Genomic DNA, 72089 nt, shown 5'->3' with positions numbered 1-72089 from the left:
CAAGTAGACCACGTAGCTTCACAAATGTAGCCAACTTGAGAGGCTTGGTCTGAATATCTGCAACTTGGTCTTCACTTCTACAGTAAACCAAATTAATAACTCCATCATTTGTGAGATCCCTCAAGAAATGATACTTCACATCTATATGCTTGCTTCGACCATGTAGAACAGGATTCTTTGAGAGCTTTATTGCTGAGCTGTTGTCACAGTAAATAAGAATAGGCCCATCTTCTTTGAACTGCAATTCTTCAAGTATCTTCTTCAGCCAAATAGCTTGACAAGCACAAGCTGTTGCTACAACAAATTCAGCTTCAGTGGTTGACAATGTGACGATTGGTTGCTTCTTTGATGACCATGAAACAACTCCTGTTCCTAACATGAAAACATAGTCCGAAGTGCTCCTTCTATCATCTTGATCTCCAGCATAATCACTGTCAGTAAACCCAAGCAAGTCTGACTTTTCACCCTTCTTGTAGAACAGCCCAAAATCTCTTGTTCCTTGCAAGTAACGAAGGATTCTCTTAGCAGCTAACAAGTGTATTTTTGTTGGATTCTCCATATATCTACTTATTAAACTCACAGAATACATTATGTCTGGCCTTGTTGTAGTTAAATACATCAAACTGCCAACAATTTGCTTGTAAAGTGTACTGTCCACCTTCTTCCCTTCATGATCTTTGTTTAGCTTCAAGCCAACTCAGTTGGAGTGCTTACAGGATTGCAATCCTTCATCTGAAACTTGTCTAAAACATCTTGCACATACTTCTTTTGAGAAATAAAGATCCCATTAGCTGATTGCACTACTTCTATGCCAAGGAAGTAATGCAACATACCAAGATTAGACATTTCAAATTCAACCATCATAGATTTCTTAAAGCTTTCAAACATGGCTGTATTATTTTCAATATAGATTAGATCATCTACATATAAGCAAACAATGAGCATCTTTCCTCCATCCTTAACTTTTATGAAAAGTGTATGTTCATAAGGACATTTTTGAAATCCTTCTTTCAAAAAATAAGTTTCTATACGATTATACCAAGCCCGTGGAGCTTGTTTTAATCCATATAGAGCTTTCTTTAACTTATACACTTTATGCTCATTGCCAAGTTTTACATAACCAGGAGGTTGATCGATAAATACCTCTTCTTTCAAATCTCCTTGGAGGAATGTTGATTTCACGTCCATTTGGAAGATAGGCCATGAGTTTTGAGCTGCCATAGCAATCACCAATCTAATTGTATCATGCCTTGCAACCGGAGCAAAAACTTCTTTATAATCAACACCAAACTCTTGCTTGTAGCCCTTAGCAACCAAGCGTGCCTTGTGCTTGTCAACCTCACCATTCTCCTTCAGCTTTGTCTTGTAAACCCACTTTACACCAATTGTTTTTTGCCCTTTTGGAAGATCAGTTAGCTCCCAAGTATCATTTCTTTCAATGGCCGTAATTTCAGCATCCATAGCCTTTCTCCATTTTGGTTCTGTGACAGCCACTTCAAAATTGGTAGGATCACAATCTAAAAATAGAGCAAAGTGAGTGAGTGGGTCTTCGGATTGATCAATTCCAGCTACATTATAATCATACATCCATGCTGGTCTTTTTCGAACAGGTTGAGGCCTTTGTGATTCAGCTACAAGTGGGCTTTGATCAGCCATTGGAACATTTTGAGTGACTTCCTCTTCTTGCTCATTCTCCATAGGCTGCTGCCCTTTCTCTTCATCATCAAAATCTGTTGGAATACTTTCTTTAACACCATTTTGATTCTATGACCAGGTGCTTTCTTCATCAAACACCACATCACAGCTGATGACAATTTTCATGGTGCTAGGATTGTATAGTTTATAAGCTTTTGACTTATCACTAACACCAAGAAAAATGCATTTTTCTCCCTTGTTATCTAGCTTTTTCCTCTTCTCATCTGGAATATGGGCATAAGCAATACACCCAAAAATCCAGAAATGATTTACAGCAGGTTTCCTTCCGCTCCATGCTTCCTCTGGTGTCATATTTTGAACAGCAAATGTAGAACTTCTATTCAAGATGTGAATACTCCAATTTACTGCTTCAGGCCAAAAAGATTTTGGAATTCTCCCTTTTGTCAACAAGCTTCTCACCATATTGAGGATGGTTCTGTTTTTCCTCTCTGATACACCATTTTGTTGAGGTGTATAAGCAGTTGTCAGCTCTCTTCGAATGCCATGATCATCACAAAAAACTTCAAATTCAGTTGAGCAATATTCTCCGCCACGATCTGTTCGGAAGGTCTTAATGGTGTTTCCTGTTTCATTTTCCACACAAGCCTTGAAGCTTTTAAATGCACAAAAAGCTTCTGATTTTGCCTGTAAAAAATAAACCCAAGTTTTTCAAGTATAATCATCAATGAAGGTAATTAAGTATCTTTTACCTCCATTAGAACATGGTGTAATCGGGCCACATATATCAGAATGAATTAGCTCCAAAGCTACTTTTGCTCACCATGACTTCCCTTAGGAGAATTGAGAACGATGTTGTTTGCCAACAACACATTCCTCACAAACTTGAGAAGGAATACTAATCTGAGGAAGACCTGCCACCATATTTTTCTGATGGAGGGTCTTCAATCCACCAAAACTCAAGTGGCCATAACGAAAATGCCACAACCAAGAAGAATCTTTTACTTCAGCTACCAAACAAGATTGCACACTTGTAATCTTCAATGGAAATAACTTGTTTAAATTCATTTGCACAACAGCAATGGCTCCTCTAGTAGGATCATAAATCTCACAAACACCCTTTTGAATAGTGATTATATAACCCTTTTCTTGCAATTGACCAGCACTTAACAAATTGCTTTTCAAGTCAGGAACATAAAAGACATTAGAAATTGTTTTTACAAAACCATTCTTGGTTCTTATCTCTATATCACCCTTTCCCATCACCTTCACAGTGGAACAATCACCAAAACGTACTGAAGAATGAAAGCATTCATTTAAGTAAGAAAAAGAAGACTTACTTCCACACATGTGGTTACTGTAGCCCGTATCCACATACCAAACATCAGATTCAGGTTCCTGATTAGCTTGAACAGCCATTAACAAAGTTTCCACTTCCTTCTTTTCAGCAAAATTCGATTGAGGTTCTTTTTCTTTGTCTTTAGGCAACCTAGTATAACATTCAGAACGATAATGACCAAATTTATGACATCTAAAGCACTCTACCTTGGATTTGTCAAAATGTTGATCTCGTCCTCTGCCTTTGCTCTGAAATTGTCCATCATCGGCTTTGAAATGCTTATTGCCATCTCTGTTGCCTCGTTCTCCCCTTCCTCTACCTCTACCCCTTCCTCTAGAGTTTGAGAAATGAGTAGAGATAGAAGCCTTTAAAGCTTGCTCCTCTGAAGTTGAACTTCGGTTCATCTTCTGTTCATGGACCCGCAAGGAGCTCTGCAGTTCATCAAGGGAAAATGCATCTATGTCTTTCGATTCTTCAATGGAACACACGACATAATCAAACTTTGGTGTCAAAGAACGCAATATCTTTTCAACAATGGTGACATCTTCCATCTTCTCACCATGAAAACGCATTTTGTTGCTAATCTCCATAGTCCTGGCACAGTAGCTGGTGACAGATTCTCCATCCTTCATTTGTAGAGTTTCAAAATCTCTTCTCAAGGCTTGAAGATGTGCACGCTTCACTCTAGCAGAGCCTTCATATTTTTTCTTCATGGAATCCCAAATATCTTTGGAAGTTTCTTTGCTAAGAATTGTTTCCAAGATGGGACAATCAATTGCTTGGAAAAGGTAATTTTTTGCCTTTAAATCTTTGAGCTTTCTCCCTTCCAACTCTGTTTTCTGAGCATCTGACAAGGCTGTCTTTGGTGCTGGTGCTTGAATACCAGATTCAACAATCGGCCAATACTCTTTGGACCGAAGAAAATTCTCCATTAGCATACTCCAATGGTCATAGTGACCATCAAAACGTGGGATTGCCGCCTGCACAAAGTTTGAATCTGAAGCCATCAATACTATTTGAGGATTCTTTCTCTCGTGCTTTTCTGGCTCTGAAACCACTGATACAGAGTTAAGAAAAAAAAAACAGAAAGCAAAAGGGACGTGACACTGAAACGGAGTTAAGGAAAAACAATATACAAAAGAGATGTGCCAACACAGGACTCTGATACAAAGAAAAACAAATGGCAGAAAGGGACTTGTTGAATGATAAAAGTTGAATATTATTGATAAACAAAAGAGCCTATAAATAGGCTTAACATCACAACACTTTATCTAGCATTAACCACAACTACTATAAAATAGGAAAGCACTATCCACAACTCCTACAAACTAGGATAGCAACGTGAGACACTTCACAGCCATGAAATCTAGCTGAGATCAAATAACCAAATATCCTATAGACTCGGTCAAACTACCAAATATCCAAAGATACTTCCAATTAAATATTATAAAATAAAACATTAAATCTTAACAGGGCAGTTGCGTGAAGTTGCTAGGAAAATAGATAAAAAGAGATGAATATGAAAGAAAATTAAGTCTTGGTGATTATTATTTAGTTTTAGATTGTTGTGTTGCTGGGAATAGTGTTTGGAAGCTAAGAAAATTTTTTAAGAATACAGGAGAAAATAAAGAAATTGAGGACTATTATAAAAAATAATATATATTTTTTTCTTTCAATTAATCTTTTCTTTTTTTTTTCTTTTTTTTTTTTGGACATGGATTTTTTTATTATTTAAATTAAATGCTTAGGTGGAGCCAACAAGACAAACCATTTGCCACATAAGCATTTTCTATTAGTAGGTTAACAGTAGGGACTAAATTGACTGTAACTTAAAACTAACAGGGACCAAGTTAATAACCCCAAAATGTAAAAACTAAAATGATGTTTTCGCCTTTAGTTAATTTGGAGATATTAAAGATAAATCTATTATTTTGAAAGCTTTTGCTGTCTTGAAGCTAAAACTAAGGTTAATAGTGTGTTTTCCTGATCAATGGGGAATGATTTTCAGTTTGACCAAGTATTTCAATCATACCTAAAACCCAAAAATGAAAGAAAACAAATGAGACCTAAGAGTGTAATAGGTCCATGAGATCCATGTATCCGCAAGTTAAGCAAGTTAAGATAGAGAGTAGAAGGAAAAGGGAGAGAACCCCAAACATCATTTCCTTATTTAGCATTCAAAACTATAAACCAGAAAGGTGATCTGATGCTTTAGTAGACAACCAAAATGGCAAAAAGAATTTCTCGCATAAAGCAAATCTTCTCAATACAAAATTTTGGTTCTGCAAGTAAAATTTGAAATTATGGCAACTAATAATCTAGTCAAACAAACTTCAGAGTCAAAAATTGTCACAGTAAGAACTGAGATATTTTGTCTAAAACTCTAGCTCATGAGGCTTCATGCCTGACTTGAGAGAAAATCTTGCAGCCAAATAGCTCTTCAGATCTGGAACACCCTCGATGGACTTGATCAAGGAGTCATCAACAAGCTTCTGATCATCTTTCTTCTGTTGCGGGATTGCCTTCTTTTCCTACAGATTTTCAAGGTAAAACTAATTAACAACGATAAATATTCAAGCAGACATTGTTTTGAGCTTGGTATTCCAAATTCTTAAAACTACCTCATGAAGGAAAAACAGACAAAAAATGGAGCTGATGAATCAGGTCACCATGAGAAGGTTATTTTAATATAGAAAAAGGATGCTGTTTACGCATCTTGTGGCAAAGGAATCCAAAGTTACACCAGTGTCTTATCAATTCTGAGGAAGGCATACTGAAGATGATTAGATGGGAAGTTAGAACTAGGATTGAGGCAGGTGAACACTTCAGCAATTCTGTCCTAAATAGGACTGTTTTCTGCTTGTGGGGCATTTCCTCCTCTGTTCTCAATAGCTTGGCAATCTGCTCTTGTCTGGATTGTGACAGTTTTTTTTTTTTTTTTTTGGGGGGGGGGGGGGGGGGGGGGGGGGGGGGTGATAAGGGATGTTAGTGTAGCTTGTTATTGTGCTGGTTGTTAACTGATGTTAGTGTTTGTGCTGGTGGTGTTGGGTTGTATCTGTTTCTTTGATCTATACTGAGCTTTTCTTCATGGTGATAATTTTACTAATTCATAAAATTTTTTAAAAAAATAATAAAAAAGAAGATATAGAAAAAGAATAATTTTAAATGAGATTAGAACTTACAGATGGCAAAATAGAAGATAAAAAGTATTAGCAAAACAACTATCGTCTATAGATAAACTACACTTATATACATAACTACATATCATCCCTATGTGTGTGCATTTGTGCGCACGAATGCACACCATTTGTGCATGATAATCTCAGGCTTCCAGCAATGCTCATATCATTTCCATGCTGGATGGATTATGTATTTATGTTGAATCATTAACAAGTAGATGACAGCTTTTAATTGAAAAATATCTGTAAAACTTAACTTTGATAAATAAAATATACAACAAAAACAGGCTGATGAACAAACCTCTTTCTCTGCCTCAAAGAACTCCCCCTCTCCTTTCTTTTTCTTCTTCTCTGCTTCCTTTGCGAAGTAACTGTCATCAAACTTTTCTAAATTGACCCCAGAAATTTCAACCCTGGTGGAAGTTGCAATCACATAAGATTGGTTCACACGTCTTAAAGGAACACCATTGATCTTGAATGGCCCTGTTACAGAATAAATTCAGCGATTAAGCAAGATTCATACAAAATCAGATTTATGAAATTTCAGATTTTAATACTTCTTGAGCTCTTTGAGCCTAGGAATAAATATTTGATTGTTCTAACTCCAATTCCATTATCTTTTTCTTTGCTTTAATCTTGTGTTGTTGCTAGAATCTCTTCTTAACCCATTCTTCTACACTATAGCTAAGTTCTCCTCACCTCATCATAGAAGCAATTGGAGGGATTCCTTTTATAGTGTACAATGTACCAAACATCAACATGCCATGACAATATCTATAACGCACCAAATCATGCTTTCTAGCACTATCACCGGATATGATTCAGCAATGAGAACAATCAAGTATAAACATAATCTTTGCCAACAACAAAAACTAACCCAAGATCATAACACCAAACACAACTCCACTTAACAAATGCATGACACATATAAACTACACAATGAAGTAATAAAAATGGATTTACCAGTAACTAGAAGTAACCCAGATGAGAGTTGTTTGAGAAAAACAACTCTTTTCCCCATGAACCTCCCAGCCAACAAAATTAACACCGTCCCTGGAGTAATACTCGCTCTCAGCTTCGTGGGTTTAGGCTTCCTCTTATTTATTAGAGGCTTCTTCACGTCATCAGCTGGGTAGAACTTTGGAGGCTTCTGAAGCTCCGCCATTGGTGAAGCTGGCTTGGCATCGTGGCGGGGGAAAACGCCGCCGTTTTTGGCCTTGATAGCCCAGAGACCACGCTTGTGATACATCTTTGACCTTGAGTACTTGCCCACGCCTCGAACAAGATCTGGGTTCCTGCTCTTTCTCGCGCTTCTCACTGTACTCGGCGCCATTCTATTCTTCTACCACTCTCTCGCTGGAGCCAGAGTCACAGAGAAACAAAAATGAAAGGCGCAGTTACTGTGTCTGTGAGTGCGTGAGTGAGAGCAATCGGAGATAAACCCTACGAGGGGTTTGGGCCGGTTTCATCCAAATATTCTTGGACTTACTTTTCCTAACTACGGCCCAAAATGAAAAAGGAACTTTTAAGTTTTAAACCTTTGGGTGTAAACCGTCATAGGTGTGTGTTTGTCAAGCCCAAAAGAGTCGATCTTCTCAGCTTTTGGAGCTTACTTTGACGGCCTTGTAAAAATATTTTTTCCTTTTATAAGGAATTTGTTGGGATTGAGATCAGCTAGGTATTGCACTATTGTCAATGGCTAAGGCTGAAAGTTGAAATAAAATAAAAGAAATTAAATTTTCTATTTCGGTCTTTGGCAGATTTTCATTTTCTTTCGTATTTGGTGTTTGTTTATGACATGGCATTTTTATTAATTAAAATAATGAGTTGTCAGTTCCTCAAAAAAAAAAAAAAAAATGATTTGTCAATTTTTAATATTATTATATAAGTCAAATAAGCTTTATATGTGCCAATAGTGTACACTGTTTGCCACGTAAGCATTTTGCGTTAGTGAGTTAATGGTAGGTACTAATTTGACCTCAAATTAAAAATAATAGAGACCAAATTGATTGCTATCAAAATATACGGACCAAATTGATTGTGACCCCCAAAATATAGGGACCAAAATGGTATTTTCTCATAAACCAAGCCCATGAATCCCAAAAGGGGAAATTTCGGGAAAAATGGTTTGAAAGGCATAAGGGGTTGTCCAACAGAAACTCCTAACAAAGGAAACAATGGTTGAAACCTAGCTTGGAGTGATAACCATCTCTTTTAAGCTCTGATCTTAGTTGCAATAAGCAAGATCTCTATCCCTAATACATGCCGTACTCCTATATATTGGACGAAATTAGTCTCCAAATCCTAGCATTTAATTCCTTGATTAAGAGTATCTCAGCCTCTAGCTGACACTACCCGAAGAAGCAAAACACTATAAAAGCAAATCTCACCATTTTGGGTCAAATCTTATGACAAATATTTTGAAATTCCCTTGCTGTTCAGACCTGGTCCTCTCTAAATTTTTGCTAATCACTCCCTAAACTTCACTATAAAAGGAACGACCATCAACTCATCAAGGACAAGATATTCTCAAAAAAGTTCCTCATCTATCATGTCATTTTTAGTTCATAAGTAAACTTTTCAATTCATAAAATAACCTTATACACTTACCCATAAACATTTCATTTCATCTCCTCAGAAAATCCCAGCACTTAAAATAGCCATAAACAACCTCTTTTTATACCATACTCGAAAATGGCTAAACATCACTCCATCTCTCTTCCATCCTTCCATATGTTCACTCATACTTTCCATAAAGTCACTCCCACCACTTACTATACATATATGTTCATCATTATGGGCATAATATGACACATAAAGATCTTATTTAAACATTTGCTGCATTAGATGGACACTCTTTCTCTCCCTTCATTCCATTCTAATTTTTCCTCTTTTAGTTGTAATAATGGTGCATTTAATCCTTTTTATTACTATTACATTGAAGGTTATAATGTCTTGGATACTATGAGAGTTTTCTCTCATGTTGATTTAATAATAATAAAGAAAGTATATGATTTTTTATTATGTAAACACACTTATTAATATGTCAAACATCTATCGCTAGAGATCCTACATATTTACAACTAGACCATTTTCCTCTTGTGTACTAGTCATAATAGGCCCACTTTTATATTAACTAACTATTGTGGAAATGCATTTTAAATTTTGTCGTTATTCTTGCTAAGATACAACCTCTATCTCACATTAAGGACGAACCCATGCCATCACATGATACCGAGAAGCCTTTGGGCCATGCCTTGAAGCCCAACATTGAGTCTTAGTTTTGACCTCTCTAAATATTTTATTAACAAGGAATAATAATGAAATAAATACATGATTTTTATGATGTGAATACATTTATCAAATTTTTCAGACATTTATCGCTGGACATTTCTCTTGTTTACTACTGGACTATTATTTAAGCATTTATTGTGGCGGGCCATCTTTTGTGCTAGTTTATCTTTGTAAGAGGTATTTTTGGGGCATTCCTATGATCCTTGTTGGGTGCAATCTAGACCTTGAGCAAAAATGAACCTTTCTTACTTCACCAATAGCCTTTGGGCTATATTTTAAGTCTAAAGTGGAGTCTCAGTCTTGGCTTTCCAAATATCATATTGACAACAAAAAATTGGCAACAAAAAATGCCCATTGACAATATTCTAGATAGAATTTTTCAACCCCACAAAGCAAACATGATTAAAAAAAATCCCACTCTACTGCTAGAATGTTGAGTGTTAAATATTAGTTATGATATATTCCATGTTGAATATGCTTGAATAGATGTGGAAGAGAAAAAGCATAAAATAGGAACATGACAGTTACATGGTTCAACCTTACAGCCTACGTACATGAAAGAAACCCTTAAGGGCTACATCTTTATTACATAAGAGTGTAGTAGAAAACTTGTATTACAATGAACCATAACATGAGTATATTTAGTAGATTAAACCTTAGACTAATAGACTCCTAGTATAAGTAGGAGACTTGACTTGTACACAAAGTAAAAGTCTAAACTAATAGACTTCTAGAATAAGTAGGAGACTTGACTTGCACACAAAGTAAAAGTCTAAACTAATAGACTTCTAGAATAAGTAGGAGACTTGACTTGCACACAAAGTAGAATTAGGCTTAGACCTATGCTAATGTGCTAAAATATCTCTAACATTGAGGATAAGCTAATATGGCCTTTTGTCTCTTCGGGTGTACGTGTACTTAGTTAAGTCAAGGTACAACTTTCTCTCTCATGAATCCTCTATTTTTGATCCAGTTCCAAACAAGAAAGTATGGGGTTTGTCAATTCCAAACAAGGTTAAAAGAATGTTGTGAAGGGCTTGCAAGAATGTTGGTCAAAACTAACCTGGTCAAGAGAAATGTTTTAACTGGCGATGCTTATAACATTGCAAGCTTTCACCCAAATATGGTATCCATGTTCTCACTTTTTATTGATGTTATGCAAAATGTGACTGATGATGAGAAAAGTCTTGACATTTTTGCCATGCTAGTCTGGACCCTTTGGCATCGTAGGAACCAATTGAGAGCGGCCAATAAAGACTATCCAATCTCAAAAGTGATCCCACATTGGCTTTCTGCCTTTGATGTTTTTGTTCGAGCTGTACCAATCAAACCGACAACCACTGTTGTCCATAAATCCTACTCGGGTAAGATGGCAACATCCTCCTTCTTCAAGGTTCAAAGTTAAGTTTGACATGCAATTTCTAAGTACAAAAGAACAGCGGGCTTAGGAGTGGTAATTTAAAATGACAAGGGTTTGGTTATAGGGTCAAAATGGCCAAATACCACTATTGGTCAAAATTATTAATGTTTTACTACTATTTGAGAAATATTTAGCAATTTACCACATTTTTAAAACTCAAGTTTGACATGAAACTCGAGTTCCATAATAAAATGTTGTTGATGTGGATTATTTTAATTAAAATATGCCACGCGAAACTCGAGTTTAAGAAACTCAAATTCCTTATCATCTGGAGTTTTATAAACTCAAGTACCATGTATTATACATTACTTACTATTTCTTCTATTTCCTTTTACACATCTACATTTTGTCGTTATTGCATAGGATTTTTCAATTTCTTCAACAGGCGGCATCAACGCAACCTTATAAGATTAATCATTACACATGACCTTCAGCCACAACTATTGAACACTAAATATTATGAGCCACGTTGCATTAAGTTCATACAAGGAGGATTCTTAAAAAAAAAAAAAGTTCATACAAGGAGGATCTTCTCAAAAAATAAATAATAAATAAATAAAAATATCACACAACATATTATTTGATAATTGTTAAAATATTCTTTACAAAACCTGAAGCATGAACCATATATATGTATGTTAGGTGGATTCTCTCATGCATGGCATATAAAATAGATTCTTACATGGTACTTGAGTTTGTAAACTCGAGTACCATATTGTAAGAAACTCAAATTTCTTAAATTCGAGTTTCCTGTGACATTTTTTTAATTAAAATAATCCACATCAGCGGCATTTTTTATGGAACTTGAGTTTTTGAAACTTGACTTCTATGTCAAACTCGAGTTTCTTAAATTCAAGTTTCAAAAAAGTGGTACATTGCAAAATATTTCTTAAACAGTGATAAAATACTAACAATTTTGGCTAACAATGGTATTTGACCATTTTGGCCCTGGTTATAGTATCAATGTCAGAAAAGTGTGTTTTACCTCACATGGTGGTGGAAGTGATAGTTTTGGCAATGGTTAGACCTCTTATTTTTGCCAATAGATTGGTGTTTCCTCAATCATTCTTGAGGGTGATTCAAAAGTGGTGATACTAAGATCCTTTCAGAGTCTTTTTGTGATATTAGTTTTTCCCATATTAGACAACAAGAGAATTTTGTTACTCATTACCTTGCTAGACATGCGAGACATGTGAGACATGTTAGTGACGAGACATGTTTGTGGTTATTCAGTATGGATTAAGAAAGTTCCCCCACATCTTAATGTTATAATCTTAGTCAGTATAGCTCCTTTATCTTAATCAAGTTTACTACCTTCTTCTAAAAAATATTATTTTCCTATTTCCTTTTTTTAAGGGAAAATCACTTTCCTCCTTTATCTTTGGGGTAGTTCATAATTCCCTCTCCTAAACTTTAAAATCGAGCAAATACTCCCCTTGATTATTAGGAAATAAGAAAATAGATATCTATTAAAAACTGATAGGCCAAGAATGTATTGACCCCTTGTGATAAATTAACCAATTAATTAGTCAAGTGAATTAATTAAGTTAATTAACATGCAATATGCGTGGTAGCACAAACAAATCACCAACTAAGTTGATATGCAGTGGAAAATAAAGTTGACATGGTGATTTGTTTACGAATGGGGAAAACCTCCAAGGCAAAAATTCCACCAGGTGATTTTAAGGTCATTACTTCCAAGAATCCACTATTATCACACAAGCAATTACAAGTAAAGGAATCCCAGTACCTTATACCAACCTATAGTTGAACCCTTACCCCAATACTCAATTAAACTTGTTCTATAGTGACAATCTCTCATTTTCAATGCATGACTCCCAGTATGCGACTAACCAATTGATGCACAGATCTAAGTATATGACTAACCACCAACTTGAGAAGAATGTTGGCTGCAAAGTTCTTCAGTTTATCAACACAATGAAGATCGCGAAGCTCCTTGGTTACAAAACCCTGCGGCATACAAACGCAGTAGTTTCTTGAAGAGAAAGATGAACTAGGGAAAATTGTCTCCGATCACAATATGCTTGTGAAAAACCTTTGCATCAAGTTGCACTCACTTGCATCAACTGTGACGACCCTTAAAATAATCTTTATATATATTTAGTGTTGTGAGAAAAGAAAGCCCAAACATGTATACACGGATTGGATGAAAATCAAAACTGAAAATCTGATTTTCATAAATCTCGATAGATAGGATATCTATTGAGTAGCTGTCGAGCATCAGGCAAAAGTTGCCTTTTAGAACTTGGTAGATGCTATCTGTTGAACTAGCTGTCGAGCTTTAAAATCCAACACTTCTTCACTTGATTCTTGGACAGATTTGCATGACTTTAACAGTTGGACTTGAAACCTTGTTTCTTAAAGTATTAAACACATCCTAGATCTACCCAATTACAAGTAAAGTGCGTTTTGTCAAAAGATTAGTCAATTCTACATTGACATATGTTCCTAACATGATTCACATATGTCCTAATAAAAACTAATGCAATCTTTTGATTCCTAGAATATTCTATTATGTAATGTCTAAAATACCCCCAACTAAATATCAAAATCTCCAAAATATCCCCCCTCCAAAATACCAAACTAAGCCAATTAGCCTATGTAAAACCTTAACTCAGGTAAACCCAACAAAATATTTTCATGATACACCTAAACCCATGGTAATGATGATTATAAGCCAATCAAATATTAATAGTTAGTGTTTTTTATAATAAAAAAATGGCGAAAATATTTTTTCGTCTCTATATTTTGACCCTTTTTCTGTTTTGCATCCTTACCTTTTTATTTTATTTCTTTTAGTCCATAAATGAAAAAAAGCGTTCCATTTTATTCTTTATTGTTGTAGACACCGCATTTTGTAAAACTCGGGACCGTATTCCCCAATAATGCTTGAACTCTAAGGCCCAAGGCCAGTTTAGACTCCAATAAGATATTAAATTGACTTAAGGAGTGTTAAAATGAAAAATATAACCTTTTAAATGAGTAAAAATATATTTTTGGAAATTAAATGACCAAAGAGGCCCTCGGCCTCCGTACGTAAGTCGCGGCTTGCGTACACGAGCTAAAGCATGCATACGTAGGCACATTCTAGCGTATGCAGTTAGGGTTTCAGAAGCATATGAAAGACAAGTTTTCTACAATAATGGCTGAATCCCACATCGTCTGGGAGCCATTCCAAACCCCATTTTTTTTAATTATAAAAAACCTTACATGATATATTTTCAAAATACACAGAAATTCTATGGGAAAAACCTAATATTCACTAGAAAATAGTGAATCAAAAGGGAGTTTTACACAAAAAACTCTCAAGTCTTTTTTATTTGATTGGGACCTTTTCTGGCCCCAATCCTTTGAGTTTAAGATTACTAATCACTATTTTATTGAATTGTGATAGATTTGACTAAGGGGAATGGGCCAAAAATCAAGCCTAGGAGTTTAAGGTATTCTTTTGAACCTTTCTTTTTCTTTTCTACCTTTAATCTGTTTCTTTGTTTAGTTTAAGTTTACACATGTTTGTCTAGGTTAATTTTAGGTTTTCTTCATGTTTTTAAGTATGTTAGGTTGCTAGATTTATGTTTTTCTATTTTGTTTGGTTTCTACTCTGTTTCTATGTTAATTAGGTTTTCTGGGTAAGGATCTACATACGCATGATCTAGCCTGTGCACGCAGGCTGACCTCATGCGTACATAGACCTGTTCTAGCGTGCGTGATGCCGTTGCCCAAAAACCTTAATTTTTTGTTTGTTTTGTTTCTGCATTCACATGTTTGTTTTGTGTAGCTTCTTTTTCATATGTTTTAAACCCCATAACCGTTTGTTTATCTTTTAACATATTTGTTTGTTATCACATGTTTAGATTAGGGTTTCTTAGTTTTAATGCCATTCATTCACTTGTTCATGCATTGATGTCATAGGTGCTATGTTGCTAAGAGGTAAGTAAAGGGTAAGTCATGCATTAGCAATGTCCATGCATTTGTGTTAGGGTTTCACTTTGATGATATGATGGAACATGCTTAGATGTATGATTAGGATTTGTAATATGTTTGCCTTGTTATGATGATATGCTTGCTGCCTTGTCATAGATGTATGATAGGGTGTTCACATGTTAGATGTATGCTAGGGTTTCTACACAATAATGGGAGGCCAACCTTAGGGTTGGGCGATCTTGGGTGCCTAACACCTTCCCAAGAGCGTTCCTAAACTCCGAACCCATACTCTGGTAGTAAGATCAAAGTTCCTTCCTCAAAAAGATGCTATATTCGTGGTTCCTAGACCATATAACTAGGTGGCGACTCTGACACTATCTTTCCCTTGCGCCCACAGTGGTGACTCTACTGGGGACAGTAAGTTTAATTCCTGTGTGTCTTGTTTCTTTACTCTAATAAAAAAAAAAAAAAAATCAATACTTGTTTTTCACACACATCACTAGTTCTTTTGTCCCTTAACCTTGGTTGGTGATGAGTGGGAAGATGGGAGGCTCCATTCGAGCCCAAATTTTCCAAAGTTCATCCTAGTAACTCATAATCGGTGCCATTGCCTATAATGGGCCTTGTGTACGTTAAAGGTTTGCTACCGATCCACTATGAGGTCCACTTTGGCCCTTGGTTAGAATCATAGCCCACCTAGTTGTGAGTGACCTACTTATCTATCCCTTTAGCCTTAGGGAGCCTACCCACACTAGAGAGATCCTAGATCCTATCATGTAGGGTACCCTTTATATATCTCTTGTTTGTTCAACCATATATCATGTGTTCACCTAATTCTAAAGGACAAATAAAAGGTATAAAAATGGAAGGGATGGCCCTAAAGTTATGGTATACCCTAAGATGTTGTGGGACAAAAGAAAAGAAGTTCTCACATATAAGAGGCTTGTCCCTAAATCCAAATGCATATCTTAACTTGAAAGGTTCATAAGACCATAGTTTAATTGCTATCGTAGGCCCAAGTGGAAAAAACCCTTTTGAAAAAGAGGACTTTGGGCCTAAAATAACAAATACGCTATGGACTTAGCATCTAACATCCTTCAAAGCCAAAATAAACTTCCCTTATCTTGGGCCTCCTTGTTGCATGCCTAGGCCCAAAATGATGAGAATTTCATAGACTTTGAGAGGAAGGCTACGATGTATTCTAGCTAGAAGGCTATTCCAAGAAAAAATGATGAAATAATGAATAAAGAATGGGAAGCCCAAAAGTGATGAATACATTTTAAGCCCAAGTTTGAGACAAAGGGTTGAAAATTTCTAAGTGGATTCTAATGAAAGCTCATGAGAGTATGATGAGAGCTCTTATTGTAAATGGGCCAAGGCCCAATGAAACAAGGGCAAGGATCCATGAGAGGAAAGGGAGTGGCATTGTAATTGGGCCTTCATTAAAATAAACTTAAGAATTTTCTAAGAACATCTAAGTTTAAAAGGAAACTTTTAATTGGGACATGAACTTAATGAAAATGGAGCTTCTTTTCAGGTATCATTGCACCACCAAAGTCAAGAAAACATGTCCCCACTCCCATTTAGATTCGAGAGGAAAAGTAATTTGATCAAGATTGAGGACACACACCAAGAAAAAGAAATCTCCTAAGAAACAATGCCTACTTCCATGGAAGACCCAATGGCACAAAATATCCTTAAGGCTTTGGAAGAACATGGAGAAGCCCTTAAGAAAATGGGAGGGCATCTCACTAGGTTGGAAGAATCTAGGCTCAAAAAATCCACACATGTGGAAATTCATGATGATGAGGAGGAAGATGAAGAATGGGATGAAAAATACAAAGTGGAGTATGAAAGAAACAAGAAATTTGAGAAGCTCACCGTGGAAACTGTAGCTATGAGGAAAAATATGGAAAAGATGAAACTTGCCTTCCGTAAAGCACAAGGAATGGATGACTACCTCTATAACATGGGGGGAGCAAGCTCAAAGGCTCCTATTACATTGCCTCATAAGTTCAAGATCTCCGATGTGGAAAAGTTTGATGGGACTGGGGATCCAAAGCAACACATAAGAAGGTACCTAAGCATTGCTGAAATGAAGAGGCTAGATGAGAAGCAAACTTTGCATGCATTTCCCCTCTCACTCACGAGAGGTGCATCAAGGTGGTACTATAGCCTTGACCCAAGCAAAACTAAGGTGTGGAATGAACTAGTAGAGTTGTTTGTGGACCAATTCATCTTCAACACCGTGATTGATGTGATGCTAAGGGATTTAGAGACTACCAAGCAAGGAGTGGGGGAGACTTTTTCCGAGTACATGACTAGATGGAAGACCAAGGTGTCTAGAATGGTTAATAAGCCAAATGAGAAAGACCAAATCAACATGATCATCAAGAATTTTCTTCCAATTTATAATTGTGGGCTTTTGTCATCACCTATTAGCTCATTCGGAGAATTATGTGATTGTGGGACAAGAATTGAAGATGCTCTTAATAATGGACAATTAGAAAAAGGGGAAAGAGCCTCCAACCAAAAAGACATATGGAGGGGGGACCACCACTAAAGCACCCAATCCTGTAAATGTAAGCGCCATCATACCCCAACAAACACTAGCCTACCCAAAGAAAGCTCGTCGAGAATTTTTTGACCTAGGAATGACCCTCACCCAAGAATATGAAAACCTATCCTCCAAAGGATTCATCAAACCTTTAGACCCCACACCTATGCCTAATCCCATACCTCCCACTTGGAACCTTAATGAATATTGCCACTACCACCAAAAATTCGGCCACAAAACCGACAATTGCTTCTACCTCAAAAACGAAATACAAGACCTCATAGATAGTGGAACCCTCCCAAATCCCAACATCATTACCAAACCCAACATTAGAAAGAACCCTTTGCTCAATTACTATAGGGTTCCCCTTCTATATCAACACTGGGTGCAAATAGGTGAAGTTAAATGGGATTGCTCGAAGTTGATAGAAACCACAAATGTCAATATCAATGTCATGGAAGTCCAAGGAATATGGGATGAAGAAGATGAAATCCTAAAGGAAGCAATAGCAATATAGGGAATACTTTCCAAAGGAGTGACGAAATTGAAGAAAAGAGTTTTGGAAGACAATGTAACAAATATCACTAGGAGTGGGAAACACTACAAGCCATCCTTTTTGGAAAAGGATCATCCTGGTAGGGATCTAGGGGAAGGATCCAAGTCCACAGAACCTAGAGGGAAAGAAGATAAAGAAGAGGAAGATAGGGTCTTGATACAATTGAAGAAGACCCAAGCTCATGTGTCCATATGGGGCTTGCTCATGGCCTCTCAAAAACACCGTAAGGCCCTTTTGGACGCTTTAAATGGGAAAGAAGTACCTATAGAAACTACACCATAAGAGGTTTTGTCTCTCATGGGAGTTGAAGGTTCCTTACACCCTCCCCTTACTTTTACTGATGAAGATCTCCCTCCCGAAGGAGTTACTCACACTAGACCCTTGCAAATCACCATTGAATGCATAGGTGCCAAGGTCTTAATGGTTCTTATTGACAATGGATCCACCTTGAATATTTGTCCTTTTAGGACCCCCTTCATTGTTGGCCTAAACATGGAGACCATCATTCCTTCTCCCTTGACTATAAGGGTATACAGCAACACTTCAAGGAAGGTCATGGGCACTTCAAGGCCCTTTGTCAGCCAATGGAAACCATTGTGGAGTTTCATGTCATGGACATCATCCTAAATTACAACCTTCTCTTAGGAAGGGCTTGGCTTCACCCTAATAGGTCAATTCCCTCCTCACTACACTAAAAGATGAAGATCTCATGGAAATGAGGGATTGCCATAGTGCTTGGAGATGGTGAGATCCTAGCACCAGTATTTGGACTCGAGGAAGGAAGGAGTGAGCTTCAAATGAGTGGCTTTGAGTTCATAAATATAACTGATTATGGGTTGAAGGATGAAAGGTATGCTACCGATTTATTCCCATATTGTAGCCATGAGGTGATTGCAATGGTGAAGAACATGGGATACATGCCTAGTATGGGCCTTGTAAAGGAAGGAAAATGGGTAGTTGAGTTCCCCAATATCAAGACTCAAATGACCAAGGAGGGTCTAGGATTCCTTGAAGGCTGCGACGGAATCAAGAAAAACCATGACACTCTCAATGGGAACTTCATGAAAGAAGGAGGAGACTTCCCTTATTGTGGCTTCCCTGAACCTTGGATAGGTAAAGATGGAAGGGTGTATCTAGGTTGGGAAATGTTCTTTAATGAAAAAATCACTTTCAAGGAGAAGACTACCATGGTGATCAAAGAAATGTAAGAAGAGGTCAATTGGGTGAACTAAATGGATGCTGAAGCAATGAAAACCATGATGAAGACATGTGGGGATGTGTTTGCCATCACCAATGAAGAGCCAAGTGATCCTTCCAAATTCATCATGCCTATCATGGGGCCCATTAATAATTGGACTTGGGTTGGGTTTTTTGAAAACATGGGGAAAAAGTTTTGTAATGCAAGTTCCAATGTACTTTTCAATATTTTCAATAAGATGAATTCTGATTTGGCTCACTTTGATGTGTCCTATAATATTGAAATTTTGCACTTAAATGATTCAAATGAATTTAAAAATGAAATTAATAAACAATTAGAAAATAAAATTGAACTTATGGAACCAATTCTTGAAACTATTAATTTGGGCAATGATGAGAATCCACGCTTAATTAAAATTGGCTTAACTCTAAATGAAAAAGAAAAGAAAGATCTTTAAGAACTCCTCATGGAATTTCAAGGGGTGTTTGCATGGTCCTTTGAAGACATGTCTAGAATTGACCTCGAGATAGCTTAACATCACATTGATACTCACGACCACATGGTACCTGTCAAGAAAAAATTGAGAAGAATGAGGACCAAATGGCTCTTAAAAATCAAAGAGGAAATCACTAAGCAATTAAAGGTGGGGTTCATCAAACCTGTACACCAAGCTGAATGGGTAGTCAATGTTGTGCCCATACCTATGAAGGATGGGAAGGTGAAGATGTGTGTGGATTTTAGGGACTTGAACAAAGCATGCCTTATTGATGACTTTCCTCTCCCTCACATTGATGTCTTAGTGGATAACATGACAGGAAGTGCATTGATGTCCTTCATGGATGGTTTTCGGGGTACAACCAAATCAAGATGGCTCCTAAGGACATGACCAAAACCACCTTCACTACCGAATGGGGAATCTATTGTTACACAGTAATGCCATTTGGCCTCAAGAATGCTGGGGCAACTTACCAAAGGATGGCTACAGCCTTGCGACATGATATGATGCATAATGAGATAGAGGTGTATATTGATGATATGATAGTGAAGTCCAAGGATAGAGGAAGCCATGCCATAAACTTGAGGAAGTTCTTCGAGAGGATTAAAGAATATAGATTAAGATTGAACCCACAAAAGTCCACCTTCTTAGTAACCGCTAGAAAGTTGTTGGGCTTTCTAATGAGTAATAGAGGGATAAAAGTTGACCCATCCAAGATTAAAGCCATATTGGAGATGCCGCCACCCAAAAGTGAGAAAGAAATAAGGGGTTGCTTAGGTTGACTACAATACATTAGTCGATTCATTGCCAAGCTCACCTTTATTTGTAAGCCCATCTTTAAACTCCTGAGGAAGAATGAACCACATACATGGAATGATGAGTGCCAAAAAGCCTTTGAACTTATCAAGGAGTATCTCCACCACCCACCTATCCCAGTGCCTCCACAACATGGAAAACCCTTACACTTATACCTTTCCATCATAAGGGATGTAGTTGGAAGTATGCTTGCACAAGAAGATGATGAGACGAATGAGAAGGCTATATATTACTTGAGCAGGAGATTCCATGATTATGAGACCAGGTACACTCCCATAGAAAAGTCATGCTTTGCACTTGTTTGGGCTGTATAGAAATTGAGGCATATCATTATACCTTTCCAAATATGGGTGGTAGCAAGAATGGACCTATTGAAGTACCTCTTTTAGAAGCCCGCTTCGAGTGGAAGATTGTCAAGATGGTTGATTTTGCTAGCGAAATTCAATTTGAAGTATATGGCTAGGAAAACTATCAAAGGAAGCGTCATGTCAAATTTTTGTGCCGAGAATCCTATAGAGGGGGAAGGTGGTAAAGAAGACTTTCTAGACGAGGACATTTTGGATGTTAAGTTAAGGACATGGAGGATGTACTTTGATGGAGCCGTAAACCAATATGGGAATGGGATAGGGATACTCTTGATCACTCTTAAGGGGTCTCACATGACTTTGGCAATTAAATTGAACTTTGAAGCAACTAACAATATGGCTAAATATGAGGCTTGCATTGTTGGAATGGAAGCTCTTCAAGAATTGGGGGTAAAAGAAGCCAAAGTCTTTGGAGACTCAACTTTGGTTATAGCCCAAACGCAAAAGTTGTGGAAGGTGAAGGAGGAACATTTGAAGCCTTATTGACTATATTTAAAGGACTTGACCAAGACCATTAACAAGATTGAGTACACAATCATCCTTAGTGCTCAGATTCAGTTTGCGGATGCCTTAGCTACTTTGGCCTCCATGGTTACCCGAGGGAGTATAGACACGACCCTTGGAGATTAAGCAAAGTTATGAAGAAGTACACAAAAGGAAGACCGAAGATTCAGTGGCCACAGAGGAATAGGAAGTTCCATGGTATTATGACATCATGAAGTTCTTTGAACTATGGACGTATCCGGATAGTGCTGACAAGAAAGAACGTCGTTCCATTAGGATGATGGCAACTCAATACATCCTATGTGGTGGACAACTCTATAAAAGGTCCTATGATGGTATACACCTTCGTTGCTTGAAGAGAGAAGAAGTTGAGAGAGTATTGGAAGAAGTTCATCAAGGGATTTGTGGCCTTTATATGAATTGGAGAATGTTAGCTAAGAAAATCCTAAGGATAGGGTACTACTGAAATAAAATGGAGACCGATTGTGTGGACCATGTGAAAAGTTACCATGATTTTCAGACACACACCAACTTGAACCATGTACCACCTAAGAAGTTATATAGCATGACTTCTCCATGGCCATTCTTGGTTTAGGGCATAGATGTGATTGGAAAGATAGCTCCTAAGGCTTCTAATGGGCATGGATACATTTTAGTGGTAATCGACTATTTCACTAAGTGGGTGGAGGTGGCCTTCTATTCTGTGTTAAAGGCTAAACATGTGGCTCGATTCTTAGAAAACAACATCATATGTCAGTTTGGGGTGCCCCTAGAGATCATTTCCAATAATGGTTCCCACTTTGAAGGTGAAGTCCAAAGGATCCTAGAAGAATATGGCATTGAGCATCACAAGTCTTCACTATATCGACCACAAGCTAATAGGGCCATAGAAGTAGCCAATAAGAATGTGAAGAATATCCTAGCCAATATGGTAGTGACATACAAATATTGGGCCGAGAAGCTCCCATTTGCCTTATAGGGTTATAGGGCTTCTATCCGTGCATCGATTGGGGCAACACCTTACTCCTTGGTCTATGGTAGTGAGGCGGTACTTCCTATTGAGGTGGAGATACAATATTTGAGGGTATTGGTAGAAACCAAGGTCCTAGAAAAGGATTCAGCCAAGGCAAGGTATGAACAATTGGCTTTGATAGATGAGAAGAGGGCTAGGGCGTAATACCATGCATAAGGGTACCAAAAAAGAATTGCTAGAGCATTCAACAAGAAAGCGAAACCAAGAAACCTTAAAGAATAGGACTCGGTCCTAAAGGTGCTTAGAGATGAGACTTTTGATCCAAGAGAAAAAATGAAGCCTAGATGGTCTGGGCCTTTTATCATTAAGAAGATCATGTCTAGAGGTGTTACAAGAATCACAGATTTGGATGGGGAAGAGATGCTTCACCCCATTAACATGGATAGACTCCAGAAATACCACATTTAAATAAAAAAGAAAAAAAGTCTGCTAGGTTGAAAACCCGAAAGGGCAGCCTAGGCAAAAATTAAGGCAAAAGAACCCCACTAGATTGAAAACCTGAAAGAGCGGTCTAGGCAAAACTTAGGAGAGAAGACCATGGGCATGGCGAAAATTCCTTAAAGGACATCATGGGTAAAAATTATAGGGCAAAAGAAAAAGAAAAGAAATGAAAAAAAAATAATAAAAGAGATGACAATAAGCAAAGATAATACAAAGGGAAATTCTCTCATTGCTCAAATTAAAAGATAATAAGTTTTTTTCATAGGGGATTTGGAACATTCCAATCTTTTATTAAATTCAAAAACAAAACATGAGAATCACAAAAATGCAAAAAAGTAACACGTTGGGAATATGAAGGTGGTCACTCAGTCCTCCTTATTTTCTTGCTAGTCTTCATGTAAGCCTTCTCATCTTTCAGAATCCACTTCATGTCATCCTTCAACCATTGCTTGTACCTTGTAGTGGGGTAGATGTATTTGAGAGGAACAATGTCTTTTGTCACCCTACAACGTGGCCAAGCCTCACTGATCCGGTCCAAGATCCTATTGGTGAACATCGTGGTGTGGAAAGCACCCTCATCATTAGGAGCTCCTTAAAGCTCTCCAAATTGCCTTGAGATATGTCGCTATTCCACGACTCACTAAATGTCGGTCTCCTTGAGGTGACCTATAAACTCCATGTATATTTCAAAACCCATGACATTTTGAAGCTGGCGGTCTCTAAAATGCCTAAGGAGGTAGGTGTTGAGGGGCACAGTAGGAGGTTGAAGCAACCAAAGCCTCTCTTGTAGCCATATTTGGAAAAAAGAAAAAAGAAAAAAAAGAGTGGAGAGTATGAGAGAAAGAAAAAGAAAATGAAGAAATAGAAAAAATAATGATGAAAGACGATATAAGGTGCCTTGATGGGTTGAAAACTGAAAGGCAATCCATGCAAAATTAGAGGAATCCTACTAGGTCAAGAACCTAGGCAAAAATTAGGGATTATACCTAGAGAAGAAGAGGAATTCCCACAAAGAAACTTGCTTCCTTCCTCTGAAAGGCATCCAAGCTATTGAGGGTTTCCACCAAGATCAAGCCCAGCAGATTACCTCTCTTTAGCTCATAAGCCACCATGCACATTTAAAGGTCTACACAATATGATTGTTGGACCAAGAAATACCTTGCAAGGGCACATAAGCAAAAGGCACGAAGGTAGTACGATCATGACCTCTCACCCTCAAGAAGGCCTGAATAAGAAAAGTAATCAAAGACAAGCCTAAGGTTGAGTTTGCTGAAGATGCACCACCTATTGACTGTAGTTTCAGGGTTGCCCAACACAACTCACAGCCTGGAAGGAAGATCTCCACCCATGGTAGGAAAGATAAGATCATTAATCTCCGGTTCACCTATGATGGCAGCAAATTCCTCGATAGTAGGGCATAATTCTATTTCATTGAAGCGAAATACATGCCGAGAAGGAATCCAATAGTTGGTAGTAGCACGAAGAAGAGGCTCATCCACCCTAATTTGATGGTAAGGGAAGATGCAAGAAAGGCCATAGGGAGCAATAGGATCCTTGAAATCAGGACCAAGCTTCCTAATCCAAATGGAGACATCAAGAGGAAAGTTTTCTACCATTGGGAGACCACAAAAAAGTTTTCTCTAGGTTGGAAATATGTTAATGAGGGTTTTGGACTAAAATGGCTACTTTTATACCTAAGTAATCCAGCTAGGGTTTTTCTTATTCGCGGCCCACTTACGTAGAATCAACCTTGTGTACGCAAATTCAAAGCTGCGTATGCAGGCTTATTTCCACATACGCACGGTGCTTGGCAGAAGCCCATGTTCCCTTATTTTGTACAGTGTTTTCTACTCCCAAGCATTTCTGAGGTTCTTGTGACCTAAAGAACCATTCAAGACATATTCCAAGCATTAGGTTGCAAGCATCAAAGAAGCAAAGTTGTATAGAAACACACAATTTATCATTATTTTGTAAATTAAGTGCTAAGTTCCAATCAAAAGCATAAATGTAAAAAAATGTTCTTAAATAAAATCCTTTGTGTTAAACCAAACTCAAATGTCTACTAAAGGGAATAAAAAAAACATTAAAAGCAAAAAAAAGAAAAGAAAATGTTGTGTGTTGTTTGTTGTAGTATATATGCTGTGACTATAGGTGATCAACGGTGCCGCCTCTTCCTTGGTTGGTAGCTAAGAGTTGCCTCCAGATCTTCCTCCTCACCACCATCATCATCATCATCGCCACCACCTGGGTAGGCCGCTTCTCCAGGACCATATAGCTCCCTCGAGTAGTTGGTCACCTTCAACTTAAGATTCTCGGCTAGCCATACTAAATCCTCATGCTCTTGGATAATGGGCTACAATTTGAAGAAAGGATTAGTGACTGAAACAAGAAGAGAAATTTTGGCAAAGAGAGAAGACAAAGGGAAGAAAGAACTCACCGCTCAAGTGTTAGGAGGAAAAGGATAGCCCATGACATTAGGGCTACGAGGCACGACATACTACCTAGCAAAGCCATTCGGGTTATAGGCATAGACCGTCCAAGAGATATGTGAAGGATCAATAGGCTCACCAGCAGCAGGTACCCCCTATTACAGTTTCCCACATTAGGGGTCATGACAAACAAAGAAAAAGAGAGAGAAGAAGTACAAGAGTTTGAGCATATGCTTAAACAGTAAGAGAAGACATGAGGCGAGTGATGTTGAACTCCTTATAGTCCAACCCCTTAAGAAGCCGCTCGGCATAGGAAACACCACTCCCCCATGAGTTGTATTCAGCATCATTTATGGAGTGTGGGGTAAACATGAACTCAGGTGGGTCCATCAGAATCTGTGGGTCATCCCTACCCACCAACTGGCACCTCACTCTCTTCGCCAAATATAGAGTCCTTAAGCCCGCTCCTTCAAGAGGTTGGGTAATCTTCAAAGTAATGAAAGCGGTAGGCTCTAAGTCTCAAGTAGCAAGAAGGGGCTGGCTGACCCATGGGGCCCAGTCAACCTATAATGACACAAGGTTAGAAGAAGGATATTTGAAGGGAAATGCATAAAGAAGCATGAAAAACTAGAACTCTTAAAATTACCTCATCTAAAGTCAATCCTGCAAGATGTGCCCTCACTTGGTGAAAATCCCTTAGAACCAAGTCGATGCCTGGAGTTATGAGGCCGCATCTAACAACCCACCACTACAAGAAAGAAGCACAAGCCACAGCTTAGATGCAAGATGATAGTTTGCAAGAGGATAATTTTCAAGACAATATAGTTTGCAAGACTACAAGCTACAAATAATAATACAAAATGATAGGCCAAGAATATATTTACCCCTTGTGATGATTAACCAATTAATTAACCAAGTTAATTAATTAATTAATTCAATTTGCATGCAATAAATGTGGTAGCATAAAAAAATCACCAAATAAGTTAAAATGCAGTAGAAAATAAATTGACACGGTGATTTGTTTACCAATGGCTACATGGCAAAAACCCCACCAGGTGATTTTAAGGTCACCATTCCCAAGAATTCACTATTATCACAAGCGGTTACAAGTAAAGGAATCCTAGTACGTTATACCAACCTACAGTTGAACCCTTACCCCAATACCTAATTGGACTTGTTCTGTAATGACAATCTCCCCTTTCAATGCACGGCTCCTAGTACATGATTAACCAATTCGATGCGTGGATCCAATATTCAGCTTACTCACCAACTTGAGAAGGATGTTGGCTGCAAAGTTCTTCAATTCATCAACACAATGAAGATCATGAAGCTCCTTGGTTACAAAACCCTACGATGTACAAACACAGTAGCTTTTTGAATAGAAAGATGAACTAGGGCATATGTCTCCGGTTCACAATATGCTTGTGAAAAACTTTTGCATTGAGTTGCATCAGCTGTAACAACCCTTAAAATAATCCTTATATATATTTAGGGTTGTGAGAAAAGAAAGCCTAAACATCTATTCACGGATTGGAGTGAAATCAGATCTAAAAAACTGATTTTCATAAACCTTGACAGATACCCTATCTATCGAGCAGCTGTCAAGCATCAGGCTTAAACAGCTTTTTAAACCTCGATAAATACTAGCTGTCAAGCTTTAAAATCCAGCACTTCTTCACTTGATTCTTGGACATACTTGCAAGGCTTTAACACTTGAACTTGAAACCTTGTTCCTTAAAACATTAAACACATCCTAGATCTATCCAATTACAAGTAAAGTGTGTTTTATCAAAGGATTAGCCAATTCTATATTGACATATGTTTCTAATATGATTCACATATGTCCTAACACAAAAGATGAAAAGAGAACTAACCTCAAGGAGCTTCCAAGGCCCCACAAGTTTCTACAAGGTGTCCTGGCTGAGAGTGTTGAGGGTGGAGTAAAGATAAGCAAGACTTGCTTGCCCTTAGTTGGCTCTTTGTGCCTGCCCAAAGTCCTGGAAGAGGGTTAGCCACCTCAAAGACATCGTTTGCCCACCATTGGTAAAGAGGTAGGCCCCCCAACAAGTGGAGAAGGAAAGCCCTAGCCATATGGACGCATTCCTCCATAGTCTTCTGCGGGAGGAACAGTAATCCCACACCAAGTCGAAATAGTACTTCCTCCTCAACATGTCAATGCCCAGGGATGCTCGACACACTATCCAAACTGATGATGGCTCCTTCGAAGCTAAGGCCAGTCATACGGTAAAAGTGTTAAGGAGTCATTGTTATCTCCCGCTCGGCAATATGAAAGGTGTGGGTAGTATTCCACCACCTCTCAATGAGGCACTATGCTAAGGTAGCACTTGCAGTCATTTTAGGATGAAGGCTGATGACTAGCTTAAAGCCCACCTCCTAGATATAACCTCTGGTTTCGAGGACAAGTAGGTTGAACCACTCCACCACTTTATTGGTGCTTCCCCTACCAGTATAAGAAGGGGATGATGATTGCAGAAAGAAAGATGACATTAGATTCATGATTCAATTGAAATTTAGGCATATGGTGTTTTGATGCAAGAATGAAGATAAAAAGACTGATACAGTGATTTTCAGAAGCAAGAATGGCAAAAAAGGGTGTTAGAATTGCATATGAAGGTGAAAAAGTTGAAAAAGAAGTGACAATGGGCAGAGTAAGGCTTTTGCTAGCGTCTCACACACGCAGGTCAAAGCTCACGCACGCAGACAAGACTCCGCATATGCAGGTCCATTCTCACATATGCAGAGACTCAAGAACACACTTGTGTATGCAAGAATAGAGCTGCGTATGCATGAATACAAGCTTGTTGATTCCATATTTTGTCTGCCCTCGATTTGCATGCCAGACCCAGAAAAATCCAAGAATATGATCCTCTCCATAGGGTCGTGAGAACATCTAGAATGATGTGGCGTAACCTGTTCGGATACCGAAGACCCAAAGTGCCTTTTTTAGCTAAAATGACCAAAATGCCCCTAGTCAACCCTGGGTTGACTGAAAGTCAAACAAAGTCAAAATCCCCTCAAAATAGCACCTTTCATAGTTTTACATCGAACTTGAGCTTTTTGGAGATTTTTGGCAACTTTGACAAAGTTTAACCAAGTTTGACCTAGAGTTGACTCACGACGGGGCCCAAAAATTCTAATTTTGATTTGGCCTTCAAAATAGGTTAAAACCAATGCCATTATGAAGATTATCAAATTCTCAGTCCAACGACTATTCATGGGTTGAAATCGGAGTTAGAATGACCATGATATCATGAAAACCGGGTTAACACACCGATCGATGCACTACTAACTTCCGAGAGTCATAACTTTTGATCACATCATTGGATTTTCAAGTTCCATACATTTTTAGAAATTGGAAGTCAAGATCTTTCCAGGGGTTTCAAGATCAAACCCATTCGAGGAACTTCACAGGTGGCGGCCCTACAAGGTGCGCCACCTCGTAAAGCATGCCGAGGCTATAAAAGGCCTTGGGCACCTCCAGACCAAAAAAAAAAGAAAGAGACTTTCCTGGGTCTTGCTCTCTGCTGGAAGTTTTCTACATGCTTCCTCTCTCCTCCAAACACATTTCTACACATAAAAACACCCAAAAAAATAACTTAAAGCCTTTTAATTCTTCTCTTCACCAAAAATACAAGGTATTGTTCTTATACCCAACCTTCTTTCCCTTGGTTTTGTAACTTGGATTTGAGATTTAAGGGGTATGGATGTAGCTTTTTAGCTACTATCCATACCCCTTTTTTTCTTCAAAGCTTCATCTAGCTTTTATCTTGCTTGCTCTTGCTTTAAAAACATTATTTATTGCTTTACCTAGCATGTTCCTTGCTTTATCTTGCTTTTAGCATGCTTTTTAGCTTATTTCTATATGCTTCCATGTTTGTTCATGTGTTAGTTGCCTCTTCTACATGTTTTATGCTTTATGCCACGCTTTAGATGCTTAGATCTTTTCTTTCCCATGTACTGATGTTTAGGTCTACATGCTCACATGCTTGATATCATGTCTCCGGCTATGCCTTGCTTAGATCTACATGTGTATGCATGTTCTATGCTCCTATGCCTACGTCCATGTCAGTCACATGCTTGTATGCTTGGGTTTGCGTTCTCCCATGCCTTTATGTTTATATCTACATGCTTAGATGTATATCCACATGCTTACATGCGCATTTCCATGCTTATATGTGTAGATCGATGTGTTTACATGCTTGGATCGATGTTCTCTACATGCTTTATTCCATCATCTATGTGCTTACGTGCTTCACGCCATGTTTATGTGCTTAGGCCTAGACCTTGTTTGTCATGCCATGTGCTATTGTAGCCCTTTTGTTCATTTTATTGCATTTTCTTGTGTTTTGGCCTAATGGTTAGGACCCGATCTAGACCCTATGATCTTTGTCATCGTCCATACACCAAGGCTCACATCAAAGGGTTTGGATCATCCTATTTGCATGTCTATGCTTGCTTGCTTCTATGCTTTGTGCTTGTGCTAGCCTCTCTTTTTATAAGCTTTGCCATGCTTGACGCCCCCCGTGGGCTTGATCTTGTTTGGTTACACCCGACGCCCATGAGCCCTTGTTTGGATGTGACCATTTAGAAAGCATCTCCGGATGCCGGGTTGTTTTGTATATACCCTTCTCTTTCCGCTCCGTGCGATGCTATGCTTACCATGTTTGTTCACGCCACCTGTTGGCTTTCTATGCATCTTTGCACGCTTGCTCACATGTCCATGCATGAGTCTTGCTTGCTAATGTGTCATCCATGCTTTAACACAATGAAGTTATGGACATTCAATCCAAACCTACATTTGTCCCTTGCGGACACCACCTTTTGTTTGCTTTCTTACTTGTTTGCCTTCTCACTTGTTTGCTTGCTTTCTTGTTTCTTTGCTTGCCATATCTGTTATGCTTATCTGCTTTATGCCTCTTTCTGCTCTTTGTATCTTTTCCTTCCATTGCTTGTTTGCTGGTTACTTGTCTTTGCCTTTGCATGTACACACATGGAGCGAGGACGCATGGAGCTAGGGCACAATCTCCCAGGCGTAAGTAAAAAGGGCGAGGATACGAGCATGTGGATATAAGCCAAGTGCCTATGTTTAGTAGATTTAGGGGTCTAGCCTTTCCCATTTGGTAATGTACTCTTTTAAACCCCCTTCCTTCCTCACTTCTTTCTCTCTTAGACGGGTTGTATTAGGTATATCATGCCATGTATCATTCATCCTCATCTTTTGAGTATGGCAACCCCTGTTTACTTTCTTGCTCTGTGTGCTTGCATTATGCATGATGTATATATATATGCCTGCTCGCTCCTTCCAGTGTAATTGTCATAGTCCATGTCATCTAAGGCAAAGTGATGCCTAATTTCCGCCGCAAAAATATGGTGACATGTCGCCGGATTTTCACCGTGGAAATCTAGTACTTTGCCTGAATGCCTTAGGAAAGCATAGATTGGGACCACACCCATTCAAAAGCCAAACCTCAAAGCCCCTCATGCATGCAAAGCTCCAAAAGCCAATTCCAAAATCATGTTTTTTACTGCCAATCTCCGAAAATTAAGGTTTTATCAAAATAAAGAACTGTCTTTGGATAGGCATTGTGGGGTGCCTAACACCTTCCCCACACATAACCAAACTTCCAAACTCAAGAATCAAGAGTTTTTGCTATCCACATTAGATTAGGAAAAATGCCATTTTTCTTAGCCTAGGATTAGTAATAAAATCAACTAGAAACAAGTTACCAATCACACCTTAGAAAAACCAAATTATTGGTGGTGACTTCACTTACCTTTGGTAATCACCTAAATTTGGCCAAGATTCCTACCAAACCTCCAAAGGTAGACCTACCTTCCTCCCCTGAGAGAGAGAGAGAGCACCCGAAGCTCCACGCAAACCACACAATTATCGAGAGGGGCCTCTAACGAGCCCTGCGCCCGCAGGAGTGTCACCATGGCAGGTGGTCAAATGAATGCTTGGCGGTTTTCTAACCGTTCGAGGCTCGAGCATCGACAAAGCTGCATACATAGGCCCAAGCCCACACATGCAAGAACACAAACAGAAGCAGTTCTTTGACATTTTCAAGGAAGCATCATCCAAAATCAATCCTACACATGTTCCTACCCCTCCTAAAATGTCCGGTTTTCATCTAAACCCATCCTATAGAAAAACCTAATCATTTACATGGCCAAAAACACAATGAAACAAAAGATCGAAAAGGAACTTAAAAATGAGAAAAAAGTTTCAAAACTTACAGATTTAGCCGCAAGAATGTGATTCTCTAGTCGGTATGTCAATGGTGGGGGCCCCACCAACCTGATTGCTTCACTCCAACGAGTGAGATGAAATGCATCAGAAGATAGGACGTATGAGGTCTTCTTGGCTATGGGTGCCATTAGAGAAGATGATGAGAGAATGAGAGAAAATGAGGAAATGAGAGAGTCTGAGAGGATGAGAGAGTCAGGAAGTGAGGAAAAGAAAAAGGAGAGGGAGGTTTTTGTAGAGAGAAAAGAGAAAGGAGTTATGGAGAATATGAAGAGGTGAGGGAGATGAAAAGAATGAAGAAGAAGAAAAGAAACGGTTAGCAACCATTGGGAAATGAATAGGTGGAACACAACTGATGGCTAAACTACATTTAGTTTAGACCTCACCACTAAACTATGTGTAGTTAAGTCATGAATAGTAAAAAAAAAAAAAAAAAAAAAAAACTTTTTTTCAAAGAAAGAAGAACATCTTAAGATTACCCCAATTTAACACAAATTATCAAATGACTCCCCTATGAGTGGTAAAGGAAGTAGAAGACTCTTCCCTTGTTCAAGTACATCAGAACCATCCCCAATGGTTCAAGCACATCAAGAACCATCTTCAGTGGTTCGAGCACATCAAAAACCTTCTCCAGCGGATCAAGCATATCAAGAACATCATTCTCAGTAAGGAAGCAATAGATTCTTCCTCAATATTTCAAGCGTCTCAAGCAATATCCCCCGTAAAGGAAACAATAGATTCTTCCTTAAAAAGGATCAAACCTATCAAATATCATCCCCATGAAGGAAACATAAGACTCTTCCTCAATAGTTCAGGCATATCAAGCATCATCTCCATGGACTAGGCAGAAGATTCTTCCCCGATGGACCCAAGCACGTTAAAGCAAACCCCTAGTAAGGAAGTAGAAGATTCTTCCCCAATGAGTCCTATACATGAAAAAAAATCCCCAACGAGGAAGCAAAAAATTCTCCCTCAAAATCCTCAGTGAATATAGGAAGCAAAAGATTCTTCCCAAAGTAGATCACGCATCTACACTACTCCTCAATGAGTCAATCCATATTACTCCTCAGCGAGTTTCATCTCCAAACAAGTCGTGAAAGGCAAAAGATTCCTCCCCATCTACTCCTCAGTGAGTACTTCACCATCCCTAGTGGATCCTACTCGTACACATATCCTCTGGGAATTGAACATGCAGGCATGGTAGAAAAAGGTAGAGATAGTGATAGAGAAAGAGGCTAAGGCCAACTCAAGGCAAGAGGAACAAGTCACCCGGAGACGTTTGTGGCAAGAGTCTCGAATGGACACCATAGAGACTATATCATTTTGTTGTTTGTTGGGTTAGCTCGTACAAGCACCCTCGTTTGTTTTCTTTTTTCATTTTAAGTGACTCTAGGATAGTGAGTCACACACCATTTTCTTGCAAGTGGCAAAACAGGTTCTGGGATAGTGAATCTGTTGTTGCTTATTTCCCAAGCGACAAAGGTGGGACTTCGGATATACGAATCCCATGCAGCTCTTCGGAGTTGCACCTTGCCCCATGTATGCGTGATGTGTGTCATGTGCATGGGTTGGGCCTGAGCCATACATCGAAACAAAATGTTGTCTCTTATTCTTTTGATTTCATCAGTAAAACACACGAATCAAAAGAGGGGCATCTGTAGACACCGCATTTTGTATCCTTTATCACTCGGGTCCCCGTTCCCCAATAATACTTAAACTCTAAGGCCCAAGGCTAGTTTAGAGCCCAATTAGATATTAAATTGACTTAAGGAGTGTTAAAATAAAAAATATAACCTTTTAAATGAGCAAAAATCTATTTTTGGAAAATTAAATGACCAAAGAGGCCCTTGGCCTGTGTACGTGAGTCGCAGCCTGCGTACGCGAGCTAAAGCATGCGCACGTAGGCACATTCTGGCATATGCAGCTAGGGTTTCAAAAGCATATGAAATACAAGTTTTCTACAATAATGGTTGAGGTTTGGAATGAATCCCACATCATCTATGAGCCGTTCCAAGCCTCATTTTTTTAACAATAAAAAGCCTTACATGGTACATTTTCAACACAAAAAATTCCCATGGAAAAAACCTAAGATTCACTAGAAAATAGTGAATCAAAAGGGAGTTTTTCATAAAATACCCTTAAGTCTTTTTTATTTGATTGGGACATTTTCTGGCCCCAATCCTTTAAGTTTAAGATTACTAATCACTATTTTATTGAATTGTGATAGATTTGACAAAGGAGAATGGTCAAAAGTCAAGTCTATGTGCTTTTTCTTTAAGGTATTCTTTTGAACTTTTCTTTTTCTTTTCTACCTTTAATCTTTTCTTTTATCTGTTTCTTTTTTTAGTTTATGTTTATACATGTTTGTCTAGGTTAGTTTTAGGTTTTCTTCATGTTTTTAAGCATGTTAGGTTGCTAGATTTACGTTTTTCTATTTTGTTTGGTTTCTGCTATGTTTATGTGTTAATTAGGTTTTCTGGATAAGGATCTACGTACACATGATCTAGCCTGCACACGCAAGCTGAACTCATGCATAGGTAGACTTGTTCGAGCATGCGTGATGCCGTTACCCAAAAACCCTAATTTTTTGTTTGTTTTGTTTCTGCATTCACATATTTGTTCTGTGTAGCCTTTTTTTCATATGTTTTAAACCCCATAATCATTTGTTTATCTTTTAACATGTTTGTTTGTTATCACATGTTTAGGTTAGGGTTTCTTAGTTTTAATGCCATTCATTCACATGTTCATGCATTGATACCATAGGTGCTGTGCTACTGAAAGGTAAGTAAAGGGTAAGTCATGCATTAGCAATGTCCATGCATTTGTGTTAGTGTTTCACTTTGATGATATGATGGAACATGCTTAGATGTATGATTAGGGTTTGTAATATTTTTGCCTTGTAATGATGATATTCGTGCTACCTTGTCGTAGATGTATGATAGGGTGTTCACATGTTAGATGTATGCTAGGGTTTTTTATTTGTGTTTGAGTTTGGCTCTCTTTTGTTTTAGTTTGATATATAGATATGTGTTTTGGTATGAATGATGTCATGTTGTATGTTAGATGCATGTTAGTATGTGTGTGAGTTAGGATACAAGTGTTGAGTTGGTTTTTAATAAGGTTAAGACATAAGACACAATGATAAGAGGCCAACCTTAGGGTTGGGCGATCTTGGGTACTTAAGACCTTCCTAAGAGCATACCTAAACCCCAAACCCATACTCTGGTAGTAAGACCAAAGATCCTTCCTTCAAAGGATGCTATATTCATGGTTCCTAGACCATATAACTAGGTGGCGACTCCAACATTATCTTTCCCTTGCACCCACAATCGTTACTCACATAATAGAAATATCCTACGTGGCAAACGGTACACTGTAAACACACTAAACGCTGACTTTGCCCATTAAATAATAATAAAAATGCAACATCAGCATCCACATCAACCTCTAACTTATAAAAATAAATTTATCAATTTTAAAAATAGGAAAAAAGAAAAGAAAAAAAACATAATTAAAAAAAATGGTGGAATTTACATCTGTGTGTTTTTGTTTATACTTGTTTCTTTTTCTCTTTAATTTCTTCTTTCATTTCTTTTTCTTCCCACTAGATCTCTCTTTCTCTCAGTTTCTCCGTGTCCCATTCTTTCTTTTAACTTCTTCTTCCTTCTTTCTTTATCTTCCCAGATCACTATTTCTCCACCTCCTCTTATTTTCTTCTTCTTCTTCTTCTTTCTTTTCGGTTGTCCTCTCTTTCTCTCTTGGTAGAACCTCATGGTTTCTTTATTTCGTTCTTCCAAATCATCGGTGTGATGTGGGCCGTTGGCTAGCGATGAAGCAATGTGAGATTGGCAGTGTTTACAGGTAGTGGGTTAGTTTTTTGGTTGTGTGTAGTGTGTGGTGTGGGTTTCCAAGTAGATCTGAAGCCCATCTAGGATTGAATGTGAATCCTCTCCCTCCTCATTTTCTCATCTCACTCTCTATCTTAGGGTTGAATCTGAAACCGATCTTGGGTTTGTTGTATTTGTTTTGAATTTTTTGACAAATTTGAGAAGGGATATCATGGGTTTTTGAAATGAAATTTTTGGGTTTGTGATAGAGAATTTGTTGGGTTTGTGTATAAAGGGATTTGTGGGGTTTGTGAAAAATGTTTAGATCTTAGGATTGACATTAAAAATTTGGTTGGTTGTCAATCCGATTTTTTTTTTTTTTTTTGTGAAATTGAAAATTTTGTTTGGTTGCCAAGAAAATGGATAATAAAATTTTATTTTCTTTTAATTGTTAATGAGTTTTGATATGTTTGGTTATAAAGAAATTACAAGAAAGACAAAGAAAAAAAGAAAAGAAAATAAGGATTAATTTACAAAGAATATGAAGAACATGAACATGATCAGTTATGTTATAGGGAAGAACACAAAGAAGATGAACATGTTCTTCCGAAAAATAATGAAAGGAATAAAAAATTTTAATTAATTTATTTTACTTTTATAAAAATTTGAAATTCATAATTTTATTTTAATTATTTTATCTAATGTGGCATTTTTTTAATTAAATTGCTAACATGGCATTTTTAAAAAATCCAAATAATTTTTTTAAATATATTTTAATAGACACGTCATCATTTACTGTACCAACAGTGTACTCCGTTTGTCACATATTATATTTCCGTTAAGTGATAACGGTAGAGACCAAAATAGAACACTCTTTTCATTTAGGGACTAAAAGCAATAAAATAAAAACGTAGGGATCAAAACGGAAATAGGGTCAAAATGTAGGAATGAAAAAAGTATTTCTGCCAAAAAAAAAAAAAAAAATCCTTATTACACATTTTAGCTCCTTTTGTTTTTCTCTCCCCCTTTGGAGTGTACTTGGGTGACTCTCAGGTTCTTGTCTCACCAAGTGAGTGTTTGGATTGGAATTATTTGCGTTTACGTTTTGTGTTCTACATTTTTCTCTCTTTTTTTTTTTTTTTTTTTTTTTTAACGTGTTTCAGCTTTTTTAGGAGACAAAAATTACTGTTCACACACTGTTCACGGGACCCAAAACCTCTTTAATTAGAAAAAAAATATTAAAAATGGGTCCCACGATACTATTCACACATTTAAAAATGATTTTGCTACAATGTTTTCAGTTTTCAGTTTCAGCAAAAATAAGTTGTATCCAAACGGACCCTAAATGGTAACATCAAAAGAGGATAACAATGACTTTGAAGGAGGAGAAAGGTGACTTTAAATGAGATGGTGTTGAAGGTGAGAAGGCTATTTCGTTTGGATTGATGGAAATCGAGTTACAAAAAAGTGGAACCGCCACTCAAACCTATCTAATCAGATTTTAGAGTCTCAACCAATTGATTGATTGAATAGCCTACTTGTCCTCTCTAATATCAACAAAATCAATTTTACCTATTAGTTTTATAGCATGTTTAGATGTCAAACATATAGTTTCTTCCAATATCTTAAACAAATATAAAAAGAGTATAAGAATGAGAATTTATATACTTTTTGAATTAATTTGATTAAAATATCTCTCATTCTTATCGTATAATGGTAAGTAGTTGATTTTCATTTGAAAAAAAAAAATGGTGATAAATATGATAAGCATGAGATAAATGCTAAAAATATGATATATAAAATGTGTGTTTGTCAAAAACAACAAAATTGATAGGTAAGATGTGTGTTTCAAACATGTAGTGTCTTTATATGAAGACTAATAAATGTTCATTTTCTTACCTTAAGCTCAAATCAATGAGACTATATACTACATGTAATAAATTATTGGAGAACTAATCATAATTAATAAATTAGCTTTCAATTAATCATAAGTTGGTTATTAATTATAGGAGAAATTACACTTTACCACCTTAAACTATGCACTGTATTACACTTTACACCCTAAACTATCCTACTGTACACTTTGCATTCTAAACTATCACACTTATCACACTTTGTACCCCGGTGTTATTTTTGCTGTTATATTTAATAGAATCTTGCTGTATGTGACAAGCACATGCTTCTATCTTAGGTGGAACAAAGCTAAAAGACTAAAACACCATTATTTAAAATCAATTAAAACAAAACAAAAATATTTCCACATCTCCCTCTGTCTGAAGTGGTGTCATCCTCTTTCCCAAATTCAGTTTCAAACTATTTAAATTTACCTCTCTAATTCCATAGCATAATTCATAGCACTATTGAAAGGATCATTCAGAGAGTCACACCTCAAAATGTTATCAGCTTATAATACTATTGACAACACTTCTCTTCTCAAAGTGTTCTCAGCTTTCTCTCAAACCTCTCTAATTGATCTCATCAATGGCTCAATTGGCCACATCTCAGGCTCACTACCCATTTCTTTCATTCTATCTATCTCTTTTTTTCATTATCCAAAACAAAAACATGGGTCTTTGTCTTTTGGGTACTCTTTGGTTTAAACTTTTGACTTTCGTTTTACTAATGTTTGTGGTATGTGGGTTTGTTTTCAAGTTGCTGTTATTGTTCCTATTGGAAGTGATTTGTCCACTAGGAGATCTGTGTTTATGGTTTTTTTAATCTTTTTTATTTTTTTGGTTTAAACTTTTGACTTTCGTTTTACTAATGTTTTTGATATGTGGGTTTGTTTTCAGGTTGCTGTTACTGTTCCTATTGGAAGCGATTTGTCCACTAGGAAATCTGTGTTTATGGTTTTTTTAATCTTTTTTATTTTTCTCTGATTAATTTTGTGCTTAAAAATGCTTACTTTGTTAATTCCATAATTAAATGGTTTAAGTGTTTTTGTTAGTTCTGACCTCTTTGTTTGATTTTTTTTGTTTTGTTACGGATCATATAAATTAATGGGCTTGTTTTGTTACTTTTGGTTTTAATAGTTGTGCAGTCTTATTTTAAGTCTACATTTGTCTATGAATTCGTTCAAAGGAGAGAATGATAAAAAGAAAAAAAAAAAAAAAATCAGTCAAAGAATTACATCCGTGGATTCTCAAGCTTTTAGGGAGATGACATTTCTTTTTACTAGGGAAGAGGATGGCACCACGTGAGTTGGAGGGAGATGTGAAAATTTTTGAGTTTTGTTTTAATTGATTTGAAGAATGGTGTTTTAGTCTTTTAATTTTGTTCCACCTAAGCAAGAAGCATGTGCCTGTCACATGTAGCAAGATTCTGTTAAATATAATAGCAAAAATAATACCAGGGTGCAAAGTGTGCAATCAGATAATTTAGGGTACAAAGTGTAATCTAGTGCATAGTTTAAAATGGTAAAGTGTAATATTTCCTTAATTATAGTATGTGTGTATGTGTCATGTTTGTATGTGTGTGTATATATATCTAGATACATGAATTTACATGTAAATATAATTGACAAAAAAATATGGTATAATTAGAATGATACATGGCATAAAATTAGAGTGCATTGAAAACATTTTTCATCAAATATAATTCAATTAGACGAACACATGGCAAAAAATTAGAGTACAATTAGAATTTAATTTGGATTCTTGATTGAGCTTTTACTTTCATATATTATATATATGATAAGCCTTTGATGATAAAAGCAAATAAAGAGTTGAAGTAATAATCCAGTGACAATGACACCTTTTATAGTATTTGATATATGTAATTATACCTCCCCCCCCCCCCCCCCAAAAAAAACAATATACAAGCAAATCTAATATATTCTTTCACCCTCATTTCAATGTACACTTTTATTTATTTATTAATATTCATATTTAAAACGTCAAATGAGTAATGTGTACTGATGATATACACGAGTGTGTGAAAATCAGTACCCAAAAGCAAATGAAGTAATTAAGTTTTTTTTTTTTTTTTGGGTAGAGACAAGTGGTTTGAGTTGAGTTACAAACATAACTCGCTACTAGGAGGAATTGGATCCTCTCCATTTCAAGGGAAATGGAGAGTCCCAATAATAGCCATGATTTAAAAATGTGGAATAAATGTAAGATTTAGATTTTGCTAATTCATCTTACTAAAAAAAAAAAAAAAAAGATTTTGCTAATTCATCAAGTCTTGTTTTATATAACTACAATTAAATTTTAAATGAGTTGGCAAAACCTTTTTTTTTTTAGGAACATAAGTTGGCAAAACCTAGATCTTAAATTTATTTCACTTTTGAATCATAATATTTTTCTTTTTGAGAAATAATTACAACTTACTACTAATTTCGTAACTCGAATTATTTTTCCACCTTAACACTTTATATATGGGAACTTTCAATTCAGTTACAACTATCTTGACTGATCCATAACCTTTAAAAGAAGGATCTCAGTTTCATTTGAAAACGGAGAGGATCCAAATCCCTAAGGCCCATTACCTTAGGAAAAAAATAAAAACGAAAAAAAAAGGCCTGGGGCCGAAGTCCAACATGAAATCATACTTGTCAGCTTCTAGGAAGTGCGTGAGCGTGCATGCAGCAACCGAAAGCCACATGGAGGTTTCAGTTTCAAACTTTCAACACCCGGCTTCAGTTTTTCTCTAAAGCCAAAACATTTCCTGTCATACTCTTACAAAAACTAGTAAAATCATAATAACCAAACACCAAATCAAACCTGCTACTTCTTCCTCTCCTCTATTTCTAAGTCAAATATGGCTGCTCATCGAAATCAATTCTTTTCTAAAAATTCTTTATCCAAGAAAGAAAATAAGAGAGAAAAAGAGATAGGTAGAGTCAGAGAGATAATTCTACTGCTTGATTAAGATTTAAACTTGTCTATCTATTGTTCTATACATCTCTATAGAAATGATAAAAGGGAAATTAAAAAGACATTCGCATTTATATTTAGGGAAAGTGATTAAAGATGTGAAGTGGGTATTGGGTTTTCTTTCTCATTCCTGTCGAGGACGTGCTAGCCAGAGAGAGCTCAGAGCTCGGAGACGATGGAAGTACTCTGCAATTGCCAGAAAGCACCTTGCAGCTTGACGGGTTGTGAGGATTTGATGCAGCCTGTGGATCATCTGGTGCCTCAGATTATCTGCCTGTAAGTTTATTCATTTTTTTTTATTCAAGAAATATTGCATAGAATACATCAATACAAGAAAAAAATGTATAATATATAGTATCTAGAACTGACTTTAAGAGAAGAAAAAGCACTATTTGGTTTATTAAACTTTAAATTTGAATAGTTTTCCGGGGCATGTGAGTTGGACCTTAGTGCAGCCAGTATAGCTTGCTTGTCAAATTGGGTATAGAATAGAATTGTGAGAATGTGTCAATTTTATGGTAAATTGTGGACGTGTATAATTATTCTAGGTAAAATATACACGTCATATATATAGACACATTTTTCTAGACATTTGACATGAACAAACTTTACCCTTTTAATTTTTCATTTTGTTCTTTTCTAAATCATTCAGAACATTGGAAAGCCTTTTTTTTTTTTTCCCTGTAATGCATTTATCTTAATTAACACAAAGGAGTTACTATCTCTATTTGACGCATAAGTAGGTCATATATTTCAAATTGAAACAATAATGATGATAGTGTACTAGGTCCAAACCAGGGAAAACAATACCACTATATAAGTCAACTTATGACTAAATGGTCATGCTTAGGTGATTGATTTGCTAATAATCATTATGATAATGAATTAATTACCTTCGCTTTCTAATGTTTAATTGGTCAAAAACTGGCTTAAAATCCCACTTTACAATGTTTATCGCTAAAAATCAAATTTATCTAAAGTCATGTCATTTTTTTCTAATTAGGGTTCTAATTTTTCAACGGCTTAAGCCTGCATTAATTCCAACTTGTGGCCCACCCTAACCCTAAATATCCTAAAAGCATGACGAAAAATGTGTAACTTTCCCTCCGACCTCAAATTTTGCACAGAAGAAAGATGACCTAAAGAATAAAGATAGAGTAACTTAATTTTTTGGCTAAAGAAAGAGTAATATTTTCAAACAAGTGGTATAGCACTTCCGTGTCTACTCGTGTAAACCATGCTTTGCTAACATTTTACCCAACTTAATAACTTGTACATCTATAATCAGTGTACTATTTGAATCTAACATTGTTTTTTTATACAACTCACAGTCACACATGTCATCGAATCGTGACAAATGTGCGGCAAAATGTGTTTCCACACTTTCGCCCATATAATTTCTCACCTATATAAGCACAATCAAAATAATTAAGAACAGAATAGTTAGTCAAAAAAGAGTTACGGTGAAGGGCTAAAAGGATCTACGGGTGGTGTCACAAATTCAAACGGTTACGACCCTGACATCATGCAGAAATGGAGCGGCCAGATCAGCTGGATGTGGATGTATGTATATATATATATGAGTGGGGACCACTATTATTAGGAGAGCCCACGTGTTCTTGATGCTTTGTAAACCATTACCACGTAGTAGCTCTTATTCCAGCTAAGTGAGTTTGTGACCAGTTTTTAACTCTAGTGTAACGCAATGACATTTGACAAAAGTCACAAAACCAATGCTTTCATAAATCAAAACGTGCTTCTGTGTCTTTTGAACTTAGTTCCTGACCGATTCCTTTTAAGGCTGCTTAGTTTTGACTCTTGAAAAAAGAAGAAGAAAGAAGGGAACTTGCTTTGATCTCAAGAATACCCAGAGGCATATTTTAAAGAAAACATTTTTTGAAGTACATTTTTGAGTCACAAAAATTGTTTTATGAGATGGCTTGGTTTTGATTTAGACAATAAAAATATCTTTGGTTTATTTTCTTTATTTTCCCAATTCAAGAAGAATAAAAACACTTAAAAAAATAACATATGCATACAGTTTCTTTACCTTTAAAAAAAAAAAAAAAATTGCAACTCTTTTCTAGAAAGCAAAATAAAGACACCCTTATAGGTTCCTATTATGAGTGACAAATGGACGGATTTGGTCATAAATAGATTGGATGTGTGATTACCCATTTATCCATTTATGACCCGTTTATATATAAATTTTTTTTTTTTTTTTGAGAAACCCGTTTATATATAAATTAATTATTTATTACCAACTCAACTCATTTAATTAGTACCCCACCTATTTAACCCAATATAACCCAAATACCTTTAAAACTACTTGAATACCCTCTTGACCTCGAAAGTTACCAAAATACTCTTAAATACCTAAAATGACACAAAATATGGTTTTATAGGAACTTCCTATAAAACCATATTTTGTATCTTTAGCCTTCCTACATAAGATACATTATAGTGGATAAAGTACAAAGAAACGTTAATTGCATAATAAAACCATATTTTGTGTCTTTAACCTTCCTACATAAGATACGTTGTAGTGGATAGAGTATAAAGAAACGTTAATTGCATATATATTTTTAATATCAGCATTGAGGCAAATATAACATTTCGATCATGTAATTATAGTTAGTTCTAAAACTACATGCATCATTCTATTCTATATATTTTTATAGTAGCACACCTACTTAATCTTAATTTTTATATATTATTATAAAATATGTATTACAGGTTAATATTAAGTATAATTCATACAAAAGAAGAGACAATAAATGGGTTGGCCTAGTTTTATCGGAACCAAGGGGTTGTCCTAGATTGGGCTAAAATACTCAAATCCAGGCGCAGCGTATTTGGAGTTTGGAGGGAGGGGAGATGAGATGAGAGGGGGCGACGAGGGGAAAGGATAATGGTTACCACATCCTTTTGTTTGATGTTTCAAAAATTAAGATTAAGGTAAAGGTGAATAGACATCTTTCTCATTTGTTTAAATCTTTTAAAAATCTATAATTATATTCCTATTTAAAAAAAAGAAAAAGAAATAGATATAAATTAACATAATAAGAGCAAATGGATAATTAATTTTTTTAATATAAATGGAATTCTTCCCCTCCAAATTTCCCACAATTTGGGAAATATTAATGTCAGAGGTTTGGAGGAGACACCCATCCAAATCTCCTTAATCCCCTTGCTTTTTTCTTTTTTCTTTAAAAAAAAAAAAAAACATTCAAACTAAGTTTAATTAAACACCCTTCATCCCATCCCTTCTACTCCCCTCTTTCTTTTCTGAGGAAATGATAAAATATCATACTAATTGAAAATTATACTAATATTTTATTTATTTTAAAGAAATAGATATAAATTGTCACCATTAAGATTTAATATATATATATATATATATAATTTGAAACTTTTGTCTCTGAATTCTTTTAATTTGCAGGATTTAAAAAAGAGGGCTTGGAGAGTATCTTATATACCCATTAAACTCCGTAAATCTCTTTTCTTCCTTTAAGAATCATGGTAATTAAAAACCCTCATTCACTTCTCTCAATTTTCCTCTCCTCCCCTTCTAACCAAACATACTGTACCAAAACAATTCATGAGTAGATATATTTTAGATTCCATATAACCACCAGCCATCTCATTAGAGTGAGACATGTAGTAGTTCATTTGTTGGGGTAGGTTTCCCAACCCAAACAGGAACATATTCTTGTTCCTCATGACCCCACGTTATTTAGAAGTTCATTGTGGGGGACCACAAACGAATTAGACAGTGATGATACCCTCATCCACATCAGAAAAAAGAATATACCCACTTTGAGTTATTGATGATGATAATCGTACCTGTCTAACAAAGCCTTCAATGGTGGACAACTTGTTAATAGCCATAGCCATCTGCCCCATGTAGTTAGCCATGTTAGGCGGAGAGCTCAATGAATCGGAGGTTATGGTATCTGTGAGAGACTGATTGAGGGCCTCAAGCCCTTGAGAAAGAGCCTCTTCAGCCTCCTGTGTAGATTGTTGCAAACCACATATACCCAATATTTGCTGCTCCGTTAATGGCTCTACTTGATTCAATAGAATCTTGCAGACAAACACAATACAAAAAAGCAATATTTTAGATACCCCAGTACGTAAGACATATAAAGTTGGTAAATGCTAAAAATGTTATCAACTATACAACCAAAAATAAATAAATAAATAACAGTTCGATGTAACAATAAATGTATTTATTATCATGTTAATAATATAAATAAATAAATTTCTTACTATTTTTTTGTGCTTAATTTTTTTTAAGAATCATTATGTATTTAAAAATTGACACAATAATTTTTATAATAAAATATTTCATATCCTGAGTATCATAAAATTACAGTCCTGATATTAATGAAGAAAAAGAAAATATATAAAACAATAATATGTACTCGAATTTCTTCTCAAAAAAAAAAAAATAATAATAATATGTACTCGAATTCTCTTCCAATTAATAAAAGAGAATCAAATCTTCTTGGATATGATTTATTCTACATTTGCGCAAGCGGTTGTTATTTATTTACTAGAGACCAAGGGAGGAATGAACATGGTTTTCAAACCTTTGTTTCCATCAACGAGAAAGAAATAGAAGACACAGGGAGTAGAGACACGGGAAGCTCTCTCTCTCTTTCTCTCCCGAAACCAGAAACTGCAATAATATACATGGCTTTATTGGAATAATACCTAACTTGACCTTATAGTGGAAACCTTCACAATACCTTTCGTCATTCATTGATCCTAGTTCATTATACGATATCTTCCTCACCAGTGCCACCGACACAAGTTGCACACTAGTGCATTTAGCCTATTCTAGACCCTCATGCTACTGTATATCTAAAGCTCTTTATGTATATATGTATAAATATATTTACACTTCATTCATAAAAGAAAGAGATAAATTATTAGTTCCTAAAAGAGATAGTAGTGTTAGCTGTATCAAATCCTTTCCCTTTCAGTGTATCTAATAAATCTACTAAAGTTAGTTCTTGACCTAATTCATGCTTAGGGTTTTTTTTTTTTGGTGATTTCTTTCATGATCTTTTTTTCAAATATATATTTTGTGTTTTACGTCCTTTACCACATACATTTGGCAATGTGATTAAACTGAAAAGAGCTAAGAAATATAAGTATTATTTTTTCTTAATTCGATAGTATACCAAAAGTAGATTTAAACTCTGAACGTTTCTAATAGAAACACAAATTGAAGTATAAAAATTTTAGCAAAGTTGTTATTAGTGTAGCTTTGAAAATAGGTTTGGGGTACCTTAATGAGCTCAGATGGGCGGAATCCACCCATCCACATAAAGCACCGTTCGGCTGGAGTCTTCCACATGCCAGAAACAAGATGGAACACATCGGCTTTGGCAACCATGCTTTTAAGATTCAGCTTCTCATCAAAGTGTGCTAAGAAATTGTCCACAAATAGTCGAAGCTCATTCTCTGGCAAATGCTCCTGTACAGCCGCTCGGAGCTCACAAGTGATTCGATGGTGTTCCTCGAGCCATCTCGCATATTCCATGTCAAAGAAAGCAGCATCTGATAAAGAAAGAAAAGAAACAATAAGATAAAAGGTTCACGTTCAACCCTTGAAACAAAAATGAGAAAATTTGAGGTAATTGTAAAGAATAAAAAAAGTGAGAATGATTTTTTTTTTTTTTTTGGGGGATGAATTAGAAATACCTGAGCTAACGTTATTCACAGCAAGTGGATGTCCCTGGTCTCCTCCTATAAGAGCTCCTCCACCAAAAAACATTCCCTAAAAGAAAACCCAAATATTAATCGTAAATGATCATTTCATGGTATGATTTAGTAGTAAGAATGGTTCAATGAAAAGAGGGTCGTAATTACTTGAGTTCTAGCTCTTTGTAGCTCTTGTTCCAGCTGCGTAAGCTTTATCCTACTTGATTCTAACTGCTGAACATATGCCTGTAGTGCAACAAAAAAAGAAAAAAGAAAAATAAGATGAAGATTAGAACTCATAAATTAAAATGATTCGTTTTTCAAACCTTGTCTGAAATGTTACTGTCACAAACAATTAAGTTGTTATTTTGTTTCTTAAAAAAAGTAATAATTTTAGGCGGATTTTACCTTCTTTCTAAGCCTGCTCTTCCTAGCTGCCTCTCTATTTTGAGCAAGTCTTCTCAGAGTCTGCTTAAAATAATCAAACACTACAGGATCAACATTAATTGTCCGAGAAGAAACAAGAGTTGAAGTAAAATACCATAAGCAAAGAAAACAAAACAGTACCTTAGGATCCGGTGTTTTAGGACCTTCCTGCTCTGAACTTGAGGTTGGACCTTTGCGGTTACCTTCACGCTGACAAAACCCACAAAATTTAAAATTCAAAATTATAATCCAGAATCTCAGTTGTCAATACTATACTGAATTATATATTATTGATTGTTGGTTTAGTTAGTATAATTATTATATTAAATTAGTAGACTATACCTTGATAGCTTTGGCAGGTTCAGGCCCTGTGGGAACATCATTGCGTGCGTTGGCCAACTCCATGGACGGCTCTGATGGTCTCTTGGAACCACTACTTGATGGAGAAACCAACCCCGTACTAGCCTAACAAATTCAAATAAACCTTATCACTCATTGATTTTGAAAAAAAACATTATATATATATTGTGCTTAAATAAAATATGAATAAATTAAAACAAGTATGGTACGGGTTAGACTTAGATACTTTCGTTGATGATGGCTCTACGTGCATAGGCTGAGATGGGAAAATGTTCAGAGTTGGAGGCCTCATTCCTTGGCCCTCTGCAAAAATAAATTCTAACCTCATTAATTATATTTATATTCAGAGAGAGAGAGAGAGAGAGAGAGAGAGAGAGGTAGACACATAATGATTAAAGGAGGATCCAAGTGAAAGAGAAGTGAGACAAGGCAAAGGAAGGTATGTTAGCTATGGGATCGTAGTCATGCATTTGTGGCCACTGCCATCCCAAACAGAAAAGGGCAGAGAAAACCAAGACCCACTTCGTACCCTTTTTCAGCACATGTGGATTCGCGATGAATATACGGTCAGTGGGTTTGTTACAAGTCATGGTCCAAGCTCCATACAATAAGAAACAAAGAAAATGAGAGAGAGAGACAGGGAGAGAACATTTTTTTCTTGATAAACGAAAATTTTTCATCTGTTTTTTCTTTCTGCAAGGATTCGGTCAAAGAAAGTACGAAGGAGCAGGTTTCAAACTACTGGACATGCTTTTCCTGTGACCCAAACAACCGTTTACCAAAAGAATCTCTCCAAAAGAAAACACAAAAGCAGGAGGGAAAATATAATTCCTTATAATTCGAGAGAGAGAGAGAGAGAGAGAGAGAGCTCACGTCTTTGGTCTTGTACAGTAGAGGGGTCTTGCCCATCAAGGTAGAGAAAAAGGGCTTGATCTAATTCTCCCAGATCATAAGCTCCTGTGTCTTTGTTTCTGGTGACACCAATATAACAGCGAAAAAAAAGAGTTAAAAGATGTGCAGTTTGCAGAACCTGGACAATTAAAGGGGTGTGACAAAAGAAAATGAAGATAGAATAGGATTCTATAAGGCTGTACATGAAGTTTCCTGGGATAGAGGATGATGAAGATGATTGCATCATTCCATAAGAAAATTCATGATGATAATGATCTTGTAATTGAAGCTGATGCTGCTGTTGATGTTGATGATGATGATGCTGTTGTTGTTGTTGATGATGATGATGTTGTTGTTGTTGCTGCTGCTGTTGTTCTACTTGGGTTGGGTGGTTGGTGCTTTTGATATGAGAAGCCATAAAGGGAGTCCTTAAAAGCTTGGTTTTTTGCTCTTCTTCTTCTACTTCTCTTGTCCCTGAAAACCCCATTAATGGAATACACGCTACCTGCTTTTTCCAACTAATATCATCTCCTCCAGTTCATCACCAAGATCAAAAGTGGGAAAGCAATTATTTTGAGAGAGAAAGAGTCGGTTATGAGATTAAATGGAGAGAGCTTGATAGGAAGATGGGAAGAGAGAGAGGGGTGGAAAAGAGAGTTGAATTGAATGCAAAGAAACAAAAGACAAAACTCTTTTTAGCTAGCTCTCTATCTCTATCTCTCTCTAAGAAAGCGGACGACTTTCTGAAAAACCAAATTTTCAGATAAGCGGTTCTTATAAGAATAAGATATCCTATTCAACTCTCTCTCTCTCCAGAGAAACAACAGAAGACCTGGGAGAAGCAGCCTTTTTTAATTTGAGGAAAAACCACTTTGGGAGTAAATTGAAAACCGCCTATATGGCTTCATTGTATTTGTTCCAGTCTAAACTTATTCTATATATGACTTTGAAATGACCAAAAGCCCTTTATTGGTGTTTCATAATTTGGTATTGACATTTTCACGCAAACTTACACGTAGATGGCTGAGGCGGCTTCTGTCTCTAGAACAAAGATCAAACATCATAGCCTCTAATTAAGCGGCTTCTTTTTCTTCACTCTTTTCTTGGTTTTACTAGAATTGCTTTTATACTAAATTTTAGTATGATGTGCACTTAAGATTACAATGATACACAATTCAACTGCATGACAAACATAAGGTGAAGGTTTATATGGGTAAGCATATTTTTATAGGTGTATTTTAGTTGAGATATAAATTACTGCAACCACTAAAGGTTGGATTTTTCTAAAGTTAGGATTCTCTTTAGTTTAACTTCTATCCATTTTATGATTAAGATTTTATCTTTTTTATCTTTCATTTTTTTGAATTTTTTTTTTTTTTTTTTTTTTTTTTTTTTTTTTTTTGTATTTAACAAAGTATAAACTATCATCACCTTTAAAATTTTGGATCATATGACAAACTTTATACCTTGAAATATGTAAAATTTAATATGAACCATGAATTTGATCAATTTTAAATTGAGTGGAAGAAATATCAATAGCTCAACTATCAAAGTAAAACCAAATCACATTTCACAATTGTAGTAGTCTTTGTTATGCTCAAAAAATGATCATAAATACAGAAGGCCATATCATAAATGAAGTGATTCATTTTTTGATATAAAATAAAAATTTTACTCTAACCTAATCTAAGTATATATATGTGTGAATCTCCCTCCTGGAAACTTGAATCTCAGTCTTTACCTCCCACATCTCACAAGTACTTATACTTATGGAGTGACCATTGCACTAAGAGTGTGCAATGATATGAAGTGATTCATTTAAAATGAAGACAATCTTAATACATTAAGAAAGCCCCCGAATATATCTTTTAGGGAAAAAGAAGTACTACGTTTCGTAACATTTTCATAACACATCATAAGTAGTAAATTGTTACAAATCCTAATTTAAACTCACCACTGAAATTTTTTTTCTTCTACTAGTAAGAACTGATAACAAACTGTCACTTAACATTTGTTGTGAAAATGATGTGAAAATTCTATTTCTTTTGAATTAATATAGAAAGAAATGCAACTACCTCCAATAGAAACTTTGTACCAAAAGCTATGGGAATCCTAAATTTTAGTGGCACTCTCTAATTGCCAACTAATGTAACTCAAAATCCTAGGGATTTGTGCTTTTAAAATTTTCTCTTTTGCTTATTTAAAAAATCCCCTCAAAACCATTTTAAAAAAGACACTATATGAAAGATATCGTCCCGCACGTGTGCAACATATTTGTGTTTTATCTTTTGGGATGGTTCTAGGGTTCTTAATGATACTTGAGCATCGATAAGAAATTCTTCTTTTAATTAAAGGGTGAGATTAAGATTCAATCCAGGTGAAAGAATGGACTTAATGTGAAAGAAAATTATTTTTTATTTTTTTTATTTATACTATTGCCTTTTTGTAATTAAAAATAATAATAATAAAGAAATTGGTTTTAAAAAAGAGAGATAGAGAGAGTACCTATATTTAAACTCGTTTATAAGCTTGGCTCTTACCCCTGGAGCTAATAGTTAGATTTGATGACTCAATCTTAAGAATTCTTAAAGGATAATAGCAAATTATATTCCCAAATTTTAATTAATTAAATTCCACTTGTGCTTATTATTGACAACTTATTCCACTTGTGCTTATTCCATATTAAATATTTTAAAAGAAGTTCGAACACTATCTTCACATAGTCGAGTGCCTTAATGGTTCAAAAGAGTATAGACCTCTCTATTGAACCTCGGTATAATTTGGCTTGAGTTCAATAATTGAGTGAGGAATGCAAATACAGTGCCTTCCTTTAATTATCATAACAAACCCAAACCAAAACAAAAGGCAATAATTAATTAATTTTTTTTAAAAAAAACTTATATGCATACACACACACAACTGATAGCTAAAACAAATCTGTAGCTCAAATTCCTCTAACTCTTGATGTATATAAAAATAAAATAAGACAAAATGAACGAAACGACGAGTATCAACTTTTTAATAGAAAAAATTAATTAATTAATTTTGTACGGTTCATTTAAAAAATTAATATTGTAATCTTGACCATATGATTACATACAAAGTAGATTTATTCAATCTTGAAATAAAATTCTTGGACAAGGAAAATTTTTCAAAAATTATATTTAAAAAAAATATATATATTATAATAATATAATAAATTTAACATCCATGAAGTTGAAATGAAAACTGATAAATAATAAAAATTAAAAATTATATGATAAATAATAAGTATAATCATATATTATATAATAAAAGCATTGTTATATATATGTTGTACCATCAACTTTTAGTTATTTTTTTGAAACAAAAAAGTAAAATAATTTCCATTATTTATTGTAAATAATTTTAATAAGCTACGACAGTTCTTAACTAGTTTTGAAAAAAAAATAAATGAATTACGCATTATAATTTAGAGGAATGTTACATCTACAATATTTTCACATGACTTTCACAACAAATTATTGGAGGTAAGTTGGTATTGGTTCTAATTTGAGCCTATAATTGAAATTACCATTTTACCCACCAATAACAACCTATAACAAACTGTCACATATAATTTATTGTGAAAGTGATGTGAAAATATTATGAACATATCATTTTTTATAATTTATGTTAAGTTTTTTTTTTTTTTTAAATTTTATTAAATATATATATATATATATATATAGAAGTTAAATTTATATTATACGTCTTAAAATTTTAATTTACCCATATGGGCATAATGGTACAAGATTGATATGCCGTGGATGTTTTAACAATGTCATTGACACTGAAATTTTGACTGGACAATATGTGGATACACGCATTTTCTTGCCAAAAATCCCTTTGAAAACAATAGAAAATGTACACCTGCCATTTGTAATGATCAAATGACAATTTCCTGTACGTTTGAGCTTTGCACTTACAATAAACAAAGTGTAAGGTCAAACAATTCCAATTGTTGTAATTTATCTTCCTGATTATGTTTTTAGTCATGGCCAATTATATGTGGCGTTGTTAAGGGCAGTCTCCCAATCCACCACAAAACTATTGGTGCAAAAAGGAAGAATATCTGAGGAGAAAGGTGTTCACACAAAAAATATTGTGTATAAAGATGTTTTGTTTCCTTCATCATAGGTATTAATTAACAATTGGAAAAAATTGTCTTACATATGAATTTATTTTAATAATTTACAAATTTTAATGGTTATGGTGTCTTCGTTTTAATATTTCATTTCTTGATATTTTTTATGTATACAATTAATTGGTAATAGAAAGGATGCCCACCTCAAACCTGACGATTGAGTCCACTATACTAAAGAATAGAGCGCATGCTGTTCCTATTGCTCATCGGGAGAAATGGAAGGATGATCAATCAATATTGAACATGGAGGCCATTGATAACAAAAAATATTTCTTTTTAATGACATCTTTAATCAACATCCCTTTCTATTGTTTTATCAAAATTAATATTAAAAATATCATGCTACGTATGGGTTAGGTTTGAAAATTGCAAATTTATTCACTTGGTAGGGGATTCATTGTTCAAGCTAAAAAGAAAGAGATTTGGAAAAAAGTGAAATGAGTTTTAGAATCACAAGAATTGGAAAGGTGTGTTACGCTATTTTTTAAAATAGTATAATAACTAATTGATAATCTTAATAAACAAACAATTTTTTTTCTTCATTTTGAAGTTCCAAGAACAAAGACAAACAACAAACCAATGTTAAGAACAATAAGGTTTCCAACATCCATAAGAATAAAGACAAAGAAAAACTGAAGGACGATATGATCTCTAACACCCATGCCAACAAAAACAAATGGAGAGTGAAAATCAAGGACAATGTGGTTTCCAACATCTATGAAAAAAAAAAAAAAAAAAAAAAACCCCAAAGACGATGCAATTTTCAACATCCAAAACAATAAAGACAAATGGAAAATGAAAGTCAAGGACGATGCGATAATAAAGCCAGTACAAATCATTACCACATCTACTTTTTTTAACTTAATTACATAATTTTTATTTAAAATTTTTATAAAAATTTTGGTAATTAAATGACAATTCTTCAAGTCCCAAGTTGAAGTAGACCATTTCACATACATGGAGCTATGCAATATTATCACAAAGTCAGTTCAAATATTTCATTCACAAGTTTATGTTTGATGTTTATTGTACTTATCGTTATTGTGTACATTTTAAAGTCTATATTAATAACACAAAGTAACACATTTTGTATCATAGATTCATGGTAAATGCTGTTGGAAAGCAATTAGAATGTAGAACAAATAACATTGCTCCACCAACTTCTCCACCATAGACAGCATAATATTAATAAGTTCACCTATTCCATGTTTCAAATATAGTGAATTATTTCATAGTTTTACTTGATGTAAATATTTCACTTTTCTACATTAATCCATAACTTCTTCATAATAGCTTTAGTAAAGGTCATCACATGTATTTTGTAAGTAGTTTTATTGTTACAATTTCTTTATACATTTTCAATACATGCACTATTTATTAGATTTATTCAGAAGATCTTTTTCTTCCTCCCCCTAAATGTTAATACTAAATTATAGCATCATCTTCCAATTAATAACATGTTGATTACTGCATAAACAAAATTGGCAAAAATGGATAATAATTACGGAATACTAGAATCTGAGCATACACTCATGCGTGTGCTTAATGGCTCTTCTATTTTTTGGGTCAAATTTAATAAAATTCATCAATTATAATTTGGGATTACTACATTTTTTAATCACAAAATACCTAGGGTGTGATGAGTATTATGTGTTTGTGGATGAAATATTTTTTTTCACCTCACCGCTAGGTATTTTTATGATTGGAAAATGTAGTAATCCCAAATTATAATTTATGCAAAATATTAAATTTTACCCAAAAAATAGAAGAGTCACGCGCATGCTTAGAGGCTATTATATCTTAAAATTTTAATTTACCCATATGGGCATAATGACATTGCCAATACTATTATTTAAAAGTAAAGCACTCCCAAACTATAGGGATATAGGGCATTCAATTTGGGTCTGAATTCTAAAACAACCATTATAAATTCATCTTTAGGGGTAGTACTGGCATAGAAACTTTAACATTTTGAGTATAGAAATTGTGGCGGCCAAAAACTCTTATAGGTGTTGGTATCTGGGCACCAATTTATTTATATGTGGGATATGTCACAATCCTATAGACTAGGCCCTAAACTTCGCCTAGCTTGTCTTCCCCCAACCTTTAACACAATGAAATTCCTCTGATTTCCCTACGTTTCCTTGTGTTTCCCTTGTGTTTCCCTGTGTTTCCCTTACTCTCACTCTCTCCCCCTAATTTTTCCAACCTCTAACATGTTCACCTTCTCCTCCTTTTGTTGTCTCTCCTTAGTGGGGGAGTTATCATTACTTCCCCACTTGACACATATTCCCACATCTATCTAAATCCCCATGAATCCTCACGACTTCAGAGGATTCCCTTGAAACTCATTCTAGATATCAATTAGTGTTCGGCAGGAAACTCCCCAAAGTCATTTGATAGTGTTTGGTTTCGACCTCAATTTGGCTGTCCTCTCACGGCCTTTCCTTCGGTTGGCTTGTTAGTATTGGGCCCAACTTGGCCCGAGCATAACTCTATTTCACCAAGGACTTGCCCATTTTATCAGCGAGCTAATCCCATCTCCTCTGTGTCTGACTTGAGCCACACAGGCCAACCCCACTATAACGGGCCTTAGCCGCATGGGCCCCTCTCTGTGTTGGGCTTTGGTGATGTGGGCCATCCCCAATTCAAGGGTCCAAGCCCCTACAAAAATTATCAGAGGCAGCTGTCGACCAGGGCATATCGTAGGACCGTTGACTCTTTGACACGTGTCAGTTTGATTTCTATTTTAGTTCTGGGAGTTGAGAGAGGTGTAGGACCAACTTAAGATGTAAAAAGTAAAACGAATCGAATGGCTGAGAGATGGGGCCTCAAAGTCTGTTTAGGGATAGGGCCCACCAGGACCGGCCCCACCTTTCCTGCGATTTTTTACTCTTGGTTTTCAACCACTCCCAAAATAAGGACTATCTACTAACTACAAAGAAAAGGATATAAAATAGAAAAAATAAGACATGAAATGGTCTGTGATGCGGCCACCTCCCAATCTCAAAGTTCATGCCAATATTTCTCTAAAAACAATAATATAATAGCAATATTCCACGTGTGAACATTTTTTTTTTTTTAAAAATACTATTTTTGGTTCTTACAATTTGATTTCTATATTTTAGTAGTAGTCAATTTGGTCATTTTTACTTTCAACTTGCAATACATTTAATCCTTACCATTAACTCACTAATAAAAAATGTTTATGTGGAAATCCGTGTGCACTGTTGGCATCAGGTCCTAAAAAAAAAAAAAAAAAAAAATTAATCTATCAATTTTACAAAAAAAAAAAATAATAATAATAAAAAAATAAAGGATTAAATTAGATCTGGAACATAAACCCCAAGAAATCAAACCGAAATCAACTGCAATAGTGCAAATTAATCATCTATGTACATTTTCATTCACATCAACATATCACTTTGCACGAGTTGTACACAAACACACATAATTCACAAATACATGAACACAGTACACAGACCCAAATCACAATCACTCAAACACACATGCTTCGTACTCAAATTTATTCCCACTTCAACACATACAAGATATCATTCTACCACAAATTTAAAAGAATCAAACACAAACACACAGTGCCCACTTACACATTTACGGTCAACCTGCTCACAATTGCTGTTCCAAAACATCCATGCACCACCATCTCTTTTACTCATCCCTGAACTATGACCCTTAGATCATCCTTAGGCCCAAACATATATATATATATAGAGAGAGAGAGAGAGAGAAGGAGGCCATTATCAATTGTGGCAGTGGCAATGAGCGGATAAGAGAGGAGTTGAAATGTTTCGCCATAAGTTTGACAACTAAGAAATAGAGAGGATTTGGGAGTTTAGCTGAGAGAGAGAGAGAGTTGGGTTGGAGGAGAGAAAGGAAACCACCGCTAGTTGTGGAGGTGGTGAGTGACAAAGCTTAGAGCTTCAGTAATGGAGGTAGATTTGTGGATTTTTCTGGGTTCATGCTCTGTAATATCGTTCAAATATCTATTTCCTTGAAACATGATAGTAAAACCAAGGTAGTAGAGAGCTTTTCCCCCACCACATCAAATTGATTTAAGATGGAAAAACTCTAACAAAATGGTGAAATTTAAAACTCTAGCTCAAATCTCAATTTTATCAATCTAAAGTGAACGAAATCAATGTAAATTGTTTTAAATTTCTATTTGGATTTGATTTTCTTATGTGGAAGGAGACTAATTTTCTTATTGAGTTTCATATGAACCACACACATTAATTAAATAGTTTGTCTTGTATGGTCATTTTATTTGTTATTCAAGTAGACACACACTTCTACAGTGCCTAAATCATAACAAGCTAGAATTGTAACTTAAGGTGGATCCTAGCAGCATGAAGCACAAATTTGACTTTGGTAATTTGAACTATAGTGGTCTTCTTGAAGGAAAGAATTCTTGGATTAAGGTGGAGCTATCATGATATAATTAAAATGAATTTTCTTGATGGAATTTTGAATCAAGGTGAAATATTTTATTTTATTTTTGGAAATTGCCTTAATTTTATATTTGGATTTAATTTCCTTGATGTGTAAAGAAAAGATTTTCTTTGTCATGGAAGTGAAGAATTTTTTGACGGTGTGTGTTCTAAAAACTTTTATTATTTTCTCTTTTCTATCCTTTGGGAATTTATTAGTAAATTAGCTATTGGGGTAATGGGTAAAATGAATGTTGGAAAATAATGGATAAACTAGCCATGCATTAGGAATTTAAGCAAGTAGTAATGATAAACTATTATTGTAATTAGTAGCATATATAATAAGAAACGGTATGTCTATAATATTTTTACAATACTTTTACAACAAATTATATGTGATAAGTTGTTATTGGTTTCAATTTGAATTTATAACTTAAATCACATTTTTCCCACCTATAACAACCAATAACAACTTACCACAAATGATTTGTTGTGATAGTATTGTGAAAATGTTATGAACATAACATTTCTCATATATAGCTAGCATTTGGAAGTGCTCCATCACGTACTATCAGTGGGTCCCGTGTATTATGCATAGGACCCACTACCTCTTTGACAGCCAATGGCTTCACAGGAATGTGTCATACTAGTGGGTCCCGTGCACTATTCACAGGACCCACAAACCTCTTTTTTCAACAACTTTTTCATTAAAAAATGGGTCCTACGGTACTATTCACACATTTAAAAATTATTTTGCTACAATGTTTGCAGTTTTCAATTTTCAGCAAAATAAGCAATATCTAAACGCACTCATAATATCCATTACAACACACTTTCTGTGGGGTAAAAGACCAGGAGGTCTATGTCAATTTCCACATTGGGCCAAGGGCCCAGTCCAAGGAAAAATCCCTCCTCAGTCATAGAAAGAACCCTCCTCAACATGGATGTAGCTGAGGACAAAGGGGGCAACCTGCCACTGGTAATGACACTCCAGGTCACTCCACAGAATAGAAAAAGTACTAAAGTAGAAAAAGACAACGGAGAAAATGGAAATGTCAGAGGGAAAGGCTGCCATGATTTCATTCAGTGCCTTATGCCTGACATAGCCATGCTTTCCTACTTTTACAACCACTCCCAACAATTGGAGGGGAGGGCTGATGGGACAAGTACCTACCCTAGGAACCCTATTCAGGAGGAAGGAAATTACTATATAAAGGGGGTGGAGGGAGACAGAAAGAGGGAGCTAAGAACCCCCAACGCACCAAAGGTACCAGAAAAAAGCTCCTCGGACCATGCCAAGGACCAATCCTCTCTGGTAAATTCAGTCCATCTCAGCTTGATTGTGAAGAACACCGTGCTAACCACTGTCCATACACTAAAGCCTAGCTCTTTGGCCTACTCTCTACAAATTCATTGTACTGGGCTCACTGATCTAAGGTCCTATGCATCATGGGCCTGGGCTGAAAAACTCGACCCTACACTTTCCTATCCCTTTTTTTTTTACTTTATATTTTCAAATACACAATTTCTATTCTCTTATGAACCCATTAAGTTTTTGACCTAAAGTAATTAGTTATAAATAAAATTACCCACATTGAGAGAGAGAGAGAGACAAAATAGGGCTCTAATGTATTTTTAGGACAAAATAGTAATTTAAAAGTGGGGTGCAAAAAAGGTAAAGGTAAAATAGTGATTTAATAAACTAACCTAGGTTAATGTAGGAACATCAATGCTTAGCCAATAAAACACAACTTTTACCACAACTTGCCAACGTGGCAAGTTAAGTAAGAGACCACACCCCTGGCCTAACTTGTATATGCTTTGGCATAACCAACACGAATGGGTGGAGTTATGTTTATGGCCTGTTAAGAGAGGGTGGAGGTTTTACTATTGTTATCTACCCCTCCTAGATCAAGGGTTTTATAATAGATTTGCCACTTATTTTAATAAAGAAAATAAAAAAACTAAAATAATTGGAAAAGATATATCATTGTTATTGATGAATTGAAAAAAAAAAAATGAATTTTCATCCCTTTGATAATAATTGAAAACTACATTGCTTTGATCTTAGATACAATTTGAAACAAAAGTACAAATATTTAATTCCTAGTTACAATCTAAAAAGATAACATTATAAGGATAAGTCTAACCTACTAACCCTTTCGGAGGCTAGGTTATAGAATTAGGAATGTGTTAGGCACCTAACTTGCCCGGTGAAACCAATCTTTTAGACTGTGGTGGCCAATAATATATCATATCATTCAAGATTTTATATCATCCAAGAACATGTGATTGCAAAGATCGAAACGAACATAAGCTTGACAAAACCCAATTCTAGGCATGCAAAGATTGATATTGAAAAAGATGGTGAATATGTGTGTGATGTATGACAAACCCTAATCTAAGAGCAAAAACATGATTTTTAAGATTGAAAAACTCTAATCTAAATGTTTGTGAATATGTAATTGAAATTGAAAACCCTAATTCATGCAAAGTTTAAGAATATCCTAGATCTAACATGCTAACACTTAAGAACATGTGGTTGAAATTACAATCTTTCTTGGGAGATATAAGATGGTGATGATATGCAATAAAATGTAAGTGAGGTTAAATAAGAGTTGCAAAATGAAGCATTTACAAGTTACGAGTGAGAGTTATTGACCCACAACCTTTTTTCCACCACTCACTACTCGTAATATTGCAAGTTGTAGCAAAAGTTGTGCATCTTGTTGTGGCACGCATTTTCCAAAAGTTAAACATGCTCTTCATGATGTTAATTCAAAGTTGGTTTTTGGGGTTTAAATGTAATTTTAGCTGAAAATTGGGAAGAGTATTAGGTCTTATAACTTTATGAGAAATTTGTGTAATTTATTTGAAAAAAAAAATAACATTTATTTACCTTCTAAGTATGTATTTGATACATTCGTAATTGACTAGAGATAAATTATATTTCTAGTCCTAGGGTTTGACAAAGCATTACTCGACATGATTCAGTCGCATGTCTAAAATTGACCATGTGTCTGCATTTTGCTCATTTCAGTGCACTAAACCAATAGATGGAAGCTTTGCTAGTAATATTGTGTATTTTAATCTAATGTAATAATAATAATAAAAATTTTATTGAAATTGTTACATGAAGTGTTAAAAATATATTAAAAATACTATTTTCATTATTAAAAAAAAATTAGTTGTCCTATTAAACAATTAGTTCAAATGAATATTCTAAAAGATTCTTTCAAGAAGTGCTCAAATGATTTTTCCTATCATTCTTTTAAAAATATAAATCTGACATCACTCATTCAAAAATTCTCGTCATATAGTTATAATATTTTATGCAAATCACATTTTAGGACAATAATGATTGGCTACATATTTTTAATTGGGCCACATCATGCATGTGCTATGTGATTTAATGTAAGTGCTACATGTTGTTTAACTTTTTTTAACTTTAAAATAGTGTAATTAAAAGTGTATTACCAAAATTATAAAGAATTTTTGTTTAAAGAATTTTTATTATTCATTTTAAATTATTTTACTAATTTATCATAAATTTTTAGTTTTAGTATAACTTGGTTTTATACAATGTATTTCTATCATGTAAATTAAGATCATTTTTCATTTTTATTATCTAATGATAATACTGATTTTTTTAATCAATTTATATGTTTTTTTTTTTTTTTTTGACTTGTACCACATAATAAAAAATTGTGTCCTACCCATATTGGTTATATCAAGTGGACGACTCTCATTTTGGTACCTCCCCATCTATAAAGTTCTTGGGTGTTTAGAGAGGGGGGGGGGGGATTTGAGCTGCGAGATTAGTAACATATTGTAATTATTTCCAAAAAATAGGATACCTCTCATTTTTTTTTTTCCCCTTTCCCCTTTGTGTTAAATCAAGTGGACGCCACTCGTTTTCCTTTTTTGTTTTTCCTTTAATTATGTGGAACACTATAAGTACATTAAAATTACTAATATATTAAGAATTTTACCCTCTGAATTTAACCTATTTTACTTTTTGTCGCTATTGTTTCAATAATGCCCTTTGACTTCTAAGCTTTTTTTTAATGTAGCCATCCATCCATGTTTCACCCTAAACAGTTTTTTTAAAAATAATCCAAAAAAATTATTTCAAATAAATAAAGAAATTATTTTTTAAAATACATTTCTTTTTTATTCCCCTATCTTTTAACTTCTCTTATTCCCTCTTTTCTCCTTAGAGCTCCTCACTCCTCATGCTGGCTTGGAGGTTACAATTTTGGTGCCAATGAAGATTAGCGATTGCAAAGGGTGGTGGTGGTTTGATGTGAGAGCATTTTGGTTAAATGGGGTGTGGGTGCAAGCACCCACCTAGTGGTCAAGTTCAACTCCTCTTGCTCTACACAACCGTCATGCTCTAGGAAATACACCTTAGTCGAGTGTACTAGAGGCAAAGGGTGTGATGAGAGTCTCCAACTAAATTAAGTCTAAGAACCATATTAATTTGTGCCCCTTGTAGAGGGCCTTGTTTATTTAGAGTAAGTGTCTGAAGTTAAGGTACAAGAAAGGAAGGTGTTAAGCACCCAATCCTGCCCAACCTATAGGTCGGCCTCTACTCATTATGTTCCACATCATAATTCTATCAAAGAGTCCTCTAATAGGCTATCCTATAAACATATACACACACACACTCTCTCTCTAGCATACATCTAAGCATATACCCTAACATTTATCTTTTTTTTTTTTTTTTTTTTGAGAAACACCCTAACATTTATCTAAGCATGCATATCACATCTGAATGTTCAAATAGTGTGTAAAACACCTTGAACGTTTAGACCCCCAAATTACAAATTACCAATTCAAGCTTAATATCAAACAATGTATGTGCGGAATATGAACATAAGCTAAAACAGAATTGATAAAATAATCTAAACCAAATAAAATCACAACCACAATAGAAATTAAATGGAAAAGATTAAAGGAAGAGAGATGCAAACACAAAAACAACACAATGATGTGTTATCGAAGAGGAAACTGAAGTCCTTGGTATAAAACCTCTCTACCATCCTCTAAGCGGTCAATAATCCACTAAAGAATGAAGTTGGGATACATGAGCAATAGAAGACCCTCCAAACCTAATCTACCCAGTGTACCTAAGCCCTCCAAGCTTCTTACTTCAATGAGGTTACGCCGAACATTTGTCTTCTTTAACTTACTGAATTCTGCTATAGCTCATAGGATCAACCAATATCACTTGGTCATTTCCTAACTACTTCCCAAGCACCAAAAAGCCTTCTCACAGATATGGGTATGGTGAGAAAAGGATTTGGCTAATGAACCTCTCAAGGATGTAACAATGGAGAGGGTGAGAGTTAAGAAATTTGAAAAGTTACTATGTAAAGATTGTGGATGAGTCAATCTTGTTTTTCTCTAGGGTTTCTCTCTCAAAATTCTCTCTGGAAGCTCTCTATATTTCGTGGGTATAAGGGGTATTTATACTGGAGTGAGAAAGGAATGCAAAGAGTAAGTTTTTCCATAACAGAGTAGACTGGCGACTTGGCCTCGCGACTTGATTGAGTCATGAATCCAAGCCGAAAGCTAATTGAATGGCCAGTCTAGACTTTTGTCCTGTAGTGCTACAGTTGGCATGACAGTTCAATTTCTTTACATGCTTCACTCGTGTGAATCTTCTGGCGGCTGGCAAGCTGCGAGTCACCCGCGAGTCCCTACTTCACTGTACAGTCTTAAGCATTTCTTCACACTCTCTCACACACACTTCCTTTACATGATTCCCACCTAAACACAGGGTTACTAATTGCTAAATTATAAGTAAATTTGGCACAAAATAAAGCCAACAAAATAATTGATTAAATTCAACCTTACAACATCACATCTCATAGATCCTAATCATTCATCTAAGCACTATCATGACATCTGATCATCTCATTCAAGCATGTATCCTAGCATTCATCTAATCATGGTATACACTCACATCATACAAGACCTCATATCACATTACATCTTACGGTATCTCACGCATCGTGATAACACCAAAGCAGTAAGCATAATAAGATAACAAAGACACATCATATTTTTATCATATCTTTACATTATGTTCTCATCAAATTATTACATCCATAAAATGCATATTCATCTCATATCATCTCTGCATGTTCAGGTTATAATGCATGACTCACCTTCACTAACCTTACTACATCATCACCCCAACATTTATGCATCAATATATGTTCATGTGTTCATCCAAGCATTCAAACCTTAATCTTTAATCTAAACTAACAAAGCAATATTAAAACATGTTATCTCACTGACTATTGACCTAAACATATGAAAACTAACTCAAATAGAACCTAAAACAGGCATTTAAACTAAATTAAAAAGCTTAAAACAGAAGAATAATCAAATTTGAGTTTTCTGGGTTGAACATGTGCACGCATGCAGAAGCACGTGTGCGCATGGTTGTGGAGTTGCACCCGCATGCATGAGCACGCACGTGCAACCCTACCTAAAAACACACAAACAAACTATTCCTAGGATATCCTAGCATGCTTCTAACTACTAGAGCAGTAAAACTAAACTACAAAGCAAATTATCAAAGTTGTAAAATAGGAAAGAACTCAAAGAAATACAAAGAGAAATGGTAAGAACAAAACCTCACATAAAGAGTTTCTAGAGTTTGATTTTGACCACAACCCTTGGTTAATCTATAAAATAGAGACCCAAAAGGGTTAGTAAGCTTTATCTAGAAGGCTTAGACCAGAAATGGTCACGACCAATAAAATTTTAACTTAAGAATATTTTTAAAGTAAAAACTCACTCTTTGAATCACTATTTTCTAGTATATTCGATGTCTTTTGGAAAAAGTTCCTTGGGTGCCTTTTATAGTGTTCAAAGAGGGGTGCATGCCTCTTCCTAAGTGATGTGGGATTAGCTCTGCATGTGTTTCTGTCAAAATCTTTCCTTACATACCTTCTGCAAACCTTACATGCGCGTGCGTGCCTGAGGGCTCGCGTGCAAGTGATATACCCGTGTGCGCATGGCTAGGGTTTATGCAAACTTTTTCTCTTCAAAACATCCTTCAAGTTACATATTTTCATTAGTTAGACCCTAGACAAGTCATGGACCCTTCTAGTGATATCATCATTAAGGGAACGGGGGCTCAAGTTATAAGAAGTACAAAATAAGGTGTCTACATGGAGGAATGGATTTGACAAGTTGGTGTTAATGTGCCAATTGGTGTTTTGATGTTTGTGATAGTTGGGTTTGCTTATAGGTATGGTGGTCTTTGTGGTGGTTAGATAATTAGGTTAGCGCTGAATAGATTTTGATAGCTTGATTGGTTTTTTTCTTGATCGACACTTAGTGTGCAAATGGATATTAGTGGCTAGGTTGGGGACGAAAAAAAATCAATACTTTGTTTGGTTCTTGAGAAAATGTATTGAGACTTTGTCTTTTTAATTTTTGGATTATTGTTGGCGATTGTTTGATTTATGATTTTTTTTTTCTTTTTGAAGAAAGCACTACAAACACAATAGATATTCTAGTTTTGTTTTCCTAACCCCATGAAAAAATAATTATTATTATTATGTAAATATTGGGGATTTTTTTATGATGCTTCATTCTAATGGTTTGGAGATTCGGAAACAAATTTGGGGTTGGGTCAAAATAATGAAATAGTGGGTAATATGATTTTGTTTCATGTTTTAATTTTAAATAAATTATACCTTTTTCTTTTGTCCTTTATTTTTTAGATGAATTTATTTTCTTTTTTCCTTTGAAAAATATTTGAAGTTAAAAGTTAGTAAAAATTACATCTTTTTTGTGCACTTAACAACACAATTTGGATGGAGGTGAACAAAATGGCTAACTATGAATGGATTGATAGTTGAAGGACTTAATTAAATATTGAAACTATGGGGATGAAATTGAAGATAATTTAAACTTAGAGGATGTCATTTGTAATTTAGCCTTAATATTATTATGGGAAATTACAATTCATCACTTGTGGTTTGGTATTACTACAATTTACATCACAAAATTTTCAAATGCTATGTTGACCCTTCTAAGTATGGGCTAAAATTTAATTTCCTGGATTTCATCTAAATACCTTTTAACAATTTTATTTTAATTCAAATTTAAAATAAGTCAAAATGTAGCAAGTTGAAAATTTTATACACTATACTGTGATAGGACCAAAACCAACATGGGAAAATTTTAATTGTCCCATATTATTAGCAAAGCTTACTCTAACGTAATATTTTCCATAATTACTTTTTACGAATAAACTAAAAATGATTTTTTTTTTTTTTTTTTTTGATAGGAACTAAAAGTGAAATTAAACTAAGAGATAAGATCATTAAATCACCTATGTATGACCTTTTCATTTCGTTCACTTTTGTAGTCTACCGAACAAGACAAAATATCAATCCGTCTACTCTTTTCTGTCCATCCTTTTATATAATCTCAATTTTTTCACTCAACCAAATGTATTTAAGTGAAATTCTATTATAAAATTTTAAGAAAGTAAAAATATTACTCTAATTAAAACTCAACTACTAGAAGTTTTAAAAAATGTAAAATAGGTTTCAGTATTTATTGTAAATTATTTAATTAAATTATCATTTTAACATATCACTTTTGAAACTTTTCTTTTTTTGAGAAGAAAGAATGCAACATTTTATTAATCAAGAATAGGTAAATCCGACAAAACAGAAGAAAAAACATCGGGTAAAACAGCCTCCATCCAGACTTCTAAAGGAAACCATAATCTTACTCCCTGGGTTAAGACATGTGCAACTGCATTACCTTACCGAACAATATGAGAGAAAGAGCAACTCTGAAAAAAGTTAGCTAAAAACAGAATGTCTTTTATAATATGACCAACCTAAGAATTAAGCATTCGAGGACCACACAAGGAATTAATCACAGACTCGGAGTCCTCTTCAAAAATTGATTACTGGAAACCAACCTCTAGAGTGAATCTCATTGCACGACGCGCTGCTAGCAATTCCAAAGTCTCCATTGAGGGTGGTTTCTGTACCTTCTCTGAAAGGGCAGTCATAACTTCTCCCAGTGAGTTACAAATCACCATTCCAATACCGGCCTCATCTACCTAACCAAGCATTGCTCCATCGAAATTAGTCTTCAAAAAATCCAACATAGGAGGGCTCCACTTTTTCGAGATAGGCTGCTGAATTTTTGATAAAAACTAATGTTACACAATGCTAGATCTTTCACCTTGTCACTTAAAGTAATTTTGTTATTTTATTTTTATGGGTCATGCTAACAAATGCCCTAAGGATATTGATTAATAATTCATTTTAGAAAAGTTTTGACACTTTTATGAGAAATGAAAAAAGCCGTCAAAATATTAATTGTTTTTTTTTTTCTTTTCCCATAAAAACTTTCTTTAAATGAATTATTAACTAATATTCTTAGGGCATTCATTAGCATTTTCCTATTTTTATTATTAATTTTAATTATATTATTGAAATATTTTCTTTAATTTATTCATGAGTTTTATCAATTTACGCATTATAAAGATATAGTACCAGTCAATATTAAACAACATGGTAAGAATCAATACTAACTAAAAATTGTTAAAACTACTACATATTTTACAACATAAAACTTGTAAATAAATGTGATAATAAATTTAATTGGTGGCCTTCAACCCACCTCTGAACTAAAGTTTTAATTATTGTTGTTTGTTTGTTTGTTTTTACTTCAACCACTTTTAAACTAATGTTCTAATTATTGTTTATTTTTTATTTTAGATATGATAGAATTTTTATTTATGATGTCCTCTTTATAATGACCTCTCTTTATTATCAGGCTAATACACAAATTAGTTTTTGGTATAGGTGGGCCCACACCAAAATCCAAATCTCTAATTTGATGATAAAAAACTTTACCGATTGAACTTTTTATAAATGTTTGAATTGTTTTGTTTTGTAATTGATGACACCTTAATTTGTACCGTATACTAATATATTTCTTGCACAAATGATAAGGCTAAGTGCCTATAAATAATTACCTGTGTATTGTAATCAACTAATCATAATATAAAATTCAACTCCAATTAAAAAAAAAAATTAAGAATTAATAAGTATGGTAGAACTGAAAGTATGAATATTTTCCATTTTAAGAAAACATATCTGGAGATGGTGGTAAATAAGGCCAGGACCCATGCCTTTTTATTAAATAAGAAACAAATGAGTACTGAATAAACAAAAAACCAAAAGAAAACAGACTGCTCAACTAAAGAATTGAATAGAGGACATATATATAGGAGGAAACGAAGGGCTTAAGAATTAAGATGGTCGACCCCATAGCCATACACAACAGCAAGGAAATCAGGTAGCTCACTCACTATCACGGTATGCACCCCAGGTGTACATGGAGGTTTGGTATAGAAGCTGAACCAGATTGTATTGCGAAACATACAACAAAATATAAGCCAACTTCATGAATGAAAAATCTACCTAAATTCTCATATGTATATAAATTAATTATCGCAATTGCTTATATACGAACTTTCATTACTATCAAAGAGTCTTATAATTTAGCTAACATATTTTAATAGAAATGTACAGTTTTTTTTTTTTTTTTTTTTTAGTTGACTGTGATAGAAAGAGACATGTAGTTTTAAATCTCATCTCCTATAACTATTAAACTATTAAAAATAGGAAAAATTATTAGGTATTCTCGGAGTACTATAAATGCGTACTCTCCTTTCTCACATGAATAATGGGTCCTATCATGAATTTAATTAGTAGGACCCACCATTCATTTGAGAAGAGAGAGTATGTATTTATGGTATTCCGGAAGTACACAATAATTTTCCTAAAAATAGAAGTCTAATTAATGGATAACTTTAAGATATTTGTTAGTATATTATTTTAGGAAAATTTTAATATTTTCAATAGAGACGTGCAGAGTTTTTTTTTTTTTTTTTTTTGGTTGTTGACTGAAACAATAGAAAGAGACATGTAGTTTTAAATCTCATCTCCTATAACTATCAAACTATTAAAAACAGAAGTCCAATTAACGAGTACCTTTAAAATATTTGTTAGTGGATTTTTTTAGGAAAGTTTTAATACTATTTTTATGAGAATTATAATATTTTTTTCTTTTACCATAAAAATTTCTAAAGTATTTCCTAAATTAATAGCGTCTTTAGAACATTCGTTAACTTTTTTCTTAAATATTTTATTTTGGGGTATTGATGTAAAAAGAGGAGGAGAAAAAATAAACACAAATTTTTAAGGAAGTAGGTTTAGAGTTGAATTTATTATATTTATAATATTCCTAAACTCCACTTCAACCCTTCCACAGTTCCACTGCAAATAGAAATTTTATATTTAGGGAAAGAAAAATGTGAACAACAAATACTTTGGATTAGGTGTATCGGATCACATCCAGAAAGTAAACTAGCTTTATTATTAGAAAATAATTGGTCTGCTTAAGGCCATTCAAGTAGCTAGGGTTTCCAACAACTCTTTCGACTGGCTTAGTCGATGTTTCCAAACTGAAAACGACATTAATGCCAAATAATTAAAACAATCACACTCCTAATTATAAGTGTGCGTTATTTGCTCAGCTTGTGAGCCTAAAATTTGTTTGCCATAAAACATCATTTTGACATTACACGTATGTCATTGACTCAAAGTTTTAAGCAATTTATGTCTTAAAATATCCCTATTGATTTCAAGTATGATCCCGCCAGAGTTGACATTATGAATGATGACCATATATGATATGTTTATGCATTTTATTAAGATTATGGAATGATTTTTTAATGTCAAATAAATATGTATCAAGAATATTGTAGCATACTGATTACCGAAAAAACAAAATGTAGCATATTGGTTGACCTAGGGAAATGTAGGAACTAACTTATATGTAGATGTAGATTCTTCTCAAAAATAAAAAATTATACGTAGCATACTCATATCATGTACAGAATAATTAATAAAAGAATATAAATTTAAAAATTTTATAACTAATACATTATTGATAATTACTAAACAGGGAAAATATACCAAAAAATAAAATAAAAATCCCATTGTTTCCCCCAGTGGTAAAGCTAGGATTTCAGTTTGGAGGGCAATGTTGAAATCAAAAGCAATCTAAAAATAAGGGTGTCAATTCGTGTTCACGGGTCGGGTTCGTGTCGTGTTGAGCCATAAGTACTTTGCTATATGGGTTGACCTGAACCCGACTTGTTTAGTCAACGTGTCAAGAATCATCAACCCTAACCCAACCCGTTTATTAAACAAGTTGACCCAACCCGACACGTTTAACTTGTTTAATTAATAAGTCAAGTAAAAGTTAATACAAATAACCCGTTTAATAACTTGTTTGATTAATAGGTCATACATGACCTAAATAGTCTATTATCAATTTCTATATATCTAAAATTAAAATACAATTACAACCATAAATATAGTAATAAACATATAATTACAACAAAAAATTAAGCAATAATAACCAAATTTAATACCTTTATTATCTAAATTGGTCAAACAGGTCAGACGGGTTCACATGTTGAACACGAATACGACCCGTTTATTAAATGGGTCAACTGTGTTGACTCGAATATGACTCGAACCCATTTAGTCTCAATCCATGACCTGTTTATAAACGGGTTAGTCGTGTCGGGTTCATAGGTCGTGTCAAATTTTGCCACCCCTATCTAAAAACAATTAATTGATATTAATAGCAAACTAAATAAACAAATACATATTATCGTAATTTAGAGATTAATCTAAATAAATAGAGTTTAAACAAGTAATTTGATTTCTTAAAATAAATTACTGTAAAAGTGTTAAAAATATAATTGTTAGGACATATGTGGAATTTGTTAGAACATATGTTATTGTAAATTGGCTAATCCTTTAACAAAGCATACTTTACTTGTAATTAGATAGATCTAGGATGAGTTTAGTACTTCAAGGAACAAGAGTTCAAGTCTAGTATTGAAGCCATGCAAATCTCTCTAAGAAAAAAGTAAAGAAGTGTTGTTCATTAAAGCACGACAGATAATATCTATCGAGATTTAATGCTTGTGCTCGACAGCTGCTTGACAGAAATAGTATCTATCTGTTAGGACATATGTGATTCACTTGTTAGAAACATATGTCACTATTTTATGTAATTGGCTAATCTTTTGACAAAATGCATTTACTTGTATTTTGGTAGATCTAGAATGTGTTTAATGTTTCAAGAAACCTCATTTCAAGTTCAAGTGTTAAAGTCATGCAAATCTGTCCAAGATTTAAGTGAGAAAAATGCTATTCATTAAAACTCGACAGCTAGCAATCTATCGAGCCTTGAAGAGCTGTTCTAGCCAGTGGCTCGACAACAACTTGACAGATAGGTATCTGTTGAGGTTTATGAAGTTCAGTTTTTCAGGACTGTTTTTCATTCAATTTGTGATTGTATGTTTGGATTTTTTTTTTCTCATAACCCTAGACATATAAAAGGATTATTTTAAGGGCCATCAAAGGAAACACAAGTTGCACAAGTGTTGAGCAAAGTTTGTTCAAGCAAATTGTGATCGGAGACAGAATTTGCCCTAGTTCATTTTTCTTGTGAAGAAGCTACTGTGTTTGTGCACCGTAGAGTTTTGTAACCAAGGCTTGATCCTCATCGTGTGATGAACTAAAGAACTTTGCAGCCAACAACCTTCTCTAGTTGGTGATTGAAGTCGCGTACTGTGATCCGCGCAATTGGTTAGTCACGTACTGAGAGCTGTGCATTACAAGAAGAGGTTGTCACCATAGAACAAGTCCAATTGGGTATTGGGGTAAGGGTTCAATTGTAAGTTGGTAAAAGGTACTGAGATTCCTTTACTTGTAACCGCTTGTTTTGATAATAGTAGATTCTAGGGAGTGGTGACCTTCAAATCACCCGGTGGGGGTTTTTGTCGTGTAGGTTTTCTCCATTTGTAAACAAATCACCGTGTCAATTTATTTTCCACTGCATACTTAGTTTAATTGGTGATTTGTTTGTGTTGCCACGTACATTGCATGTTAATTTGATTAATTAATAAACTTGGCTAATAAATTAATTAATTTATCACAAGGGATCAATTCATTTTTGACCTATCACTATCGAGAATTACAAAATTCAGATTTCCAATTTGTTTTCACGCATATCTAAGTGTATTTGTGTAGGGTTTCTTTTCTTACAACCCTAGACATATAAGGATTATTCTAAGGGCTGTCAAAGGTGATGCAAAGTGATGGAACTCAATGCAAATTGATTGTGCGTGCAAATTGTGACCAGAAACAGAATTTGTCCCAATTCATCATATTCCTTTGTAGAAGCTGCTGCGCCTTTATGCCAAGGGTTTTATAACCAATGAGCTTCTTGATCTTCATCGTTGGATGAATTGAAGAACTTTGTAGCCAACATCTTTCTCAAGTTAGTGTGTTAGTCATGTACTGGGATCTGTGTATTAATTGGTTAGTCACGTACTTGAAGCCATGCATTGAAAGGAGAGATTGTCACTACATTATAAGTCCAATTGGGTATTGGGGTAAGGGTTCAACTGTAGGTTGGTATTAGGTACTGAGATTCTTTTTACTTGTAATTGCTTGTTTTGATAATAATGGATTCTTGGAAGTGGTGACCTTAAATTCACCCAATGAGGTTTTGCTTCAGTAGTTTTTTTCATTCATAAACAAATCGCCCGTGTCAAAATTAATTTTCGCTGCATTTAGTTATTTGGTGATTTGTTTATGCTACCACGCTATTGCATGTAATTGAATCTAATTAATTTCACTTGACTAAATTAATTGATTAAGTTACCAAAGGGGTCATTACATTCTTAGCCTATCAATAACAATGTACTAGAAATGTCGTATCCTCACCACCTTGAATACTCTTAAAAAATTATGTTGAATTCAACATTTTTTCTCTATTCTTTTAAGTAATTAAAATTTGGATTACAGCAAAAGGACAGAGTTTGAGATTTAAAAAAAAAAATTAAAAATTAAAACTAAGAGATAAGAAAAAGAGTGGAAGATAGGGTTTTAGTGCTATATATGAATATAAGTAGGCCATTTTTTTTAAAATAATGATTATGTAGAATCCACCAACAAGAGATACGACCATACTTTGATGGTGTGCCTAAATAAAAATTGATGGTTCACCAATTGTGAAATTTATTGTGAGAAATAATATTGTTCTGACAATTGTGAAATTTGTTGTAAAAAAAAATTGTGTATGTACATTATTTAGTATTAATAGTTTAGAAACTTGTCAAAAGGACCATACTTTTAGTTTTAAGTGAGCCATTGAACTTTTGCTTTCATTGGTAAAAGACTAAAACACAATATTAACGGGAATTCTAGCCTTTTGCCCTTAATTTTAAAAAAATTTAGCAATATGCCCCTATTTCGAAACTATATAGGAATATGCCCCTATTTCAATACTCGAATACCTTAAAATCGAGTTTCAATGAAATATTCGATTAGTAGAAAATCGAGTTATGACTAATAAAACTTACAAAAAATAAATTAAAAAAAAATGCATGAAACTCGATTTTAGGGAAGTCGAGTTCAAAAACGCTGCTATAGGGCTTTAAAATGTCACTATAGGGCTTAAAAACGCCACTATAGGACTCCCTGAACCTGGTATGGTGACACTTAGAAAAAAATTCTGCAGAAAAATGCCGCTATAGGGATTTAAAACGTCACTATATGGATTAAAAACGCCACTATAGGGCTCCCTCATTATGGGAGCAATCAGACTCATAAAAAAATTTGCATTAAAACGCCGCTATAGGGTTTTAAAACGTCACTATAAGGCTTAAAAACGCCGCTATAGGGCTACTTGAATATGGGGCGATGACACTTATAAAATTTTTTTTGCATGGAACT

At 34.9% G+C, this 72089-nt stretch overlaps 3 protein-coding genes across 3 annotated transcripts in view; all 3 read right to left on the bottom strand.

Annotated features, from left to right (window-relative positions):
* The window catches only part of LOC126690878 (secreted RxLR effector protein 161-like), a 1068-nt gene extending 342 nt beyond the window's left edge, over positions 1-726 (bottom strand). The window contains exon 1 of the mRNA XM_050385995.1: positions 1-726. This exon is cut by the window's left edge and continues 342 nt beyond it. Within this exon, the coding sequence (XP_050241952.1) occupies positions 1-619 (619 nt within the window). The 5' untranslated portion in view covers positions 620-726.
* A 4395-nt stretch (positions 727-5121) lies between these two features.
* LOC126692943 (60S ribosomal protein L6-like) lies at positions 5122-7589 on the bottom strand. Its single transcript, XM_050388760.1, has 3 exons — positions 7135-7589; positions 6473-6654; positions 5122-5523 (listed from the first exon to the last, which is right to left on the bottom strand). The coding sequence occupies exons 1-3, from the start codon at positions 7502-7504 to the stop codon at positions 5368-5370; spliced, it is 708 nt and encodes a 235-aa protein (XP_050244717.1). The 5' UTR covers positions 7505-7589; the 3' UTR covers positions 5122-5367.
* A 32569-nt stretch (positions 7590-40158) lies between these two features.
* Positions 40159-48478, bottom strand: LOC126692942 (bZIP transcription factor TGA10). Its single transcript, XM_050388759.1, has 11 exons — positions 47793-48478; positions 47572-47669; positions 46925-47001; positions 46681-46803; positions 46480-46548; positions 46321-46380; positions 46081-46158; positions 45913-45988; positions 45497-45768; positions 44044-44283; positions 40159-40471 (listed from the first exon to the last, which is right to left on the bottom strand). Exons 1-11 carry the CDS (start codon positions 48074-48076, stop codon positions 40322-40324), a joined length of 1527 nt encoding a protein of 508 aa, XP_050244716.1. The 5' UTR covers positions 48077-48478; the 3' UTR covers positions 40159-40321.
* Between the last annotated feature and the right edge of the window lie 23611 nt (positions 48479-72089).

The sequence above is a fragment of the Quercus robur genome, chromosome 7 (genome assembly GCF_932294415.1).
Source record: "Quercus robur chromosome 7, dhQueRobu3.1, whole genome shotgun sequence".
Lineage (NCBI taxonomy): Eukaryota > Viridiplantae > Streptophyta > Magnoliopsida > Fagales > Fagaceae > Quercus > Quercus robur.
This window is presented reverse-complemented; position numbering and strand designations above follow the sequence as displayed.

What these genes read in the sequence shown, in the direction of transcription:
- LOC126692943 (XM_050388760.1), bottom strand. Translation starts at nt 7,504, where the DNA reads ATGGCGCCGAGTACAGTGAGAAGCGCGAGAAAGAGCAGGAACCCAGAT. An exon ending in TGGGTTACTTCTAGTTACTG is followed by an intron (nt 6,655 to 7,134) that starts GTAAATCCATTT and finishes ATTCTGTAACAG; the next exon opens with GGCCATTCAAGATCAATGGT. An exon ending in TCTTTGAGGCAGAGAAAGAG is followed by an intron (nt 5,524 to 6,472) that starts GTTTGTTCATCA and finishes GAAAATCTGTAG; the next exon opens with GAAAAGAAGGCAATCCCGCA.
- LOC126692942 (XM_050388759.1), bottom strand. Translation starts at nt 48,076, where the DNA reads ATGGGGTTTTCAGGGACAAGAGAAGTAGAAGAAGAAGAGCAAAAAACC. An exon ending in TCTATCCCAGGAAACTTCAT is followed by an intron (nt 47,670 to 47,792) that starts GTACAGCCTTAT and finishes TGGTGTCACCAG; the next exon opens with AAACAAAGACACAGGAGCTT. An exon ending in TACAAAGAGCTAGAACTCAA is followed by an intron (nt 45,989 to 46,080) that starts GTAATTACGACC and finishes GTTTTCTTTTAG; the next exon opens with GGAATGTTTTTTGGTGGAGG.